Genomic DNA, 55,859 nt, shown 5'->3' on the forward strand with positions numbered 1-55,859 from the left:
TTCCTGGCCGACCTATAAATTGGAAAAAGGGAGAGCCTGGTAATCTGAATTTGATCTTCTTCCTTGTATTTTTATTTCGATTTTTTTAGTCTATCAACCGAACTAACAGTTCTTCTTTCGCAGATTTCGCCCACCTCCATTCCTTATATAGCTATCCCAACCTTGCGATTTTGCGAGCCGCACTTCGGTTTAAAGAAAGGAGTTGGGCTAAGCTTCTAAACTTTGAGCCGACTTACCGGTACAACGGTCGCCGAAAAGCAAGAGTAACTGACTTTCTTCTCGAAGACGCCCCAGAGCCGGACCTAAACTTGCCGCAAATAAGATTAATTCCTTTAACTGCTGAAGAGGAAATGGCCAAGAAGAACAGACTAAGGGCGCTTCTGACCGAGACAAGCAGGCCCGAAGTACCGTCACCCAGCCAAACACAGCCTGCCGTTGTGGCCCTCCCCTCTCAACAGTCGTCTTCATCGCCCTGAACCAAACTCGCACGAACCACCGAGTCAGAACCAAGTTTGGTTGACGAAGATGAGACTGTTGTTCCACCGATCCTGCCACCGAGCCCCCAACCGGAGCCCAACAACCGAACTAGCACCGGTTGGGCACCAAAACTTACATTCAACAACCGAGATGTCCTAGATGCTGATTCGGTTGTTGCCGAAAAAGATCACCAGTTGGCCTTTAGTCTGGCCAAGAGTGTGTGCCTCCCCAAGGATATGGAGCACCACCAAAAGCAGCTAAACACAGAATTAAAGTCCATTCGGTCTGCAACGAAGTCCATGATCCTGGTAAGTAGCTCTGTCCGTTTTTCTGTCTAGTTTTTTAAACTTTTACTTCGGCTCATTTGAAGTCCTTGTTTTGCTAGGCAATTCAAAAAAACTACAACACTCACAAGAAAGTGCTGGAACTCAGAAAAACTACAAGGGACGCTGTGGCAGAAGCCGAAAAGAAGTCGGCCGAGGTAGAAGACATCAAGAAGCAAATGGCCGAGCTGCAAGCTGAGAACAGCAGGCTGACCGGACTAGTTAGTTCGGCAGAGGCAGAAAGGCAGAAGACTGCCATAGCTCTGAAGGACAAATACCTGCGCGAGCTGGTGAAGCTCGAAAGAAAGAAAGATGCCGAAATAAAGGAGAGCGCAAAGGAAGCCGACAAACAAGGCTTCAAGAAGGCAGAAGATGCTTATGCCAAGCAATGTAATGCTGCTAAGGAGCTGTTCTTCAAGTGTGGCTGGAGGGCGACTGTTGAGAAGCTCGGTCATGATCAACAGACTGAGGTCTTCAACTCTCCAGCCTACTTCATACCGAATTCCCTTTCGGAGTATGCGGATGCCATGCAACAGCAGTTCCTTGAAGGCTCAGATTCTGATGAAGATTCCTCTTCTGAGGATACTCTAGTTGTTAGTGTGGACCAGACAGTTCGGTTGGAGCCCCCGGTGGAAGACCTGACTATTGATCTTCCAGGTGAAACCGTGGTTCCAGCCGAAACCACTCTTCCAACCGTGAGTGAGCTCCCTTCTGAAGCCGGTCTTCATGTTGATGCTGATGCAGTTTTTGATGCCGATATTGAAGAACTTTTCTCTTGATTATGTACTTTTTCTTTTTCTGTTGCTTTTTTATCTTTGTAACCAAACTGTACCCCTTCTTTGTAATGGCTTTTCAATGAATGAAAAATTTTGCTTGAACTGTTATTCCGGTTTTGATTCGTATGCTTGTATTTGTAATGCCCTCTATTATTTCAACTGCTATTTTGGTTTTAGGTGGTCAACCTATGCTCACTAGCCAACCACTCCTTAGCCAATATAATCACTTCGGGTGAGGAGTATACGGAGTTGGTTTATCCAGCCAACCGTTTCTTCAGCCATGCCCTTACTTCGGCTGAAGAGTAACAAGAGTTGGTTCATTCCAGCCAACCACTCTTCAGCCATTCCCTTACTTCGGCTGAAGAGTAAAGAGAGTTGGTTTTTTCCAGCCAACCATTCTTCAGCCATTCCCTTACTTCGGCTGATGAGTAAAGAAAGTTGGTTTTTTCCAGCCAACCATTCTTCAGCCATTCCCTTACTTTGGCTGAAGAGTAAAGAAAGTTGATTTTTTCCAGCCAACCATTCTTCAGCCATTCCCTTACTTTGGCTGAAGAGTAAAGAAAGTTGGTTTTTTCCAGCCAACCATTCTTCAGCCATTCCCTTACTTTGGCTGAAGAGTAAAGAAAGTTGGTTTATTCCAGCCAACCTCTAAGTTAGTTTTTCCGGCTAACTTAGAATAATATTTGGTTATTCCGACCAAATGGCCTGCAGCCTAGATCCTTATCTTGGTCTTAGGAAGGGTGTTGGTTTATTCCAGCCAACCTCTAAGTTAGTTTTTTCAGCTAACTTAGAATAATAGTTGGTTATTCCGACCAAATGTCCTGCAGCCTGGATCCTTATCCTGGGCTTAGGAAGGGTGTTGGTTTATTCTAGCCAACCTCTAAGTTAGTTTTTCCAGCTTAACTTAGAATAAAATGCTTGTAATGTACCTAATCTTTACTAAAGCTAATCTTGACAAAGAACAACTTGTGCTGAAAAGAATTGCTTGTTTTATTGAAGAAAGAAAAAATTACATATGTTTGAAAAAGAAAAGCTAAAAGTAAAATATCTTGAGATTGGCCGTGTTCCATGGCCTAGGGATTGCCTTGCCATCCTTGTCCTCTAGGTGGTATGCCCCTTTGCCTGCTAACCTAACCACCTTGTAAGGACCTTCCCAGTTTGGCCCTAACTTGCCGTCTCCTGGTGTCAAGGTGTTCCCCATTACTTTGCGCAGTACCCAATCCCCAATCTTGAATTGTCTTGGATGCACCTTTTTGTTGTATTTTCTAATTAACTCTCGTTGGTATGAGGCGATGTGAACCAGTGCTCTTTCTCTTCTTTCTTCCGTAAGGTCAAGTTCCAATGTTATGGCTTCTCCATTTAAGTCTAGATCAAAATTTTCGCTTCGAATTGTGGGGAGGCCAACTTCCAGTGAGATTACTGCTTCCATTCCATAGGCTAAGGAGAATGGTGTCTCTCCTGTTGATCGTCGAGGTGTGGTGCGGTAAGCCCATAAAACATGAGGAAGTTCGTCCGCCCATTTGCCTTTTGCCTTCTCTAGTCTTTTCTTAAGTCCATCCAAGACGACTTTATTTGATGCTTCTGCTTGGCCATTCGCTTGAGGATATGCCGGTGTAGAATTGTAGAACTCTATCTTGTACTCTTCACAAAAGCTTCTGAAGATTCTGCCGTCGAACTGAGTACCATTGTCTGAGATCAGTGCTTTTGGTATGCCAAACCGAGTGATGATATTCTGCCAAACGAACTTCTTCACATCTTTTTCTTTGATTGATGCCAACGTTTCTGCCTCCACCCACTTTGTGAAGTAGTCTGTTGCTGCGAGAAAGAATTTTCTGTTGCCGGGTGCTTTTAGAAGTGGTCCTACTATGTCCAAGCCCCACATTGCGAAAAGCCATGGGCTAGTTAATGGTAGGAGTTCTCTTGCTGGTTGATGTATTTGGTGTGCGAATTTTTGGCATTTGTCGCACTTCTTCACATATTTCTCTGAGTCTGCTTGCATATATGGCCACTAATAACCTTGTGAAATGGCCCTGTAAGCTAGCGACCTTCCCCCTTGATGGCTTCCGCACACTCCTTCGTGTATTTCGAACAAGAATGCTTCTACTTTGCTGGGATGAACGCACTTTAGGTAAGGCCCTGAGAATGACTTCTTGTATAATGCCAGAGATGGAGATAGCCAAAATCGCTGCGACTTCGCCCTTATTCTGTTGGCTTCTTTTTTTTTCTTTTGGTAGGATGCCGTCTTTTAGGAACAGGATGATGAGATCCATCCAAGAGGGGCCTAATTCTGCGCAACATACTTCTTCTGCTTCGGGATCTTCTATGCTTGGTCTTGGTAAATAGTCGATCAGTAGTGGATGAGGTATGGAGGAATCTGCCATTGAGGCGAAGCCTGCTAGTTCGTCTGCTCTGCTGTTTTCCTCCCTGCCGATTTGCTCTATCCTTACTACTTCAAATTTCTTGATTTCTGTTCTGACCAACTCTTGGTACTTGGCCATCCTGTCATCCTTTGCTTCATAGTCGCTAGAAATTTGATTTACCACCAGTTGTGAATCGCTGTAAACCATTAGTTCGGTGGCCTTCATGTAGTGTGCTGACTTGAGTCCTGCGAGAAGCGCCTCATACTCCGCTTCATTGTTGGATGCTGGGAAGCCAAGGTTGATTGCTTGTTCTACAACCAGGCCGTCTGGAGAGATGAGGACTATGCCAAGTCCTGCACCATGCCGATTGGATGCTCCATCCACAAAGAGCTTCCACCTCTCTCCAACGAATAACTTCCAGCAAGTGGAGGGGTCAGATGATGTCGTGGGGTCAAGGATGGTGTTTTGTTCGAGGTCCATGTTTGCTGTCTGCCCTTCGTCATCTAATTGTACTGTTGGTGAATCTTTGTTTGTTTCTTCCTTGTTGTCCTTGGTCTGGTCTGCCTTGGAGTCTGACTGAGTGCTAACTGCTAGGGGTTGCGCTATTCCGGCGTCAACTTCCATCCCTAGTTCGGTCGTGTCAGTTAGGTCGACTGGGCAGATATGATGACTACCAGGAGTGAATTCTGCGACGAAGTCTGCCAAAGACTGGGCCTTTACTGCGGTTCTGGGTTGGAACTTGATGTCGAATTGTCCCAACTCTACTGCCCACTTTAAGATTCGCCCAGAAAAGTTCGCCCTCTCAAACAAAGCTTTTAGTGGAAAAGCTGTGAGAACGACTATAGTGTGGGCATGAAAGTAGTGTGCCAATTTTCTGGATGCCATCATTAATGCTAATGCTAGTTTCTCCAAGGGCAAGTACCTTGTTTCGGCTCCCAACAATGTCTTGCTGACATAAAAGATGGGCAAGTGTTGTATTCCTTCTGCACGAACCAACACTGCGCTAACTGCGTGCTGAGAGACTGCCAGGTACAAAAAGAGTTCTTCACCGGGTACTAGAGTAACAAGTAGTGGTGGGGAAGACATGTACTCTTTCAAGCTTTCCAGAGCTCGGTCGCATTCTTCATCCCACTCAAACTTGGCTTTTAAAGCTTGAAAGAATGGTCGTAATCTGTCTGATGACCTGCTTATGAACCGATTGAGCGCAGCTGCCATGCCGGTAAGATGCTGCACTTCTTTGACTGAGTTTGGTCTCTCCAACTCCTGGATTGCCTTGATTTGAGTGGGGTCTGCTTCTATACCTCGGTTGGTCACGAGGAAGCCCAGGAATTTGCCAGATCCTTCTCCGAATGCACACTTGGACGCATTGAGGCGTAACTTGTGCTTCTTCAGGATCTCAAACATCTCGCCTAGGTCTTTAAGATGGTCATTCTCATCCTTGCTTTTGACCACCATGTCGTCGATGTAAGCTTCCATTGTTTTGCCTAACAATGGTTCAAACATCTTGGTGACCATCCGTTGGAATGTTGCCCCTGCGTTTTTCAGGCCAAAGGGCATGACCTTGTAGCAATACAATCCCCTTGGTGTTGTAAAGGATGTGACCTCCTGGTCTGGTTCATGCATGGCGATTTGGTGGTAGCCTCTGTATGCATCCAGAAAGCTGAGTCGATTGTGCCCTGCCGTCAAGTCCACCAGTTGATCTATCCTTGGTAGAGGAAAGCTATCTTTTGGGCAGGCCTTGTTGACAGTTTTGTAGTCGACGCAGACACGCCATTTACCATTCTTTTTTAGCACTACGACTGTGTTGGAGATCCATCTTGGGTAGTGCACTTCTCTAATTGCTCCTGCCTCCAGCAGGTTGCCTACTTCTTCTGCCACTATTTCGGCGTGGTGGAGTGCCGATCAGCGTGTGCGCTGAATGACTGGTCTGGCGGATTGGTGGACGTTGAGTTGGTGACTGATGAAGTTTGGATCAATGCCTGGCATGTCGTAGGGCGTCCAGGCAAACACTTCGATGTTAGAGGTCAAGAATTCCAAGACCTCTAATCTCTCAGCGCTGGACAACGACGAGCCAAGCAAGAAGAACTTATCCGGGTTCTTCTCATCTATTTTTACCTCCACCAAGTCCTCTACCGCTTTTTGATCAGCCTCTTTGCCGACGTCTGCGAATAGCTCATTACTTTCTGGTTTTTCCACCGAATGAACGTACCCTTTGGTAGCGCGGCTGCCATTCACCGTGGCGAAACATTGTTTTGACATGATTTGATCCCCATAGACTTCTTCAATTATACCGGTGTCGTTGGGGAACCGCATTACTTGGTGGTAGGATGACGCCACCGATCGCATGGTATGCAGCCATGTTCTGCCCAAAATGATGTTGTAAGTGGAGGGGACTTTCAATACCCAGAACTCCACTTGTTTTGTTACGGTTCCTGCTCTGACCGGAAGAATTATCTTACCAACGGGCCATTCTGGCATGGAGTTGAACCCAATCAGGAGAGAGACGGCAGGCGCCAAGTCTTTGTCTTGCAGCTTTAACTGTTTGAATGTTTCGTAGTACATGATCTCACATGAACTACCCTGATCAATCAGAATCCGCTTGACGTCAAAATCCTTGACTCGGAGAGTGACGACCAGGGCATCATTATGGGGGCAGTATATTCGGTCTAAGTCTTTATCTGAGAAAGACATGACGTTTGTTGCCTCTGTCTTCCCCTTCTTAAAGGCAGGTTGGGCACTTTGTACTTCTTTAAAGTGTTCAGCCTTTTTGATTGATCCCTTGAGCTCGCATACACGCTCAGGTTCAAAGATTCCATGTATCACATTGATAATGCCTTGAGGTGGGGCGTCGATTGGCATTCCATTAGGGTTGTTATGATCTTGGGCGACTGGCTGTGTCCCTCCTTCAATGTATTTGTCCAAGTGACCAGCTGCTACCAACTCTTCCAAGTGCTGTCTCAACGGCATGCAATTCTCAGTTCGGTGCCCCTTTTCTTTGTGGAAGGTGCACCGTGATCTCTCGTCGTAGTCTTTCTGAGCTTCACCTAGCTTGGCTGGCCACTTGACAAAAGGCTCATCCCTTATTTCGCTCAGGATCCGATATATCGGTTTTTTGAACACCGTTGTTATGGCAGTGCGGATTCTCAACCATCTTTTGTCTGGGTCTTCTCCGTTATCTCGTCTGCCACGACCGTTTCTATTCTACCGATCTACCACGTTGACCTTTGCTGAGGTTTTCTTTTCTGGTACTGCGGTCATACTAGATTTTGCCTTGGCACGCGCGCCATCCTCTTCTACCTTGATGTGCTGATGCACTCTTTCCATCAGGGCCTCCATGGTGAGGGGTGGCGTCATGGTAATCGAGTCCCTTAGTCTGTTCCCGACTGGAAGGCCTCTTTTATACTAGGCAATGGCAAGATTGGTGGGACAGTCTCCAATCTGGTTGAATGTCTCCCAGTAGCGACTGTTGTAGGATCTAAGGGTCTCTTTATCCCCCATGTCGATGGAGAGTAACTGGTCTATCTCCACCGGTGTCTTAGTATTTGTTCGGAACCTCGTTACCAATGCTTCTGCCAATTGAGCCCAGGAGGCTATGCTGCCCTCTGGAAGCTTTTCGAACCATATCAAGCCTAGGTCGCCAAGGCTTGATGGGAAGAGTATGCACATTAAGGCCTCGTTTCGCCTGTATACGGCCATGACTTGGCAAAAGTGGCTCAAGTGTGAATACGGGTCCGTCTTCCCTTCATATGTAGTGAATTTCGGTTGAAGGAAGCCTGATGGTAGGGGCGCGTTTTCGATTACTGGAACAAACGGCGAAGTCTGTAGTCTTGCCAATGCTTTGTCCGTTGGTTCGTAGGCCGGTCGCGGTACTGGCATTCCAACCTCGACGCTTCCATGCGTCTGAGGAGCCAACCCCTGTAAGGCTGAAACTCTATGTGGATCCCTTGCCCTGGCATCCTCCTTGCATCGTGCTTTCTCTTCGAGCACGGTTCGTAAGTCGGATGATCTGGGTAATTCTGTCTGTCTAGATTTGGTTTGGTGCGAATGTGAAGGCCAATATGTGCTTCCTTCAGTGTATGATCTCTCAGATCTCGTCCTCTCAGACCTGGAATGACGAGTTTTGGAAGACCAGGATTGAGTGTCGCCTGTCCTGAGGCTTCTGCTCTCTCCTTGCGAGGGTGTAGTATTCCTACTACGATTTTCTGAGTGGCGAGGGGGCGTCTTGTTTTTGCGCCCCTCTCCTGTCGCCACTTCTTTTTTCTTCATCTGGCGCTTCAAGGCTTCCATGTCTGCCGCCATCTTCTTTATCAATTCATCTTACTCTTTCACGCGATCTTCCAGAGTTTGAGGGTCAATCCTCCGTCTTTGTCTGTCGGGACTTTGAGAATGGGATTGACGGGGGCTGTGAGTCCGTCTCCCCCTAGCATCCCTCCTAGAGGTATGTCTTTGGGGCTCCAAGTTCGCCATGGGAGGGACAGAAGGTAATCCTTCATGCCTTGCGCCCCCCTCTGGAGTTAGTCCGTCGACGGCAGACTGTGGCAAGTCTTCAATGTGTGCCATTGAATGAGAAAAGGAGAAGCTTAGTCAAGAGGTTTTTGTTCTTGTCTGTTCTTCCCACAGACGGCGCCAATTGTACGGGGAAGAAATAATTCTCCTCGTATAATCCTGTTGACCAAGTCCACGCTCCTCCGTACGACGTCGCTTTGTCACCTGAAAATATAAACGTGAGCTAGCCGGCGGGTGTGTGCCGGAAACCTCTCCGATGCCTATGTCAGTAAACTTGACAAATAGACAAAGCTCTATGTTTTCAGAAAGCAAAATTGTGTGTTGTGTTCTGTTACCTCCTCCAAGGTGATGTTTGTGAGCGTTTTATAAGTTTCGTGTGGCACAATCCTAGTAGGACTCTTATTCCTCCATGGAGAGTCCTCCTAGGATTCATACTCCTAAGGATAATGCTTATCCTTTTACACCCCCCCCCCACTGCTTAAACCAAGTGGGATGGTTTTTACTTTGGCCGAACTACGATATGACCGAAATAAGCTTGGCTATGCAGAGCCACTGACTAGGCCGAACTATTCTTAGTTCGGTTCTGCTTTTACTCCTCATCTCGGTTCTCCTCTGCTCAACCCATAACACGACTGGACCGAACTAACAAATTGCGACCGGCACAACTCCAAGACCGAGCTACCGAGTAGCAGTGTTTTGGCCGTTCTAACCTCAATACGTCTCAACCGGACTATTACTGGGACCGACCTAACTCCAAGTTGCCCGGACCGGAGTAGCTTTACATCTTATTGCACCGAAGTAATTTTACCTCACCTGGGCCGGAGTAACTTTTACATTTCTATTGGGCCTTTCTATCCTGTCCTTCGTACTTTGGGCCATAAAGTCCATCTCACAGCTCGGCCTAATTTTTCCCAAAAATTACCCTCTCAAAAACATATAATATTCAACGAACAGGACAATAAAGAAAAGGATCATGCAACACGAAAGGAAATTTCAATGCATTACACATTATTACACATTACGCAATTATTTCAAAACCTAAAACAAAATTTTGTAAAAGAATCATATCAATAATAGTAATTTTTCAATAAAAAATAATCATATAACTCAAATTCCAAGTCAAAAAAGTGTCCGGAAAATTTTTTCGACTCTAAACCCTCCAAACCAAACCTCAACACGATACAAGAAATTTAAGATTCAAACATTGCACTAGTGAATAAAACATAATATTCGACAAACAGTACCAACAAAGAAAAGATCATACAAAACAACATGAAAGGAAATTTTGCTGAATTACACAATCATTAATAACCCTAAAACAAACACTTATAAAAGAATTAGATCAATAATAACAATTATTATTTAAAAAATAATCGTATAACTCAAATTCCAAGCCAAAATTCAGACAATACCCAGAAGATTTTTACAACTCTAATGGTCTCATTTGGAAAGTTGGCTATTTTAATTAGTTTTTTTTTACTATTTTAGCATGACTAACAAAACTGTGTTTTGAAAGATAGTTTTTTTTTTTTTTAATATATAATTGATTTGATGGTTGTGAGAGAAAAAATGAAATAAAAGAGTTTTTTTTGATAAATCTACTTTCTAAGAGCTTTATTCCATCAAACCCATATTCTTTTTTACTATTCCATTAGGTCCTATTTGAGATAAGAAGATCAAAATACTTTTTTCATCTACTTATGTTCCATTTAGTTCATATTATTTTCTTATGTTTCAATAAGTCCGATGGGTGACATAATTACCAAAATACTCCTAATGTGAATGTTCACACCGTCAATGTGAATGCTCATATCATCAATGTGTAGGGGCCCAGCCCATGTCGATCCTCGTGGGTGCCCGAAAAAATTTGAGTCGGGTCGGGACGGGCCCGGTCTGTTGACAATGTGAATATTCACATTGACATGTTAACATTCACATTAATAGGAGTGTAAAATTGGCCCGCGTCCCGTGGCGGCGTGAAACCCGCCCGCGGCCCATGGGTAGCCTGGGGCAGGCCTGACCCGGCCCGTTGACAATGTGAATATTCACATTGACATGTTAACATTCACATTGATAAGAGTACAAAATTGGCCCGCGGCCCATGGGCGGCCAAAACCCCGCCCAGGACCCGGGGCGGGTCCGGCCCATTGACAATGTGAATACTCACATTGATATGTTAACATTCACATTGATAGGAATGTAAAATTAGCCCGCGCCTCGTGGCTCCCTGAAACCCGCCCACGACCCTTAAGCGGCCCGGGGTGGGCCCGGCCCGACCTATTGACAATGTGAATATTCACATTGATAAGAATATAAAATTGGCCAACGGACCAGGGCGGCCTCGATCCGACCCGTTGACAACGTGAATATGCACATTGGCATGTTAACATTCACATTGATAAGAGTGTAAAATTGGCCCGCAGCCCGTGGGTAGCCCGAAACCCGACCACAGTCCGAGGCGAGCTTGGCCCGACCCATAACAATGTGAATATTCACATTGACATGTTAATATTAACATTGATAGGAGTGTAAAATTTGCCCGCTGCCCGAAGCTTGTCCGCGGCCCGGGATAGGCCTGACCCAGCTCGTTAACGATGTGAATATTCACATTGACATGTTAACATGTACATTGATAGGAATGTAGAATTGGCTCGCGGCCCGTAGGCTGCCGGAAGCCCGCCCACGGCTCGGGGCAGGCTCGTTTGGGTCGGGGCCCGAGCGTGTCCGAGACCCTAGACTAGGGCTTAGGCTATCACTTTGAAGCCTAGCTCGGCCTATCAGTCCGCTTAAGGCCCATTCATGGCTCGGTCCGAAGCCCAGCCCCCCGAGGCGCAATGTCTTTTTTTGTGAAAAATAATAAAATTTTGCTAGAAAAAATTAAAAAGAATTAAAAAAAATGACCAGGCCCGTCCAAGCCCGACCTAAGCTCGAGGCTAAGCCCATGCCCACCAGCTCGACCCGAGGCTCGATCCATCAGCCCGTCTAAAGCCCGAATACCCTTGTGCCAGGGCTAGGGCTTGGGCTTAATTTTTTGGCCCGTGGGTCGAGCCAGGCTGGCCCGAATTTTTTCGGACACCTACGAGACTCGATATGGGCTGGCCCGGGCCTCTACGTATTGATGATATGAACATTCACATTGACGATGTGAACATTTACATTATGGGTATTTTGGTAATTATGTCTCCCATAGGACTTATTGAAACATAAGAAAATAATGTGGACTAAATAGAATATAAGTAGATGAAAATGGTATTTTGGTCTTCTTACCTCAAATAAGACTTAATGGAATAGTCAAAAAGAACGTAGGTTGCCCGAAGCCTGCCTACGGCTCGGGAAAGGCTCGTTTGGGCCCGGGCTCGAGCCTAGTCCGAGACCCTAGGCTAGGGCCTGGGCCATCACTCTGAAGCCCGGCCCGCCCAAGACTGACCCAAGCTTGAGGCCAGGCCCAGGCCTATTGGCCCGACTCAAGGCTCGACCCACCGGCTCAGGCCCGAACCCAAACGAGCCTGCCCCGAGCCGTGTGAGGCTTCGGGCAGCCCACGGTCCGTGGGCAAATTCTACATTCCTATCAATGTGCATGTCAACATGTCAATGTGAATATTCACATTATCAACGGGCCGGGTCGGGCCTACCCCAGGCCGCGGGCAAGCTTTAGGCAGCGGGCAAATTTTACACTCCTATCAATGTTAATGTTAACATATTAATGTGAATATTCACAATGTCACGGGTCGGGCTGCGGTCGGGCTTCGAGCCGCCCACGGGTTACGGGCCAATTTTACACTCTTATCAATGTGAATGTTAACATGTCAATGTGAATATTCACATTGTCAACGGGCCGGGTTGGGCCCACCCTAGGCCGCTGGCTAATTTTATACTCTTATCAATGTGAATGTTAACATGTCAATATGAATATTCACATTGTTAACAGGTTGGGCTGGGCTCGCCCCGGCCCGCCCACAGGCCGTGGGCAGGTTTCGGGCAGCCACGGGGCGCGGGCTAATTTTACACTCCTATCAATGTGAATGTTAACATGTCAATGTGAGTATTCACATTGTCAACGAGCCGGGCCGAGCCCACCCCAGGCCGCCGGGGGAGGCTTTTGGCTGCTCATGGGCCGCGGGCCAATTTTATACTCTTATCAATGTGAATGTTAACATGTCAATGTGAATATTCACATTGTTAATGGGCCAGGCCGGGCCCGCCTCGGGCCGCCGGCGGGTTTCGCGCCGCCACGGGACGTGGGCCAATTTTACACTCATATTAATGTGAATGTTAACATGTCAATGTGAATATTTACATTGTCAACGAGCCGGGCCCGGCTCGTTGGTGGGTTTCGGACTGCTCACGGGCCAATTTTACATTCCTACCAATGTGAATTTTAAAATATGAATGTTCACATCATAAAATTGCTAACCGTTTAAAAAATATTTATAAGGGTATCAAAATTAAATATAAGGGCATAAGTGTCCAAGAAAATAGTGTAAATCAAGAAAAATGACTTTATGGAATAAAACTATACATGCATGGGACTAAATGGGTTAAAAAATTCCTTCATGAACTTCTTAGGTTAAAACACTTCTAAATGAGATTTATCAATAAAAATCGCATGAAATAATTATAGGTTAGATGTGATATTTTATCTTATTAATTATTTTAAGTTATTTTTTCTTTATTGCCTATTTTAGTCCAAATAATCCTTTCCAAACCTGGCCAATACAAGAACAAATTCAAAATTCAAACATTAGGCAAAGAAAGAATTAATAGCAAATATTCTCTAAAAAAAACCACATAACTCAAATTCCAAGCCAAAATTCTAGAAATATCGAGAAAAATTTTACAATTACAAACCCTCTAAACCAAACATTAACATAACACAAGAACAAAATTGAATCTAAGACAGATTAACTGAGACCTATTGGTTTGGCAAGCGACAATGACCTATTGTTGGGGGTGATCAAGAGTGTTCTTCGGTGGAACGAAAAATAAAAAAATAATTTAATTTTTTTAAAAATATATATATATAATAAATTAATATTTTTTGTATATTTTTTGGTTTTTAATAAAAATAGTTTATTTATTTTTTATTTTTAGATAATTCTATATTTAAATGGACTTGACATGTAAAAAAATTGACATAATTTAAAAAAAAAACACACTAAAAAAGCAAATGTTTTTGGGCTAGATCTCAAACTCAACCCAATACTCAATTCTGTTCAGGTTTAAGTGAAAATTTTATACCAAATTCAATCTTTCGATTTTCTTATGACGTATTGAAATTGGCCATTGATTTATCGATTTTTTTTTGGTTTAACGTAAATGATAGTTTTATAAAAGATTTTACTTTAGTTTAATTTGTTAAACAAAAATGATATATACTATGAGTTTATATTTTCAAACTTTATCTGGAAAATGAAAAATGTGGGTTACAGTCGTAATAATTATAATTTATTGATTTGTTTTATTTTATTTTTTGTATTATGGTTGTCAAAAATTAAAGGGTTTGTTTGAGAAGGTAGTTGACTTTTTAACTTTTTGACTTTTTTAGCATAGGGCTAAAAAAGTCTCGTTTAGAAATAATTTTTTAAGTTTTTAAACTTTTTATAAAAGAAATAATGTAATAATTATGGATTAAGTGTAATATTTTATCTTATTAAACTAAATAACTTATTTTATTTTTTTATAGTTAAAATACCTTAAAATCCAACCTAATCCTTCCTCCCAAAAGAAGCCAAAGAAAACTTTAACTATCAGGAAATAGAATTTTACTCTCATTGACAGTCCGGATCAAATGATGAAATGAGGTTACGTTTGTCGAGGTTATTTGATTATTTTAGTTTAGAAAAAATAAATTAAAGAATCACTAAGATAAAATATTATATTTAAATTATAATTATTTTATTTTTTCATAATAAAAATTAAGAAATTCAAAAAATCCATCCCTAACTAAATTTTTTGATTAGTGCTAAAATAACTAAAAATTAAAAAACCAAAAAACAAACATACATTCTGAACGAAGGCTGAGATTATTGTGCTCCACACACAACACACATAATCATTTGACACCAAAATACCATTACCATGTTCTCAGAAAACCACAGGTCCCCCACTCACTCTGTCTTCCCAGCATACTTTCATGACCCAATCATTTCAGATTTCTGTGCTCTCTCTCTCTCTGAATTCAACCAGTGATGGATGGACTCAGTCTTGGGTGATTGTCAAGGTCTCCTGAGAGGGATTGCTTTCTGGGTTTCTCTTCTCTAGTGGGTTCTCTTACTGGGTTCCGTTAAAATCAAAGATGTGTTTTGATTACTGTCTGTAAATGGGTCTGTGAGAATCTTTTTTCTGTGGGTTCTTCAACAGGTATGGATTTTTACTCCCAATTTTTCACGGGTCAAAAAGGTATTTTATTTATTTATTTATTTTAATATTTTTAAAGATAGATTGCTTAGTTTGATTGAATTATGGTGCAAGATTCTTCAATATGGGCTGTTCATGGCATGTGTTGTTTTGAATCAATATACCAACCAAACTGTTTGATTGATGAAGTTCAGATTGCTTCCCTGATTTTTTTGGTTATTTTTTGCTTCCCCAGTTGTTGAAGATTCGTGGAATGTTTTCGTTGAGAAACAAGTATAATGAATTAGATTATATGTTTAATGGGTTTGATGAGTGATTATTTAGATATATGAAAAAGGGTATGTGCGTATAGAATTATGGAACTGTATGCAGGAAGATTAATTGTGTGTGCCCCTTGGGGGAAAACCCGATAAATTTGGAATGACAGAGAAACATAATTGCATGTGGGAGGGATTTTCACATAAGTTGCATAATGATTCTATCTTGTGCTGAAATTAGAAATTTGGAGGAAAGGGTATTTTTTGAACTATTTGTTTCTAGCTGATTCGAGTACCCTTCTTTCCTTTGGAGTTTCAATCATCATTAGTAGTTGGGGTCAATAATTATGAAGGATAGTGAACCTGTTTATGGTGACTATGTTGAAATTTCCCATTTTACTTGGTCAGTTGCTCTAGTCCATTGTTCCAATAATCATATCAGATTTGATGTTCAAATTCAACCGGAACCCTATTAGGATAAAGTTTAGGACTCCAAGTTTAATATGTGGCGCCAATATGATTGACTACATTTCTAAAATTGAAACTAATGTTGTTCTCATATTTCGTTGTGCTTTCATATGTATCTTGTATAAAACTTCCATCAAATCTACATCAGATATTGATATGTTACAAAAGAGTAGTTTGCCTCTTTTCTTCGGACTTGATGATACTCGTGGAAATATTGGCAGACGGGGGTAATTTCTTGGAGGCTATGACCCGTAAACTGAAATCTCAAAAGCTCGTGCATTTTTCTGCTGAAAAATAGAGTTCCACTGATACATTCCCACTCCATCTGTGCTGCCAAAATTGAATGACCAAAGTCTTCCCAACCTTTCCTGTCTCTGTCAGGAAAACCTTCCCACAAGATGAAGAAATCTTCATTGGATGCCCCTCTCCACTACATATTTAGCAGCCACCACTTTCCTCCAATATTTCTCGCTATCACAAGCAACTTTCCAAACACTTTCTCAAAAGAGTTCTATAAAAGCTTCCAACCTTCTAATGCCCATCCCACCCTCATTACAGGAAGTGTTCTGATCCACTAAATCATAATTGAATTCTTCACTAACACCTCCCCAAAGAATTTTAAAGTTTCCCTTGTGTTTCCGAAATGTTTCCAAGTCTAAGCTAACCAAAATACCACACCTGACATTGAATTTTGATCATTTGGTTGTATAAGAATAGGAGTTTTTGGAACCATTTCAGAATTTACTCTCCGGAATGAAAAATTGCCACAAATTAGTTTCATATCAGAGTGGAGACATTGAAGTTATCGTTTAATTGCGCTATCAAATGATCTAGTTCAAATTAAGATAATTATATGGAGGTAAAGAAATCTAGTATATAATACTCATACACTCCTCAAGCAAATTTGCTCTTACGCTGAAGTTTTGGGGGTTCTCTTTCAGATTTATACTAGATTTCACCGATAATTGAAATACATTTGTCTTTAGAAAAACTTAGAAGGTTGAAGGTTAGGACAAAGGTTTCATATATCCTATTAAGAATCAGATATTTTCTACAAATATGGATAATTTAGTTGTGGATTTTGTCTCCTTGTACATCGTATTGGCATATTTTCAAAAAATTAAATGAGGTTCGGATATTTCAGCACAGAACATTCTATTGTAGCAAATGTCTTTTTGCATCTATGATCTGCAAGTATATGGAAATAGTGAAAGTAGGAACGAGTTTGGTGGTAAGGTTTCATATATCTTGATGTAAGTCGTAAGCCATTGCATATAGTAAAGAGACTATAATCTTACCCTCGTCTCTGCTGGTCATGGCCCACTATTGTTTCAGCAGACTACTCACTAGATACATGCAAATATTTTGTGTTGTCACAACAGCAAAAAGTTTATGTAAAAATCTATCATGATAGAGTGGGTGCATTCCCAGATGTCTGAACATGTATAGAATGGCAAGCCCGAATCGAACATGGACCAAGTTGGCTCCAGCAGAATCATTATATTCATGGCATGCGGACAAATTAGGATTTGCTTTTATGGTTCTGTAATCAGTAATACTAATAAGAACAAATTATGGTGAGTGTTAAAGTCCAATTTCATATCCCGTATTTGGTACCAAATACTGTTTTTTTTTTTCTTCTCTACATGGATGTGCTAATCTCAGTGTTTCTTGTTTCTTATATGCTGAATGTTGTTTTCTTCTCTTCTACATGGTGTAGGTAGCCTTAATTTTTTTAAATATGGTACATTTCCGTGTTTTTTGTCCATTGTTTTTGTAATTGCAGTTCCACTATTTTCCCAGAATTCCTGAGATAAATTCTTCTTATGTGGGCATTCAGGTCATGAGGGGAAGACTCCGCCTACCTATTGCCTCTCCCCGATACTATTGCAAGCAGGAGCCTTGTGCTACTATAAGACATTTTTTTTATGATTGTTATTGGGTTTGAATTGCTTTGCTTAATAGGGGGTTTCCTATCTCATGAATTGTTAGATCATAATCACATTAAATTGGGGTATAGAATCACTTTGGCAATAATTCTCTATTAGCATAACCAAATTAAAATGGGACCTAGAATCACTTTGACAACAGTACATGTTATTCTGATATTATTTGCTGTTGAATCGATGACACCTTGTTTTTATCCATACTAACCCCAAAAATGCCATTTGTTTTTTTGTCTAGTGTTTGAAGTTACAGTCGCATGAGCCACAAATATATCGAATATTACATGCATATCAACTTACAGGAACTTACTATCTTCACCATCTTTCTTTGGTGCAATTTCAGGTCTGTGCAGTTGACGAGGTTGAGCAAAGTTGTGTGTGTGTGTGTGTGTGTGTGTGTGTGTGAGAGAGAGAGAGAGAGAGAGAGAGAGAGAGGCAAGCTTGCATACTTTACAAATCATTTAGAAACAATTTTTATATAATATTCAGAAATTATTCATAATTAAACAATTTTACACAAACATTCTTTCCATAAACAAAGTACAAGGTTAGTGTGCCCAACACTAAAACCTATCTACAATAATCAAATGTCATCGCCGTTGTCTTGCTGATCATCAGAACCAACTCTTCCATCTGTAGCCATCTTGTTGGCATCTGAACCTTCAACTACCCTATTACCTTCTCCAGTATGATCATCGTACTGTTGTTTTCTCCATCGCTCTTGGTCCATTGATTGGCCTTGCAACTGATGATCTCCATCTGCTTCAAAGTGGATACAAAAAAGAAAAACGTAGGTACTCATGACTAATAAAGCTAAAAACACCCTTTTTTTCTTGTGTTCTAGAAACAGAAAAAATATACGAAAAAGCACCACATTTATTATATCACGGTATTCACTACAAAAAGGTTGAACACAAAGTTCAGAGTTTCTTAGTACAATGACTTAGTGCAATGACCATACCCAGAATGTTTTGCTTCACTATTTGAAACATTAAAATGACAACCACTTGTCTCAAATTTAAAAAAGAAATTCAATTTTTATTTTTTTATAAAATTTTACAAGGCCATAAACAAGTTCCATTCTAAATATCCATCATAAACTTGAGATGCAAGATGCAACAAAACACTATCGTCTTTGTTTTGTTTTTTTAAAAAGTAATCATAGAGCATGGTTATATGTCTATATGCAATCAGTTATTACCACTTTCACCATCAGAAGCATCTTCAAGCCTCGCAATTGCTTCAACCAGGGCTTGTTCATGCTCCTGCATTCAAAAGGACTCTCAAAATTGCAAACAAATTAAAAATTAAATAAAAAACTTTATTACTGGTACTAGGATATTCTTACTTTAAGCACTTTCTTTGCTTTCTCAACCTCCAAACGATCCGGATGGCTTGCTCTGATAACTTTCTCCACCTATAGATATTCACATCAGCGGGGAGCGCAAAATAATATGTATATATATAATTATGTTTGCAGTGAAATGCAAAATCTTCAAGTGGCAGTCATACCTCCTTAACTAGAGTATCAGTATGAAGTATTTCGATATCACCCTTCTTCCCAATGCCATTTTGTGATGGAGGAAAAACTTTCTTGGACTGACCCTTTGCTATTCCTCTGCCTCTTCCGGCACCAGCAACAGCACCACCACGTGCCATAGACTTCTTAAACCCACGGCCTGGTCCACTGGGGCCGCCTCTACTAGAGACTCCAGGACCATCGCCTTCCCACCGAATGTCCTCAGGTGATATCTAATGTGTACGTAATGTTCCATAGACAATAAAATCAAGTCACAAGCAAAAGGCCAGCATTTAGAAAATGACTCATCACTACAATAGAGTGAAAAAATCATACAGCTCTTGTTTGTGCAAAAGTTCATGCTATAACCTAAGAAGCAGACTTGACAAGACATTGGACAACAATTTTTGAAAAATCAAGATACAGTTAAAAATGCAACATACAACTTATTAAAATTTTACCTATAATGTGCCTGTTTGGTGCAGCTTAAAAGTTATTGATTTCAGCTTTCAGCTTAATTTAAGCTATTTTGATGTGTTTGGTTTAACTTAACAATGCAGCTTATAACTTTTTGTAAGTCAGAAATCAGCTTATTCTTTGAGTGGGGCAGGAGATGCTTAATTTATAAGTCAGAAATCAGCTTATGAAACTGTTAAGGCATAAGTTATAAGCACTTTCCCACAGCTCTACTAAACAGGGCTAACAAAGTAATTAAATTACTACCATAGTACAGTCTTATATCAAACCAAGCAAAATCCAATGCAACGTCAACTACAGACATCAATCACTGAGGCATAAAGAGGTTATTCTTCTCAACAGGGGCTTCTGTGGCGACAACTTCTTTCTTCTTCTCTATTAGCAGCTAGGTTTTTGTTCAAACAGATGTACATAAATTTATGAAGTTCCCAGTTTTAATTGGTTAGAATTTTTTAATATTACAATTTGACCCCAATTAAAAACTTGTAATATTACAAACATGCACAAGGTGTCTGAAAAGAATAAGTGTCTTGTAGTGTCCCCAACATGACAACCAAAAATAACAATAATTAAAAAAATTAAGCACACTACATGGCATGTCCGTGGAGTGTGCGTGTCTAAGATATGTTGGACACCGTACTAAAATTAAACGCCCGTGCTTCACAGTTATAAACCATGAAATCAATAACTCCTAAACAATTTCAAACCCTTAAATGAGAGAGAAATCTTCAGGAATGGCCTAACCCGTGACAAAACCACTTCAAAGGAGCTACAAATTTCCAGAATTAAAAAAATGGCTTAAGTAGCCACCCTTTCAATAAATCAAACAAATGCTTAGCATCCGTGTGGAATCCATTGTAGTAGCATGGCTTGTAACACACATTCCAAGAAGGGATAGAAACAATGAAGACACTATAACACATTCAGAGAAAGGATGGAACTGACAAGGTTAGTTTCAATCTCCATCTCGATATTCTTGTATGCAACTGGTTGTGGTTGGAATGAGAGTATCTTCAAAACATAAAAGCCACACCATGCGACATATCTTCAGAACCTAAAACATACATTGCTTGAATGACATGCAGCCTATGCCCTTTTTCTGATAAGGCCATCATACGTAACTCACGAAGGCTAGTTATTACAAATCAAGAGGATTCTGGACTTCATCATAACAATTGTTAGGTAGATTTATTTAGCCATTGTTTGCAATATTTAAATTTGTAAACGTGGAAAACTGAAAATTTCAAACTTACTTCACCAACCTATAGAACTCTAGGTATCTAGATGCAATTTGTTTTCTACGACCATTAGAATTTGACATCATAAAGAAGCTTCACAATGTAGCATTTTCTACATGAAGAATATGTAAGCTACAATTCACACTACTATATTCTGTTGTTCAACCAGATTATCACTTGGTGGTAACAATGAAAATATGAAATATGATGTCAATAAAGTAACCAATTAACAATTCAGCAAAGAGAGAGCCAGATAACAAACATGAAGCTAGCATCCACACAAACGCACAAGAACAAGATGCATAGATACTAGAGTAGATACAGTCGTTTTTGTTCCTCAATTTTCAAGCATTAATATATTGTAATAAGAATTTCTTGGATGTTTATGATCATGCAAGAAAAGATTAACCAGGAGGAATGTAGGCCATGCAAGTAAATTCAGAGAAAGGGCCATCTTTTACCTCTTTGAGATTGACCCATTCCCATGTTTCATCTGCTGTACTAATATCGTAAACCAAAGCATGCCGGCCCTGGCAATTTTGAAAAAAGCAAGTTAAATTACATGCCCATCAAATACAGAAAAATCTTTCAACAAACAAACAACCAGACATACCTCAACAGGATTGTAGTCAGTTATAACCGCCTCATAGAAGTTATTGTCTTCAGGCCACCTTGTCCAAACTTTCCTTCCAACTAATGGATCAAAGTTTGCTGCTTCAGTACGTTCATTGACTGCAAAGGTGCCTGAAGAGCCCCGGTTTGGGACTAGGCCCCTTCCAGTAAAACCTATAGAAGGGAACTGCATAGACTTTATTGAGGATGCACCAGGTAATGTTCAACTCCTTTAAACAATTTATCATCTATGTAAAGAAACCTTTACTTGGGGGTGAGTATTGAATCAGCAAAAACAAAACCACATTTTTTTTCCAGTCTTTTTTGTCCTTTGTCTTTCAAATTTGAGTCGAAATTTTTACATATCAGGTCCATCTAGTGTAAAATGATCTAATTTTTTTTTTTAATATAAGTTTGCGCACAAAAAAAAAAAAAAAAACAAAAAACAAAAAACAAAAATTGGCTTCTGTTTTGTCTTTGGTGAACTTCTTTCCAATTTTTATTTTTTTACTTTTCTAGTCCGACTAATCGAGTAGAACCTTAAAAGTGCAAATCTTTTTGAAATTTTTTAAAGAAAGTTCACTAAGGCTCAGTTTGTTTAGAATGAAATAGGTAGAAAGTGAAAGAGAAAAAATTTAACTTCAATGAGTTTGTTTAAGTTTGAAAGTGGTGGAAAATATAAGAAAACTAATTTTCTTGTACAACTCATATTAGCATTATAACTAATTTTTTATTTCTTGCAAAAAACACAAGAAAATTGAATGTGTGAGTTATCTATAACTAAACTTTTAAGTTTTTCTATTCTTTTTCTTACAAAATTTTCATCTTAATCAAATGTTTGCAAGAAAACATATTTTCTTTTCTTTCACTTCATTTTCTTTTACTTTCACTTTCTACCAAATTTTCTTTCTAATCAAATGCAGCCTAAAAGCGCCCCTGGGGGGGGGGGGCCACTAAAAAAGTCAATCGCAAACACAAATTATTCAACTTACTGATTTTGGCTTCTTGCCCCTGGCTCCTGAGGCTGGACCTCGTTTCAAGGCTGATGATGATGGTTGCAAGGATGTATGCAACACTGGGGATGGTACACCTAGGGATAATGAAGCTACTGACTGTGATGTCTTCTGTTTCTTGCGTGATGCTGAAACAGTAGAACTAGGTATGGGATCATGAACAGGCTGGCTATTGCTGAGCATGCCAGTTTGGAGCCCACCTGACTCCCTCCACTCCCTGATGACAATATTGAACAGAAACCCATGAAAATGAGTAATTGACCGAATATACCTAATGAACAAATCTCAGTGTTATGAACAGTGTTACAATGTCATTATATTATCAGACCTTATTCTCCTGATGATGTCATCAGTATTAACCTTGGATAGGAGCTCTCTGTGTTCTTCATCTGATACTCTCAGTTCTTTTCTAAGTTCAGTAATTAAACTTTCTTTCTCCTAGAAAATACACAAAATGAGGGACTCTAAAATCAATTTAACATTACATAAAATGAATACACAAACGAATTGTAATATATACCCAAGTAATGGCATCAGATTGAGCTTTAAAGGCCCGAAGTACTGAACTATATGCTTCTTGTTCTATGTAGTGGATCTGGGCCTCCATATCACTCTGCATCCGAGGGAATTGAGCAGTACCAACAGCTGCAGATCTTACATTCCCCAAAGCTCGGCCCCCCCTTGGAAATCTATTTTGATGTGAAGGAGTAAGGTCATCATCCGTACCTGCAGTTATATAGAGAAGAATCACTACACAAACAAATTTTCCAGATGTAGCACCTAAACAAAAATTTGAATTCTACATGGGGGAAAAATTCATTCTGCCAGCTGCATGGTTGTGTAAAAAATGATCTGGTAATTAAATAGTGCAAGGTTCAACTTATTTGAGCAGCAGTACTTATGTTTCTGCGTGTGTGTGTGTGTGTGTGTGTGTGTGTGTGTGTGTGTGTGTGTGTGTGTGTGTGTGAGAGAGAGAGAGAGAGAGAGAGAGACTTATGCAGGTTAATTCACTGAGCCAATCGCTGTTTCTCTACCTCACAAGAAGCAAAACAAAATATATATGTTTGAAACAATTTAAATATTGCAGAACTGTGGTGAAAATGTTTGACTGTTGGCCTTCCGCAAAGTCTCAGAGATACTTGCTGAACCATCTAACATGCAACGTAACTAACATTCTTGCTGAGAGAAATCAAACTTTTTCAAAGACAAGGAAAACAGGAATGCTACATACAATCCATATAATAAGACAGAACGGTTTTTGAAAATATATAAAATGTATCAGAGATACATTTCATTTGAATGGTTTAGATCAATCCTAATCAATATCTAACGGTTGAGAGTAATTTTTTTCCCGCCCAAACACACTCTGCTCTCTCTCTCTCTCTCTCTCTCTCTCTCTCCCACGTCTACCAAACACGCCTGCCTCTACCCAAATGTTATCCTCAACTCCCTCTCTCTCTCTCTCTCTCTCTCTCTCTCTCTCTCTCTCTCTCTCTCTCTACTGTGCTTCATCAACGATCTAAGATCAGATAGCATTGTTGAATTCGATCTAGGGCTTTCGAAACAATGATCTTCAACGCGTCGTTTTTTGTGTCAACTGATCTTGTAGAGATTCGGAAGGAGGTCGAGACGCCAATGAGTCGCCCAGATCTAGGTTTGCGATGATGATGGGTGGTGGTGAACATACTTGACACCACTGGAACTCTTTGTTCAATGGCTCGAAAAGGGCAAAGAGAGCGAGAGAGGGTTGCAGGGTGGAGAATCTCCGGAGGACCGCCGAGAATCATCGGCGAGCAGCGTTCCGATCACATAGCCCATGCCACAGTAGTTCTCGCCCGGAGTCGGCGTTGCCACATCGGATTGATGGGAAAAAAAAAAAAAAAAAAGATTTGGAAATGGAGTGGAAATGGGTTTCACATTTTTCTTTGGTTTCTCTCTGAACACGCATTCGCTTCTTTGGTTATTGATTTGTTGATTTTGTAGACATGTGGTTCTACCTCCTAAAGTGCCCAAACTTCTTCCCAAGAATCGCCTTCTCTCTGAAGCAAGTAATTAGGGTTTAAAGAAAATGGAGCGGAATAGAAATTTGATTTTGGATGTGTTGTCATTAGGTACATGAGATAAATAAATCAAATTACTTGATTTTTTTTTTATTTAAATTTCACATTTTTTAAATTTCACATTCCAGTAGATCAGTTTATGAGAAAATGACAAAAAATAAAGAAAACAAAACACTTTTCACTAATTTCGAAACACTTTTGATAATATTTAGAGCACTGTTTATACAAATTTCAATATTAAACAATTTGATGGTATCATATATTTGATTTTGTGTATCAGAACAAGTGGCGTGCAATTTGGGTGCAGCAGAGCCGATGATGGGTCCACTACACAATCCATTGACTAGAGCCACACATTATGCTCCTCAGGGGGCCTCTGAACTATCAGCAGCAGCAGGAGAATCAGGCTCAACCAAACTTGGGGAATGGTGGTTTTTCTTAGGGGTGTGGGAGTGAGTGTTTAGAGAGATGGGAAATTGGGTTCAAAGATTCATTACATCTCCTTTCCCTTTATCCATTAAAAAATAACACCTTTTCATTTTTTACTTTTTATTTTTATGTATCTGAAACTGGTATTTGATGAATCTTTTTTCTCTTTGTTTCACTTTTTCAGGTTGGTGATGATATACGGATGATGATCCAAGTTAGGTTTTTTTCCAATCAATCTGTTTCGTATGAATAAAAATTTCAGCATCGACAACCACCGTCCCTTCGAATTCGCACTCGCAAGGTTCGATTTCTGCCTCTCCCCTTCTCTCTCTGTGTTTGTTTTTACCCTAATGACAGTGAGTCTTCGCTTTCCTTTCGTAGATCAGTTTATTACTTCTTTTAATTAATTTCAATAAATTTCTTGATTTCTAATTTCGTAGATCAGTTTATTGCATTCCAGTAGATCAGTTTATGGCTATGTCTGGTTTGTCTATATGGTTGCAACACCACCACCGCTGCTCATCATCACCACCGTCGCTGTTGGTGCAAAACCCACATCATGCTCAAACAGAATGTGTTCAGGGAAAGCTTCAAGTAAAATTCTTCAATACTTTGAAATAGACCACAGCTCTATTCATACTTTTTTTACTTTTTTATTTTTCAATCGATAAGTAACTAATTATAAATACGAAAAATATTTATATTATCAAACAAATCACTAACTCATACTTTTGTACAGTATTATTACTATTTTTTTAAATAAGTTTTAAACATCCAATACAGACTCAACGCAATGTATGCTACAACTCTGGATTGGGAATCAGATCACAGTGAACATTTTGAGTTGTATATTGTATGTGTCTGTTTGAACCTATATGGAAGGAAGCACATGCGAATTTGGGACAGTGACTGCATACCCTTTCTCTTTCTTTTGATTTTTTAAGTATCTACTATATTATTTTGCATGCTAATTTTGTAATTAAATTCTGATGCCAAACTTAAACATTTCGGCAATGCTACATCCTTTCAATTTTCTCCCACAAAAGCACCCTGTCACAATTTTTTACCGGTTCACTTACAATTCCTTGCCTTCTATAGCTCCTAGAGTATTACCTACACTTCATTCACTGCGACAAACTTCATATAGAGGCCCAATTCATCTCCCACAGCTTGGTAACATGCAGGTTATTACACCAAGGGATTGTTGATAGTGTATTATTTGCTTCTTTTGACAGTGGTATATATTCTTCAACCTTGAATAAATTTAATTTTTTGAATTGGATATTTTGATGGCTATACTAGAAATGTATCAATGTGCTCTATCTTCATTTATTTATTTTTTTGAATTAATGATTGAAGATTAAATAGTGATATTTGAAACATAAACTTGACACGCAGACCTAGCCATAATGCAAACGAAGATGTTCACTTGACAGTGAGGAAATCTATAGCAGGTCCGCATTTGAATATGAGAAATATGGGATTTGTTATGCTACACTAGATGTAAATTATAGTATTTATGGTGCATATATGGTGGTGAAAACCCATTAGAAAAGGAGAATGTAAACTTAAAACCAGGGAAAGCTTCAAGTAACTCACTTAGAGATCAATTAAAATTTGTTATTTAAAATATTAACATATAGTTTTGGGAAAGTTACTGAAGATTAAAGTTGGTTTTGTTGGTTGTTGTTTATGTTGGTTGTTGATTTACTTGATAGATAGTATAAATTTGTTTTGTTTTTTTGTTTTTGTTTTTGTTTTTGTTTTGTGGTATAAATTTATGTTTGGACTTTCTAAATGGTGAACTTCAAAATACTTATGATTATAACGAATTTTGATTTTGGTTTTAATTTGAATTGGATACTTTGATGATGGCTATACTAGAAATGTATCAATGTGCTCAATCTTCATTTATTTATTTTTCTTAATTAATGATTGAAGATTGGATAGTCATCTTTTAAACATAAACTTGACATGCAGATTTGGCCATAGTGCAAATGAAGATGTTCACTTGATAGTGAGGAAATCTACAGCAAGTCTGCATTTGAATATGAGAAATATAGGATTTGTTGTGCTACACAGATGGAAATTATAGTACTTTTGGTGCATGTATGGTGGTGAAAATCCATTGGAAAAGGAGATTGTAAACTTACAGACTAGGGAAAGCTTCAAGTACCTCTCTTATAATGTAAGGCTTATTTATTTATTTATTTTAAACTTATCATATCTAATGTTCTTCTTATAAATGTTTTGTTCCTCATACTTTTTAGGTGGATAGAGACTTGCACCGAACAGTAATATCAAGAAAGAAATGATTTTTTTTCTTATTTATGTATATAAAGTTTTTGTATATAGATTCAATTTCTTCAAAAAAAGAAATGTTAATGTTGTTGTCCGCGATGAGCGTGACCTTAATATTATTTGCATTCGTGGGTCTGTTTTTAATACAACAGGGTTGGGATTACAATTATATTAAATTGGCAATTGATAATTGATAATTTATTAAATAGTGTTGGGATTATAATTATATTCTAATCCTAACATTATTAACACCGTGCCTTCAGGCACGGGCATACGCTAGTACCATACATGGTTATATGCAAAATTTAAGCATGACAAACCTTATAGTTATCAGATCAAAACAAATATACTTATTATACCTTCAAAATAAAAAAAGCTTAGATAAAAAAGAACTCAACAAGGTTAAAGCAATTCCCAGAGCAACATACCATTGGTCACTTTCACTATGCAGTCTACTATTACATGGTAAACTTATCAGAACAAGTCACTTACATAGGGTAAATGACGGGAAATTCAAATTACAAATGAAAGAGAAATTTTAAAAAGATAAAATGAAAGCATGGATGTCATTTACCATTCTGAACTAAGCTTTCACATGCTTAGTGCAATAACTTACAGATTATGGCATATATCCTAAATGAGAGTATCTATTCTCAAAAAATGGATAGAAGGGAAGAAGACATAAAGATAAACAGTTTGACACAGGTATATAGAGAAAGAGAGGAGGATGACACAAAGAACCATCATTTGAATGGGTGTTATCTGAGAAGAAAGGAGACAAAGAGTACAAGAATGAGGACCTTTCGGCTCCTTTTGTTCACGCAGAAAATGGTCTAGAAAAGAATTGGACTTGTGCTAACATGCAAAATTGCTGAATAGAGCTGCTTTATTTAACCTTTCTCCAGTAAAATGACATTCCAAGAACATAAATAGAATGCCTTTCCAACCAACTACACAAGTTTGGAAATGTTGACAACAAAGTTAATTTACTTTTCCACACAAGGAAGATATAAGTCGAAGTTTTCCAAAATGATTTCTAGGATCCACCCAATACCAAACAGAAACACAATTTCTTAAACAAAGTTTTTAAAATTCAAGTCAATTCACTATTGGCTACAGTTGCATGGACAATACCGGCTACAGTAACATGATTACATGACATAATCCCGCTGTAAAATTGCCACAAAACCATTTCATTAACTCAAATTATCCTACTTTTTTTAGAAAAAAAACATAAACGAATAGAGTTGATAGACATAGAACTTAGGTCTCATATTAACTAATGGACCTTACAATGGGCACATTTTCTCTTTCAGTGGGACTCAAACAAAAATGGAGTCTTCTCTTAACGGCAAGCAGTAGAGCATAATGGCAAAAAAGATTCATGAAGCCGATCCACTTGACTAGGACACAAAGTTCAGTTTGGTTTGGTTTGGTCTAATCAAGCAGTAACCATTTTTTAAATTATTGCATTACCAAACTTTGTGAGTTTTGAAATAGTAGCCACCAAAATTGAGCATCACCCTGTCAAATAGAAGGATTTAAACTAAAGCTACATAATTAAGGGCTTCTAGAGCAAAAAAATGTTAAAACCTAAGATTGAGGAAGAGCACAAACAAGACACTTGCAAATTCACAATATCCAAGCCCATAGCAAAACCCAAGAAACTAATCCTTTTCTGTTGGGAGTCAATATAGTTGAAAATTTGAAATCTTCATTGGAAAATCCCATGATCTTGTAGCAACCTTCAAATAATGTTCTCTACATTACAAGTGGACCAAAGGTTATAATAACTGATTGATTTATAAAGGTGGAAGTATGATGGTTTACTTGGTACCTTAGGCTAAATAGGATATGAGGGTTTCAAAAGGAAACAAATTGGTACATTTCACAAAAGTAGTTTGCTGAGATGTCAAGACAGTAAGTAGTTTAGTGCCTGTGCATTTTCTATAAATGCTTGAAGTCAAGAAAATATTGAAAAATTCAGTATTAATAGTCAAAAGAAAAAAAAATAAAAATAATCAACTAGTCAAACTCTTAAAATTCACTCTCAATTCATTTTTCTTTTGGTACAAACCACCTTATTGCTAGGCCCTTAACAACATACCAAAAGGATTTCAGAAAGATCAATCAAGACAATAACCAAATATGCTTGTCAAAAGAAGAAGGAAAAAAAAAGGAAAGAAAGATGATAGATAACCAAAAATAGGACTTGAATTTCTTAGAAGTTAAAAAACTTCCAAAAATGTCTAATGGCTACTGTGCAACTTATCATGGCAATTTAAATTCAAATGAAACTTATAAACTCACAAAAAGTCAAAACAAAATGATGACTTCTCAAAATAGTAAATTTTGGTGAAGTAGACACTATTATTGTTCAGAAGGTAAAAGAAATGGTAGGTTCTACATTTTGCTACTTTATGTAAGTAGAATCTAACCTCTTTTCTGCAACAATAATAAGAATCAACATCCCATAACAAAACAAGCACAAACCATAATATACCCAAAAAATTATGCAGTCCCCAAGAAGATCTAGAAAAATAAGTTCACAGAAGGGATGTTTCCAAAAGTTGGTCCAATTTCAAGGCTTTTTTGTCTCTTTAACTTAGTTTGGTTTTGGATATATTACTTTATATTTCAAAACTCACCTAATAACCACATGTTAGGATATATGCCATGGTAGAGACTTAAAAAAAAACTCACCTAATAATAACATTGTAAGAGATATGTCAAGGGTTCTAACAATATACAATCTATCTTTTCTCAGTTCCACAGGCCGTAGTAAACAAAATCATGTTCTACTTTTCTAAGTACCAAGGCTAGGTTTTACACAGGGGCAGCTGCCTTATTGATCCTGGCATGAATAATTTTCTTATCAATGCGAAGCTTAGAACAAATTTGGAATCTAGAGTTAATCAGAAATGCAAAGTTGAAAAGGGGCAAAGAAACAAGTGGTTCCACTGAGAAACTTAAACATTATATCAATCATTAGGATGCAAAGGACATCCTAAGAAAAAAAAATCACAAGAAGGGGAAAACCAAATTCCAAGACAAACATGGTAATTTGGCAAGTATCTAGTTTGCCTCTAGGATTAATTATGTTAAGTTTAGATGTCGAGATTATATTTTTCTTAAATTTTTATGCCAAAGGCAGTTTGGTAAGTATTTTTATGGGCTATGGAATGGACTGTCATTGTTGGGTCACTTCGTTTAAGTCAGATTTAATAGATCTAGAGGGTCAAACACAGCCCTCGTCTTGGTCTTTAATTTTCCAGTAAGAATTATCCTTTCTTTTCGATAAATACTTTGCACTGAGAATTAATTGGCCAGCAATTTTGTTCGACTACCAAGTTCTCTAAGATAGTAAGTCAGTATCCCCCACGTTATTAGCTTCTTTTTAAGCAATGAAATGATAAAGCCTATTATTTGTGCACATAGCATGCATTTTTTTCTTATGTGCAGATGAGTAAGCCCCAATGTTCCATTGCCTAGGTTCTTTCCTAGTCTTCTCCTTACTCCTCTTAATCACCTGCACTCGACTTAAAAGACGTAACTATACCTAGCAGCTAGCTAAGCCTCTACCCATACCATTGACTTTTTAACAAGCCTACCCATCCTTTGTTACACGCCTGGATTCAGTGCTGATAGGTAATTGAAATAGTGCTAGAAACATGTATTACTTAATAAGTAGAACGACGTCGTATCACACTGTTTCGATTAGTTGCTTAATAAACAGTTACAGTTGTTAATACGTACCTAACCAATTGATGACGTCAGCTAATCCGGTACATAGCGGAGTTGAAGATTTGTTGTGCTGGTTGTGTTATTTATTGATTTGTATATGTTGCATGGAAGGAGGGTGTGTGTGTAATCATTTTCTTCTGAACTTGAGTAAAGCTAGTTCTCTTCTTCAATGGTGTTTTCTTCTTCCCTAGACAATAGGCTCGTTCTAAACCTAAAAAATAACCTAAAACAGTCAGGATACTAGTTCACAGCCCTAAGCTTCATCTGTTTTTTGCGAATTATATCGTTTCGGAACAGACTTTTTTAGTAACTTTTTGACTAAAATATTATGTAAAAAAAAAATAGTATGTTTGGGATGATTTTTTGATTTTTTACGAAAACATATGCAAAAAGTAGAGATAAAAGGAAATCTTTGACTTTTTGATATAGGTTGTTGACTTTTTAATTTTTTTTTAGTGACTTTTTAGTTTTTAGGCTAAAAAGTGATGTTGCCAAACGAGGCAATTCATTGTCCCTCACAATTTATAAACCCTTAAGACCTGTGTTTTGCACTGTTAGACACAAAAGGTGGCATAGACTAGTTACAGTGAGGTATGTTTATGTCACCAATTTATTTATTCTTTGATAAGTTTTATGAAACCAATGCAACTGAATAAATCGAACACAAGGGAAAAGTGATCTTGATGTCAAACCTAGAGTAACATCATTGATGAACATTGTCACAACAAATAAAAGGGTTTGAACCCTTAGAACTAGTTATAACCAAATCAAATCCTAAAACCCTAATTTCATAATGCCTTCACCAATCAAAACCTATACAAAGCAGACTAACGGAAAAACAAAATTCTGTTAAAAAAATAGAAGCATTACAAAACCCTAGGAAGAACAAAATGTGTGTGAAGATAGAGTCTTTGATAAAACCCTAATTTCCTAATTCCTTCACCAATCAAAACCTATACAAACAGACTAATGGAAACACCAAATTCAGTTAAAAAAAATATAAGCATTGCAAAACCCTAGGAAGAAGAAGAACAAGGTGTGTGTGTGTTATAAGAGATATACAGTCTTTGATGCTGAACTCACCACTGCTATCAGAAACCCCATACTCCATGGAAGTTTACTACAACACCAAGATTCTCAGTCCACCGGGAAACCCAAAAGAATTCAAAGTGCGATCCGAGAGCGAACAAGTCATGAATAATTGTAACAGCAAAACAAAAGCGAAGACACCAAAATCTGAAATTCTACAAATTTTTTTAAAAAATAAAACAATTAGGGTTCAATCAGAGCAACTATGTACATATATATATATATATATATATATGTATGTATGTATGTCTGTGTTAAGAACTACCGTACGTGTAAAAAGGGCTGAAGGAGAAGGAGCTCTGAGGACAAAGACAGAGAGGGAGAGAGTGGTGGTCCAGGGTGGTTCACAGCGGTCGACGACGGTGGAGCAACGGTGGTTCTCCGTGATTTCGCATGAGAGAGAATATGACCGATACGGAGAGAGAGAAAGAGAGAGGGAGAGAGAGATAAATAGGATGCTGAAGACGATAAAACGACGCTGTTTTGAATATACCTCAACAATTTAGGAATTATTCATCATATTTGGTTTTATTTTTTCGGGGTAAATTACAAATATACCTTCAGAACTTTGCTTAAATATAAATTACTTCTTATGATTTGGAAATTACAAATATTTTTATGTTAGAATTTTTTATTTAACAAAAGTAATCAAAAAAATGAAGTTTTTAACTATTCATCTATACACTAATAAAATTATTTAAATTATTAATTGAAATACAATTTTAACAATATTAAAACCTGTTAATTAACTTGATTATTTAATAATAAAATGACTTATATGTTATAAAATTAGAAACCTTAGAAGATATAATGTAATTTCTAGAATCACAGGAGATATTTTGTAATGTACGTTTGTAATTTATCTTATTTTTTCAAAAAAAATGATTTGAAAACTCTATTTTGAAAAAGAATATTTGTTTGGTTTTCAAAAAAATATATATCAATGTAAATTTAAGTTTCTTTCCAATTTAAGGAGAGAGACAATTAAAAAAAAAAATTGCCACGTCAACAAAATTTGTTAGTTTTCAAAAAACTTTGTTCGATTTTCAAAACAATCAAACAAAAACTTCAAAATTCTTAAAAAAATGGGTTTAGAAAACAGGAACCAAATATAATAATTATAACTGAGGTAATAAATAAAAGAAATTTTTTTTAAAGGTCCATGATATTAACATTTTATAAGATAAGAGACATACAATATTTTTATAGTAGTTAAGATCCCTCAATATTTTTATAGAGAAAATTCGACTCAGAGAAATTTTGCCGAACTCAAATAAATTTCAATTTTAACTGAGAAAAAAATTAAAATTTCATTGAGTCAGAGCCGAAATTTCTTTGAGATGGCCGAAATTTTTCTTAATTGGATAAAATTTCTCTAAGTCAAATTTTTTCTGTGAAAATGTTGATAGACCTTAAGTAATAAAAAAAAAACATATTGGACCTCTTCTACTACACAAAGTTGAAGAAGGATGTTTCACTAATTTTCCTTAAATAAAAAAGGGTTAATTACACTTTTTACTCATATAATTTGGCTTTTAATTTTTATAATTTTAATTTGAACAATTTTGTTCTTACACTTTAAATTTAGTTTCTATTTGGTATTTACATCTAACTTAAAGGTAAAAATTAATAATTTTTGAACATTTATCAATTTTCTAAGGTTTTAATTTAATTCTTTTATCTAATTTGGAGATTAAAATTAATAATTTTCAAACACTTATCAATTTTTTAAATTGCACATGTAAATAAAATTAATAAAAAAAATTGATGGAATAACTAAATTGAAATTAGACTTAAAACATAGGGACTGATATGTTTAAATTAAAATTATCTAGATTAAAGTGAAATTTGAGTCAAACATTAAAACAATATATATTTATAATTAAGTAAAATTAAAACAAGATTTTATTTCAAACCTATTTATTGTAAATTTAATTGCAAAATGAAAAAAAAAAATAAAAAATATGTCTTTTTGTCCATATGCTTCCTTTTTTTTTTAATTCATAAATTGGATATGTGGATAGGGTATTCTACATATCCATTAAGAATATTATCCCTTAAGAGCATCTCCAATGCACTAGACATATAATACTTGTTAGTTAAAATGCCTAGTATGATTTATTTTTTTCAATTCCAATGCACTAGGCATATGATTAGCCATTTTGGCTCAACTCATATTTACTAGCTACATGTAGCTAGCCTTCAACGCTAGGCAAAATGTATTCAATCATTAGGATCATTTTCCTCCATCTTTGTTGTTGACGTGGCATTCTATAAAATTAATAATATTTGGATAAATAGCTAAAATAAAGAGTATGGTTGGAGTAAAAATATAAAACAGTTGATAGACAAAATAAAATATATACTTTATAGTAATATTTAGATAGGTAAAATGCCTACTACTGTTGGAGATGCTCTAACACTCACAATACATGTGTAGGAAACTTCGTCACATTTACATCGGGTTGAAACTAAGACCTCCAGTGCTCTAAACACTAAAAAATATCCAATAATAAACTATAAAAACTCAAATCGTATTGTGAAAAGAATTCAAAAATCTTACACTGAACCAACCCATACGCTTCACTTTCCCACGGCAACCACTAGCCCTTTTCCATGTTCTCTAAGTAGGGATGGCAATCTGAAACCGGCCCAATGGGGACCCGACCCCCCGATCCCGAATATAACGGTTATTACCCTAAAAATACCCCCAATGGACCGGGGATGGTGATAAAAAATAAATCCCCGATAATTTTCGTGCCGGGAACGGGGATACATATTTCAGTCCCAGCCCCGAGCCCCACCCCGTTTGTCCCCCGAATGATATATGTATTATATATATACTTTTTTATTCTCGTCTCTATCTTTATTCATTTGATATATACTTTTTTATTCTCATCTTTATTCATTTGATCTACTCTTTCTCTCTCCATTCCTCACATCTCTCTTCCAGGAAGAGTCTTCCTCTCCTCCACTGTCTCTCTCTCTCTCTTCCCTTGCACTCACTCTCCCTTGCACTCACTCACCGTCTCTGATCTCTGTCGTGCTCACCGTCTCTCATCTCTCTCTTCCTCTCCCTCTCACTCACTCACCGTGAAGAAGCATCTGAAGCCATTGAAGAAGCATCTGAAACAGGCAGATCTATGATGATTGAAGTAGATCTATAATGATTGAAGCACATCTAAATGTTTTTTTTATAGATATAGATCTGAAACAAACTAATCTATGATTTTTTTTGAAAAATCAGGATCTTTATATATATGGATTCAGATCTAATTTTTTTTTTTTTAAACATATCTAAATGTTTTTTTATAGATATAGATCTTTATATATATGGATTCAGATTTTTTTTTTTTAACATATCTAAATGTTTTTTTCAGGATCTTTATATATAAATAAATGTTTAGTAGATCTATAATTTTTTTTTGGATCTGTGTGTTGAATTTGTTGAATAATGCGTTTTGGATCTGTGTGTTGGATTTAGATCATCATGATCTATGTTGATGTTGATTTTGTTTTTGTTTGTTTTTTTTTTTTTTTTTTGGCCGGGGAAACCCGATTCCCGTTAGGGGACGGGGATGGGGACGGTAATAACTTCCCCGTCAGGATTCGGGGCCGGAGACGGAGGGCTTTTTGCCATCGGGGATCGGGGACGGGGAGGGCGATCCCCGGCCCCGACCCGCCCTGTTGCCATTCCTATCTCCAACCACTGCTGTCCATCATTTCCCCTTTACTATACTATGGTAGTTCTGTATTATCTTATCATGTCCATTGTCTCACCAACAATATAATTTTTCAATTTCATCAATATATTGATTACATATTATCTTATCATGTCTATCATCTTACTCACAATATAATTTTTCAATTTCATTAATATATTGATTAGATTACCAACCTAATATCTTGCCCAACATGTTCATTTTGAATCCTCATTCATCAAATGGCTCTCCAAAACTTTCATTATCTCAGGCTATCAATTCACATTATTTGAGAATATATTATCTTAACATTTTTTTTATAAAAAAAAGGGCAAAAAAATAAAAAAATAATAACGTAATTTTAAAAAATATAAATAATACAATAAATATACTATTTTAATATATACTCAAACAACCCCTCAATCCCTTTGAATTGACCGTGCCTCTAATTTTTCATAAATTAAAAAACATTAAGGTGTGCATTGAAAGGTTGTTTTGCCCATAGTCTAGTTTGTCCGATGTTCCATAGAATCAACACCGTATAGGGAATTGTGAGAGCTTGAGATAATTTGAATGAAATTGGGTAGTCAACGATTTGTGTCTAGTTAAGAAAGAAAAATCTTCATAAATGTGAGGCATGAGAACGTGGTAACAATTGTTAGAGAATGATGACAAGCGCTGTAGTGGAGAGAAAATAATATACTTACCTAAAAAGGCATTTTTGCACATATATTTTAGGAAAATTTACCAATAAATCCTATTTGACAAACTCTTAAACCAATTAGTCCCAATTTTATTCTTTTGTTCAGGTAAGTCCTATCAGTGGGGAAGTTTGTTACTTGTTGATCCTATTTTCCATATTTGGTGTAAATGTGTGGACAATTTTACCCATTATTGTTATGTTTCCATATTCTGTTGGGGATCACGTGGGTCTGCAGATTTTGTGGGTATAACAGTTGATATTTCAATGTTACCTGTTGAGACGTTTCAGGCTATGCGACTTTAGGGTTGTTAGTGGTGTGGGTCAGTGATTTACGGTGGCTGTGTGACGGACTGATTGAGAAAGTTTAACGGAAGTCGGTTCTCCGTTGGTTGAAAGGTATGTCTTCTTATTTGTATAGCATTTGCATTTGCAGTTTTGTATGTGTTGGTGTTTTTGACTGAACGACAACAGGTGAGGGTGGGGGTTTATGTGGTGCATTTTTTGGGGTGATTTTTGGTAATTTTTCCTTGATTTTTTGTGTTAGGCTGGTATGCTCTGTTTTTTGAATTGCTTCCGTTGTGGGTGTGTGCCGCATTACATGTTGGTGTAAGGGGGGTTCTGTTCAGCCGGTGGGTGAGGGGGTTGTGTGCTGCATTTTTGGGGGTTGGTTTCTGTGTTACAGGCGTATGTGTTGTTGTTCGATTTTTATATTGTGTGGGTGTGCATTGTTTCTGGTTTTATAGTGTTTTGTGGGTTTTCTGGTGTGGGTGCATATTTTCTGGTGTGGGTGTGTATTGTTTAGGGTTTTTCTGGTCCTGATGAAGCACGTGGTAATCTTGTTAGGGGGATGGACACACAGGTTATGTTAATTTGTTGTTATGGAAATGTTAATGCCGCAATTAATTTGCAAGCTCCATTTCGGTTTGATGACATGGTTAACTGTGTGTGCGAAAAGTTTCCTGGGTTAACACCGGCCCAAGTGTGTTTGTTCTTCAAGATACCAGGTTATAACAATTTCATATTACATAATGATGTCGACGTGGAAAACATGGTATTTCTTGCACGGTCTTTCCGTCTGCAATGCATCGATGTCATCATTCAATTACAAGAGTCACGCGACGCTGACAATGCTGGCAGCCCGGTTCATAATATGCAGACTGTCCCGTGTCACACAGCGGGGGTGTGTGATGATTCGGACATGGATGACGAACAAGATTTTTTGGAAAATTTCTGCCCTCACATTGATAAGGTTTTTTTGTCTGCTCCATGGGCTAATGGGATTCAACATGTTGGTCAAAGTTTTCAAGGTGGAGCATCTGAATTTCGAAATGTTCTTCGCAAGTATGCGGTTGAGTGTGGCTTTCTGTTCAAATTTGTGAAGAACGATTCTGTTCGAATCACAGCTGTATGTACGATGAGAGAATCGAGAGGATGCATGTGGTTGGTACATGCACGTGTATTGAATACCAATGGATTTTTCTACCTTCGTAAGTGGAACAGCGAGCACACTTGTGGTGTTGCTGTACGGACCCCCAAAAACCCTAGAGCTAGTTCCGATCTGGTGTCCGATGTTATTTGTGAACGGGTACGTGAAAAACCACTCACAAGGCCTACTGATGTTGTGTATGACTTGAAAAAAGATTACGGATTGGAGGTTAGTTACCGAGTTGCATGGTTAGGTGTAGAAAAAGCTCGTGGTGAAATGTTCGGTGCACACTCCATTTCATTTGACCAACTACGATGGTATAGTAGCGTAGTAATGGAAAATAATCCTGGGAGTTACATCAACATTGAATATGATGAACAAAATTACCGTTTTATACGGTATTTCATATCATTCAAAGCATGCATCGACGGGTTCAACCATTGCCGCCCATTGCTTTTCTTGGACGAGACTTTTCTAAAAGGAAAATTCAAGGGGAACTTGCTAGCTGCAACTGCGAAGGATGGCAACCAAGGTATTACTATGTGGTAATTATTTATATATTATATTCATGTGTGGCAAATGTACTGACATTGTTGCTAGGAAGGACACTTTTTGTTCCACATTGGGGAGACCGTCATAACAATTGTTCATAATTTATGCTGCACAGATTGGTTATTTGACAAACAAATTAAAAATGCAGGTTTATTCCCTGTGGCCATTGCAATTGTTGATTCTGAAAACACCACAAATTGGGCTTGGTTTTTGGAACACCTCGCAAACGTCGTAAACCGGCAAAGAACACTTACATTTGTCTCTGACCGACATGCGGGGTTACTAGAATCGATACCCATCATATTCCCCACAGCGAAGCATGCGTTTTGCTTACAACATTTGCAGCGTAACTTGCAAGACAAGTTACGTTATGTGAACAGTTCATACCGGTCTGTGATGTTGGCTAAATTTCGTGCCTGTGCGTATGCTCCGACTGTGGCTGCATTCAACCAGAGTATGGAAGAGTTCACAAACTGTGGACGTAAGGTTGTGCCTGCTTTCTTAAAAGATTTACCCCCATATTACTGGGCGAATGCTTACTTCCAGTACGTAATTACTTCATTCCTTTCCAGCACACACACGACATTCCTACAGTTCATATTTCATGTATCATGCATGCGCATTGCCTATTTTTTTGACTAACACATTTCATCCTTCTTCAAAAGCAGAGGTTCACGGTACGGTGAGATGAGTTCCAACGCCATTGAATCATTTAACTCATGGATACGGGAAGCACGCCACCTACCAATAACTCAAATGATTGATAGTATCCGGGGAAAAATTATGCGCCAGATGGCAAAACGGAGACGTAAGGCAAATGCGTGGGCAGGTGCTATTTGTCCCAAAATGGAATCTCGGTTGGTCAAAGCATACAACAAAGGTAGATCGTGGCTCATTAGCCAATCAAACGATGACGTGTACGAGGTTCACTCTTTTCCATCCGTCATGGTCGATGTTGGCAAACGTACATGTTCTTGTTTCAAGTGGCAAATCAACGACTTTCCATGTGCTCATGCAGTCGTGGCAATCCGAAACAGTGGTCTAGACCTGTACCAGTTGGTTATTCCCTACTATCATGTGGCTGAGTAGCAGAATTCATATGCACAAAACATAACCCCCATTCCAACTGTAGAGAAACCACAATTTGACTCAGCAGATTTTGTGATACATCCCCCAGCTGTCAAACGCCCACCGGGAAGGCCCAAGAAGAAACGCATGCTTTCCAAAGGGGAACAAGTCCAACAAATTCGGTGTGGACGTTGTCAACGCATGGGTAACCACAACAGGAAAACGTGCAAGGAACCAATTTAGCTTCTACACATAATTCGCTTATTGGCATTTTTGACAATAAACTTTCACAGTTTTCTTATTAAATAAGTGGATGTTCCACAATTTCATATGACGTCATTCAAAGTGAAGATTTAATGAACAATTTTATTTTTAATGCGTTACTCTGTTTACCTGGCCACTGTATTTTTAACATCTGCTTCGTATTGTTATGCTATTAATTTCAGGACATACGCCATAATTCAATGTGTAGTTGCAAGATTTTATCATGATGTGACCACATCCGCAAACATTACACACAGATAATAAATACACCACATAATTCCCTGCTAACAACCATGTTTGGACCATTTTTAATTTTGTCCGCATAACCATCATTCGGCCTATTTTCGCATATATACCATGCCTATACATCAATATCTTTCAATTTTCGAGACCCAACTTCTATTACTACGTGCACATCAACGGCACACAATCTCTGCCCACAACTCAGTCCCACAACTTTTAAATACAATCACACATCCTTACCTACAAACGCATGAAACAACAGGCCAAACAAACAACGAAAATCATACTGCAAATCATACCATACTTTCCATTCAAAATGCGTAAAATGTTATCCACAACGACTAGTACGTAATACCCACAAAAAATATGTCCAACATTTTCTAAACCAGAATTTTCAAACCACAAGTTCAAACCAACAAACATGTTGTTTCAAAAAACCAAACAAGTTGCATAAACCAAATACAAAAACCAGGAAATGCTGCGTCCGATTTATTTCTCGTCACCGTTTCAGACCAAACACATCTAATCCTTCAGCCCCCGGGTCGGATCGTTGATGAAATACTTAACCATGTTCGCTCGCAACACACTGCAATTACTACCTTGCAATGTTCGCTCCACGTCGCCACGATACACATACTGTCGCATTATCCCACACAATATCACCCCACAATCAAGCCTGCACATGAAATACGCACATTTAATCAGTGCCACTCATAACAGCATTGTCATCATTACAGTTCCCTTACATTTACAAAAACACTGTTACTTACGTGTCTGGTTTTTGCTGTGGACACTTAGTTACAGCCTCTAATGGATGCCTGAAATTTGCCTCAATGCTCTGCTCATCCAGTCCGAACTGACGTAACGATTGCTTCATAACATCTGACACACGTTCTTTCTGTAATTCAATAAAATTAAAAAATTAAACCACCACAAAAACAAATCACCAACCATCGTCTACACAACCACAACCAATTTACAGAACAAACATAATGGTAACACTTATTTACCAGCATAACAGCTTCGGTGTGGTGCACATCAGTCCTATCCCCACGTTGCCTCATCGGATTATAATGCTTCCAACTACCATCTTCAGTGTCATACACTACAAGCGTCCAGTGCCCAAGATGACACATTGGAAAATGCATGAAACGAAACTCGCTCCCTGCAGACACATTCTTCCGGATATAATTTCCTATTGAACGCACGCCATTACTTTTCACCACGTCCTGCAAATACATCATTGTCATCCAACATTACTACACCACCCCAACACCAACAACAAAAACCAAATAAATAAATAAACCACAAACTCACCAGGCACACACTACTGAAAAAATATGACTTGTCCACCAACTCATTGTCACCATACATCCTCAACTGGTCGGTCTTCAACAACTCCACGTACGCATCAACAACCTACCAACCACCATAACCAATTTTCTGAATAATGTTGTACTAACTACATAATTGTCATGATGCCACCGTTTAAAACGAAATTAACCACAAATATATGAATAGGGAATACATCATTAAAACCCCTATATGTAAAAACTTACATTCCCACGCATGGAGCTCTGTCGTACAAGGGCTTTCACATCACTGAAATAAACCACAACGCCATTCATATTGTCTTCCCACATGACCGCCCTGTACATAGTAGTAACGTAAATTATACAAATTTACAATTGAATGCAAACAACACAAATAACACTCAAAATAAATACGTACCCATCACCATGCCGCTCATATGCTTTGGTGATTCTGGCCTTCTCATCCATTGTCATCATCTTCCAAACCCCCAACCGGTTATTCAAATCAAACCCAGACCATTTTTTCTCAGGTAACACCACCGCTTCGACATCAATAATTGCATTATGCACGTCATGTTTGCTGTCATCCACTGCGTCACAATTGTTTCCGACTGTCTTCTTAGTACGTCCAACCAACAGTGGGTAATCAAACTCAGGCATTTTTCTCTCCCTTCTAACTTTGTTCTTGATTTTACGCACATATGAATTTACATAACCCAATTCTGCAACACATTCAACATCACTAGTCAAGTCTTCACCTTCAGCAGCACAACTACTGCTACCATAATGACCACGCAGCATCCCCGGTCTGCACTCCGCCACATTGTCCACCCCCCCCTCGTCACCACTGCGTCCATGCTGTGGTAATATACGCAAAGGTGACACATCACATAACATAACACCATCACATCCATCATGCCCCACATTAACCACACCACTACTCCCAATATCCACGCCTTCCCGGAACCTTTGCGTTACGTCATGCACATCACGGTCCTCCAATTGGTCCTCAAGCAGTAACACTCTCCTCCGCAATTCGTCATTTTCATTTTTCAACTTACTCAACTCATCGTTTTTCATCTTCACCACACACTCAAATCCCCCTACTATGTTAACAGCTTGCAACTCCATCTTCCTCTTCAAACCAACAACTTCTTCTTCAAGCGAAGACACCATTTTGTCTTTCTTTTTGTTTTGCATTTCAAGCTCTGCGACTGCAATTAGCGCCTCTTCTAATTTGTGGCTACTATCCCTTTCAATACCGGAATTGCGATCCACATGCTCTGTGAACCGTTTCACATCAAGTTTGCGGCCCTGCACCACCTGGTCATCACTTTCATTCTTTCTCGTCCCCTCTGCCATGAAATGCTCGTCCACAGCGTCACAATCCTCACCTCCGCCATTGATATCTGCGAAACCATCTTCCTCTGCCTCAATGTCTGTGCCCATAACTTCACGTTCATAATCAAAAGACCTCAAACGGTCAACTTTAACCTGCAAATAATTAAAACACATCATAATAAATTGTTACATCTTATTCACACTAGTAGAAACTTTAGTAATAAAGTGCATAACTAAACGCAACAAGTTACCTGAAAACCAATTGGACCAGCCAAATCCACCCCTTGAATTTTATTCATTAATGCCCCAATGTCCCATTTCAGGAACCTCGGAAACATGTTGTCGGTTTGAGGCTCCACTATGTTCGAATGTTCACAAAACCAATACTACATGAACAACAAAACAGAAACCAACAAATCAGGCATTTATTGATTGCAAAAATGAAAACAAAAAAATTGCATATATTCAATAACTAACTACTGTCCAGATGTACACATACCAGCAACGCAACCACGCAGCCTGTCACCTTCCCTGGGGTACGATGAAACTCCTTGATTGACGCCATCACTGTTGTCAGTATAGCTCCAGTCCAATCATACATCCTAACGGTGCTCAGGTCGTTCATGTAGCACACAAAAGCCCAACTGATTGTCTCCCCAGAGTTAGAGAAAAAAAGCTTCCCACACATGTACAGCCCCAACAACTTCGCTGTGTCTTCTTCATCTTGTTTCTTTTTGCCATTCAAAGCCTCTAAAAATAATGTTTTAACCAACTTCGACGTCAGCCGCGCAGCGTCACGACACCTACGTTGAATGAAGTCCGACACTGGCCGCTGTCCGGGTGACAAATCTAAACGCCGTTTCCCGCACTGCAAACCAAATATTAACCTGATGTCGCTGCTCCCGAATTTGACACTGACACCTCCAATGTTGAATGCATTATCTCGATGATTGTATGATCTTATAATCTTGGCTATAAGATCATCACACTTCCTAAACTCATTATGGTTCAAATTGTTCATGTGTATCGCCTCAATCATAATCCAAAATGGTGTTTTCCGTAACTGTTTCAAGTGTGCGTCCCTCAAATTTGCCTCACGCACAAGTTTAACTATCCCAGCAACATTCGAACGAAAGTTCATCCGCGTTTGTGTCTGCTGCGGGGGGGGGGGTGCTACTATATCCTCAGCCACTTTTCGTCCAACCGCATTGCTCACCCTTTTCGCCTGCTTGAACAAAATGCGCCCCTACATTTTCACACCCAGGTTGTTCCCCTTTGAACCATTACCATCATCAGCCTTTCTCCGTTCACATGAACGTGTCCACGGACTACTTCCCCTTCTGCACTCTGCCAACAAAAAACAATAGTTAACACAGTCAGAAAACCAGATTCGCCTCACAAACATAACACCCACCCCTTATCGTTCATGTCATGCACCAAAAACACTAAAACACACACCCTTTACGCCATACATAAGTTACACACAACCAACGTTACTAGCATCAACAAAAAATTCCCACAGTTAACACAAATGAACAACCTGATATGCCTGGCAAACCTAACACCAACCCCTAATCATTCATGTCATTCACCAAAAAACTAAAGCACACACCCTTTACACCGTACATACGTTACACACAAACAACATAACTACCATTACTACTGTCAACAACACCATTTCAACTCTACGCCACACCCATATTATAGACCACAAACATGCGGGACACGCATTTCACACCAACATACCTCTCGTCTCACAAAGAAAAGCAACACGACAGTCATTCACATCATCACCTCACAGGTACTCCACAATTAGATTCACAAATCCCAGCAACAGGAATCAGAACAAAAAATAAAATCAAAAAACAATTACACATCCCACACCCCCACATCCCCACACCCCAAATATGTATATCACGTTCACACACACAACCCTAAAACAAAAAAACCCTAAACCACGTCAGAAAGTAACACACACCCCAAAAAAAATTCAAAACCCCGCACATCCCAGCCCCACCACACACCATTGTCTTCCACTTGTGTGGTCCCAACGAAGTTTTACTTCCCCACATGGCAACTACTTGTCAGCATTTACACCGACAGAGGCCACACACAAGAACCCCACACAAACCCCACACCCACAACCAAGTACAACCTTCCCCACATCATCAGCAACACCAACCCACCCCAACACACAAAAAAAAAGCATCACAACACACATAACAAATCAACGACACAGACAACCCCAAAATAAAGAACGCAAACAAAAAAAAACAAAAATGCAATCGGGTAATCAAACCGAATAATCACAAACACTTACAATCCACATTGTCACACAAAAATTACAGCAAAAAGATATGGCACATACCATTTTCGGCCATAGCTAAACGGCCACAACCAAGGACTGTGAAATATGAACACTAGGGTTTCGTCGTCGTCCACGATCTGCCCTGTCACAAATACAGTGGCCCAACTAATCACAGCAACAAACGGAAATTGCACACTCAATCTTTATAATTTCCCCCCAAATCACGCGAACGGTATATATGGTCAATCCCAATTTCGAAATCCAAGCAAATCGCAAAAACGAGGGTTTCCTATGTTACGTTTCCACTTCACTGTGTGTGGGGATGTGGATGCTTAAATCGGGTTGAGTTTTTAATGGGTATGGGTTTTCAATATGTGGAATACGTGGCAACCAAAACCCACAAGCATTCTCTACAAAAACCCTTGGTAAACTTTTCGCGTGCGTAACAGCCAAATGTGTGACACGTGGCAAATCTCATGCCATTTTACCTGATCTGTGACACACGCGCAAGCCATGTATCACATGAAAAGTCCACACATACTAATGGCAATTGGGTCCTTTCACAACAAACAGGACTAAATGGAGCATGAAAAAACATTTGGGACTAATTGGATTATAATATCAACAAGTAGGATTTATTGGTAAATCTCTCTATATTTTACCACTTCATAATTAATTAATTAAAATTTAATCTCAGAAATAAATTGTTATGTTTAATGGATTTAATTCTAAATAGTTTCTTATTTTAGTAATACTACACATAAAAATTCAAAAATTAACCAAAATTAGACATCAATGACTCAAATTTATTTTATATGTGAATCTCATGTTTTATCAATTTAATTTTCACCATACATATCTATTTATAGGTAGATTCTGAGTCCCAAATTGTGGGATCCTAGTTTTTTTGTTCTTATTTATTACTTTAATTAAGGGGCACTTTTTCATAAATTTCTTTTCACCCACTTATTTTCTATTTACTCTACATTATTTTCTTATATTTCAATAAGTCATATTGGTGACATAATTATCAAAATACTCCCAATAATATTCGCATTTCAGTGCAAATATTCCGTGATGTGAATGTTAACATGTTAATGTGAATGTTTACACTATCAATGTCAACATTCACACGTTAATGTGAATATTTACATTATAAAATATAAATATTCACATCACCAAATTGCTAACTGTTCAAAAAATATTTGTAAGAGTAAAAATATCCATAAAATACCTAAGAATTAAGATTTAGTAGATTAAATGTCCAAATAATAGGACTAATTGAAATATAAAAATATGTCATAAACTAATTGAGATACAAACACTTAAAATTTTTTTTTCTAATAAATCCCTTTAATTGTAATTAAGCCCAACAATTAATTGGTCCCAATAGACGTTGTCGTTTTGGTAAAAGGGTTAAGGGTTCGACGCTCATCTCCTCCATAGAACCGCTTGAGCTCCGTTTGGATTGGAGCCCCTAAATTTTGGATTTTTGAAGAGCGTCTTCTATAAGGTTAAGCTTTTGCTGCAGATCTTTACTTGTATATTCTGAAAATATAATGTTTCAATGAACTTTGTGAACTAGTTTATTAAGCTTTTGCTGCAGATCTTTACTTGTATATTCTGAAAATATAATGCTTTTCAATGAACTTTGTGAACTAGTTTATTCAATGTGGTGGACAAATGGGTTTCGCAAACAATGGCTTATGTGTTGTTTGATGAAATGCCTGAATGAGTTTTTGTGATTATATTAGTGAAAATTCTTGGTTTTGATTAATGGGTTGTACATCAACTTGAGATTATTTGATGCACTTAGGTTCATGACAAATTGTTCTTATTTATGGAATTTAAATTTAAAATCTTTCAGTATTTATGATGTTAAAACTGAACATGTCCTAAAGTAATCACAATTTATATGAAAACTAGTTAAAAAGTATAATGAAAATGGTCACAGTTGTGCTGATCGAAGAACTTGGTTACTTACTAGTTTTTTTTCCCTTTTAACATTGTTCTTCAGGCAACCAAAGAAAGAGTCTTGATTTCCTTTTAAAAAATTATTTTCCTTTCCACTCCAAATTCACTGTTTTTGAGAACCAAACAGTGTTAGGGATGGCAATGGAGATCCTACCCTATGGCCCCGTTTATTTTAAGAGATAGAATGGAGGAGATTGATAGTGAGGGGATTAATAGTGAGGAACTGTTAAATTATTTTTATATAAAATAATAAAACAAATAAAAAAATATAAAAAATTAAACATTAATATTTTAAAAAAAATTCTCAATATATAAAAAATAAAAAAATTTCTAATCCCCTCACTATTTTTCTAATACCATCTCTATCTCCTCCTTACCAATCCCCCTTCCAAGGGGACTACTAATACCAAGGCCCCTCCCCATCTCTTAAAACAAACACCCCATTAGTAATACCAAGGGATTAGTAATACTAATCCCCTCCCTATAATTCCAAACAAACGGGACCTATGAGTATACATAGAGATCCAATCCAAATATATGATTTTTTTTTTTTTTTTTTTTACCCATAGGATTAATTAATAGGATTAATTAAGTGGGTTTTTAAAATATCCATAGGATATGGGTCGGGAATGGGTACCCGCCCATTTCCCCATATGTTAGGGTTCTCTTTCTCAATCTCCTCTCACGGCTTCTCATTCTCACTCTCACGTAGCAGCGAAGGCAACAATCTCCATAGGTTTTGCAAAGGCAACGATCTAGCGGCGGTGATCTCCGTCGGCGTTACCACGGTGGTTCTCCAGCGTGGTGAGTTTCTCTCTCTCGTTCTCTCTTTCTGTCTTGTTCTGTGTGTGTTCACAAATTCATCTATTCGTCACTTTCTCAACTTCCAAACAGAGTTGTTGCTTCACAGAGTTTTTGGCACTCTTTTGCAATTGGCGAAACCTGTCGAAGAGACTTACGCATCAATCAGCAGAAAATACGGTTAGCTTCACAGAGTTGTTGCTTTGATTCATGGAAATTTTAACTCAATGTTGTTTAAAGCTATGGATTTAAATCAGTTGTGAATTCTGATATATTTGGAAATTGTTAGCTTTGATTTCTCATGTGGAAGATGAAATTGATTTACTGTCTATTTATTTTCTTGGGACTGTGCTATGTTATGTTATATTAAAAGGGTTTAGGGTCAAAATGGATTGCATAAAAGCTTTGTTGCAAAAATGGCAATTGCCTCTGCAAATGATCAAGATCAATATAGCTACTCCTTAAGTTTTTAAGCAAATAGGTTATCTCTGTTTTGATGATTGGTTGCTTTATAGAGTCAAAATAAAATGAGTGTTTTAACATTTCCATTGAATAAGAAGAGAGAGAGAAGAGAATGTTGAGTGGAAAGTTGATCCCTTGTAGAGACAGAAATAGGGGTTTTTAGAGAGAGAGAGAGAGTCTTGGGATTTTAGGGATTGTTTCAGGTACTAATCCAATCTTTCAATTTTACTTTCATCAATTATTGATCAATACTGTTGAATTTTCACTTTGTCGTGTTGATCAGCTGTTGAATTGGCTAATGCTCCTCTGTTCATGTAAAACTAATAAAAGAATGGATCCATTCTCCTAAGATCTGAAAAAATAAAATAAAATAATGAAAGAAAAGAAATAATAAGCCCCATATTTTTAGTGTAATTACACCGACATCTCTTTTAGTAAGGTAAAGTGATTGGAATTAATGGACATAATGGTGTGAAGACACAAATAAACAAAGTAAAGAGGTTGCTACATCTTTTCTTGACTATTATCCATAATAAAAATTCTGTCGATTATCATCTATCAGATTTACAAATGGGATCACTCTCACACGTGCACACATACACAAGCTGTACCACACCTCAAAAGGAATAGAACAGTCAACCCTACCACACTCCATAATGGATGAGAATCATAATCATGGTAGAAACTCGATTTCACTCATAGAAAAATGAGTAACAACACAAACAAAAGAAGAAGCAATTACAAGTAACAAATGTAACCCTGCTATACTATAGAAAGCCATTTAGAATGTTACATAACAATTACAACATAGAGGAAGATCAAAAATGTGAACCGTGTTGTGGCTGTCGCAAAGCATATGCTTCCCAGTTCAAAGTATGGTGCATGAGCATGGATTCTGCTTTTGCATCTCCTCCTGGCTCTTGTCTGCACATTTTACCCCAAAAATGGGCAGAAAATGGAATGTAAGGGCCAAAGTTGGAACCTCTAATACTATAGAAACAGAAACTTCAAGAGACAAAAGATGCAACAACTTTGAACAATATAATGAGTACGCATCAAAGGCCCATTGTTAAAATTAAATGATTGCAAATGCTAACTTTTGCAAATTAATCAGTAACAATACTTCTGTTGGGTTACAACTAATTGTAAACTCAAGATTCTCTGAACACACCAATAGGATTAAAAGACATGTTGGGCCACATCCTCCTCAATCTCTCAAATTTTATGAACAATCGACTCAAGAAATAATTTTAAAAAAAAAACACTCTTAAGTATCTCTTGCTATCACGTTTTTTCTTTTTTAAAAATATTATCTCTTGCTAACTTGACATCACTACCTCAGACTATGATGATCAAGAAATTGCAGAGAACATAGCTCATAATTGTAGAGTTAATGGAATTTCTCCCGTCCTTTCTCACATTAAGTGTGAGTTCTTTTTCTCTTTCATACGATAAGGAAGATAGATCCAAGAAAATATTGGTGAGGACTATCAATAAGATTTGATGCTTTTGACCTTCATTCTCATGATTGGTGGAATTTTTTTTTTTAATTTTTCATTGTAAAATTAGACTTAGGGAATGAACAATAAGACATGATAGGTATAGTAGATCCCTCGTTTGTATGTCTTTTAACTTTGCTCAATTGTTTGATGGATTGGGATCTGGTTATTGCTAGCGATATTTTATTGTGTAAGTTCCTAATCTGAAATTGGCTTCTAAACATTTGGAAATGTACTTTACTATGAATAGGCAATCTTACTTTGACTCAATACACCAGTATGTCAGACATATTTTCATCACTATATTGTTAATGGAAAGACATTAAAGGATATAGGAAGTCTGGAGAAATGAGCTATAACTTTAGAAACAACATCGTGTATATATTTTTCTCTCAATCTTGCTGTCACTAGGCGGGCTGCAAATAAAATGAGTGGTTGTAATTTTTTTTTAATGTTCCACATTCTTTCACATTTTTTTTCAATTACTAAAACTTATTTGATTGTCTCAAAATTATATATTTGATTATTATAAAACAAACTTTTTAATTAATTAATTAATGTGTATTTGATTTTGTTGTTGAACCAAATAAAATAAAATAAGATTGAATGTATATTTAGCTTTTGTTGTGAACCTTAAAAATAAATAAAAAAATAAATAAATAAAGTTGTTAACATTAAATATATTATAAAAAAGAAAAGGAAAAGAAGGTATATTTAGCTTTTGTTGTGAACCTTAAATAAAAAAAGAAAAAAAGAAAAGAGATTGAAGATATATTTAGCTTTTGTTGTGAACCTTAAATTTAAAAAATAAAAATAAAATTGGTTGTTAACATTATATATATATATAAAATGGGGATTAAGGTGGGTTGGGAAAAATCCAAACCATTAGGAGATGGGGAGGGTGGTACCCATGGGGAATGGGAAAAATTTATTATAGGGGAATGGAGATGGGGAATTAATATCCACCCCATTAACCTCCATTGCCATCCCTAAGTGTTAATGAAATTGATTATGCCATGATTCACAGGGAATGAGAATTTCTCGAAATCTCAAGGTTTGGAAAATGGGCACTGTCAACTACTTGGAGGCACTCAAGCTTCAAGACAAGCTGGTCTCAGACAGAAAAACCCGTAAGATTTTTGATACGATTTTGTCCCTACAACATCCACCTACATATACGCTTGGCAAACGGAGAACCGATCACAATTTACTAGTCCCTGAACCTGACCTAAAAAACATAGGAGCCGAACTTCATTACACACAGAGGGGCGGAGACATTACATTCCACGGTCCACATCAAGCTATCTTATATCCCATTATATCTCTTCGGGATATAGGACTTGGTGCACGGAAATATGTGGAGAAACTCGAGTTAACTATGATTGAATTTTCATCATTATATGGTGTGAAAGCTCATGCTCATGCTGGACAAACGGGCGAAACGGGTGTGTGGGTAGGTGACAGAAAGATTGGCGCAATCGGAGTTCGAATTTCGTCTGGGATTACCTCTCATGGCTTGGCATTTAACATTGATCCGGATTTAAGCTACTTCAAGCATATTGTGCCTTGTGGGATTGCGGACAAGGATGTTACATCTTTGAGAAGAGAGACAGATAAGGTACTTCCTGCTGAAGATGTGATTCATGAGCAGTTGATTTCTTGTTTTGCTAGAGTATTTGGTTTTAGTGATATTATTTGGAAAGACATTAATGCATCAAACTTGTCAGATCACCAAAGTATTGAATGAATGTGTGGCAAATTTATGACAAAAACATAGGCCTGTCACATCTATAATTCATTTGCAGTTATTTTGTTGTTGCTTTTCTTTAATTATTTTTCATCTATAACAACTTTGGGCGATCAGTGAAATGTAGTAAAAGTTGAGTGTATTTAATACAATATGTGTAAGCTCATTTCTATAAGTTTTTTTTATGGGAAGTGGAGTCTCAAGACCATGTTTTTGTACTTTGTAGCATTTTGCTTTATTTTTTTAATCACTATAACCAAGAAGATTTTCTTCCTCCCGCGGAAGATGGAATCTTATATAAACATATATAAGAAGATCTAAAATCTTCGAAATTAAATACAACTCATGATCTCATTATGATGCAAAACACATTTAAATGGAGAATAAAACTAGCTAATTGATGATTTCACTAATACAGGATAAAATTGTCCTCGGAATACACAGGCGTCACCAAAATGTGAATCAAATAAATGATAATTTTATTTTGGGATTAAATAGTTTTATCTATCCCTTTACAATCAGGACTTACAACAAATAGTGATGCTAAGGCTTGGTTTGGGAAGTGGGTTGGTTTTTTGGCTTTTTGGCTTTTTTGGCTATTTTAGCCTGGGCTTAAAAGCTTGGTTTGGGAAGAGCTTTTTGACTTTTTGACTTTTTTGAGTTTCTTTGTGAGAGAAGAATGTAATGATTATGGGTTGGATGTGATGTTTTGTTTGTTATGGCTAAAATAGCCTATTTTGTTTTTTGTGACTAAAATAGCCAAAAAAACCTGCAAACCCACTTGCCAAACACAGGCTAAGTGACCTCAACTTATTTAGCCCATTTCAATTGTAAGATGACAAGTAAGATGACAAAATGATAAATAGATGTTCAAGTTGATGTTGGTAGATTAGCTCCGAAAAGCCCATGTTCTATTGAAAATGGTCAAATAGTCAAAATCACCGCTTTGTTGTGATCTAAAGTGCTTTTCATATATATTTCATCATTTAGGCCTTTATTTTATCTAAGAATTTTCGGCTTGATTTCTGTTAATTTTGGCTTATTTCTTTAGGTCTCTAGTATCCAAAATTTTAGCTTAACTTGAATTTATTATTTTTTATAATTAGGTCAAAATCATAGATAATTTACCCACAAAAGAAAGATAATATCGGTGCCCATCTCAACTAGGAGAAGATTCCAAAACCATAAAAAGTACAAGAAGGTGAAAAAGATATGAGGCAATTTCCTAGAAGCTGATGATGGGTAATCATAGGTATGGAATGCATGCTTAACCAGCCAGGTTTAGCTGTATTTTGTTACTCTTATATTAAAAAATAATAAGAAGCTGATTAAAGATTTAATTACACAAGAAAGGACAGAAGAGGTGGTGAATTATTTGGTGTCATGTGATAAGTCATATGAGGCATGTTATTTTATTAGTGTCCATAAAGGACTGCATAGAAGTCAGAGAACTTATCATAGCCAATTCATTACCACATGACAAGTTGCTTTCCAATTTCCCAACCTATTAAAGTACTAGGAAAGAGAATTTGATTTTGATATGTATAGATTTCAAAATCTAAGTGTGCCTACCCATAGAATTGCTAATCTTAGGGTTGATTTGGTCCAATTTTTTGCAAGTCGAAAGTTGATAATCAGAAAATAAAATCAAAAAATACTCTTCTTCCTATTTCTTAATTAATAATTAGTTTATCTAAGTTATTTTTGTCTATTAAACTATAACGTGATCGTTAAATTTCAAATTCTGACAACTTTTCTAGTTATATTGTTGATCTCTGCATATATCTACTAGTAGTAAGGTTAGTCAAAGTAAGCTTGTAGACTTATTATTCATAAACAACAATTAATCCTTATTAAATGTAAAGGTGTGATCTTTTGAGAAATATTCTATACATATTCCACGTGATTTGTCAGGCTTAAGCACAAGCTACAAGTAACACACATGAGTTGCCATCTTTCTTAGAAAGAGATCAGCACATGAAGCACAGCTCCATATATATATATATATATATATATGTATTTTCACCAATTTGCTAGCTATATCAGTATTTCATTTTCTTCCAATCCAAACAGTACTACCCCAATGAAGAACAGCCACAAAGCCATGCTTGTTTTCTTTGCTTTGATTTTCCTTCATTTGCTTATTATGTCTTATTCTTCTTCTTTACCTCTTCATTATGAAAGAAAGATTTTTCCCGGCAGAGAAAGAAGTCAGTCAAGAAAATTGCTACTTACTGTCTCTTCACTTTCTGTAGATCCAAACAAGTTGAGAGGAGCAATGAAGGAGCCTCAAGGCTCTGTCTCTGTGGAGACTAGTCTGCGGACAGCACCGCCGAGCAAATCAAATCCTAAGCAGAACAAATAGTCTTTTGTTGAAATTTGTCTAGTGATCTAAAACAGAAAGAGAAATCTTTTTCTGTATCCACATTTTTGCAGTTTCTCTATTGATTTTTATTTTCAGTTTGATAGGAAATGGCGACTTGGCTAGTTGCCCCTTTTTAGCTGAAGTCTCATGCACTCAGTCATCTTTTTTTTTTTTTTTTTTTTTGAATGATTTTTAGTTTGATAGGAAGTAGACTTTGATCTATACAGTTTTTGCTGCAATTTTTTTGGGGAACCCTCTGCTTCACATGAAGACTAGTGGTTCTATTTGTTCATTTTATTTTATTTATTTTGAAGTTGATATAGTCTGTGATAATTTAGGAGAGAGAAGATGGAGAAGTGTATGTAGGGCAGGGCATTGTGTAAGAAAATAGTGCAAATTACACTAAAGTCCCCTAGTTTGAGATTTGTATAACTTTGATTCATGATTTTTTAATTATGATACATTTGATCTTAAATATTGAATCTTGTTTCAAATAAGGATAATGGAAGACACCATTGCTCAATTTCAAGGGCAAAGTTGTCAATTTGATAAAATATAAATTAATTTGACAAAAATAAATGTCAAAAAATATTTTTGAATTTTTAAAAATTATTTCTATGAATCAAAGATAAAATTATGTAAAATTGATAAATCTTTTACAATTATTTATTTATTTTACTAAATTAATTTTTATTATGTGTTTGGATGATGATCATGTAATGTGTGGTTAATCAATATATTTAATATATTAAATGTTTTTAGTTTTGGATTTTTGGATTTAATGGATTGGTTTAATAATGATATCAAAGTTGTTGCTACATTTGAGTTTTGAAAAAATAGAAACTAATTTAATGAAAATAAAAACAACCATCCATTACATGATCATCATCCAAACACATAATAAAAATTAATTTGGTAAAATAAATAAATAAATAAATGTGTAAAAGATTTATTAATTCTACATAAATTTATTTTGGTGGGTAGAAATAATTTTTAAAAATTCAAAAATATTTTTTCGACATTTATTTTTGTCAAATTAGTTTATATTTTATAAAATTGATGACTTTGCCCTTGAAATTGAATAATGATATCTTCAATTATCCTTATTTGAAACAAGATTCAAAATTCAAGGTCAAATGTGTCACAATTGAAAAATTAAGGACCAAAGATAAAATAGCCCACTAAAAGACTAAATAAGCTAAAACAGTCAATAACACAAAGCCTCCGTTTGGAAAGTGAGTTGGCTTTTTGGCTTTTTTGGCTATTTTAGTCTGGGCTTAAAAGCTTGGTTTGGGAAGGACTTTTTGGCTTTTTGGTTTTTTTGAGTTTTTTTGTGAGAGAATAATGTAATGATTATGGGTTGGATGTGATGTTTTGTTTGTTATGGCTAAAATAGCCTATTTTGTTTTTTGTGGCTAAAATAGCCAAAAAAGCCTGCAAACCCACTTGCCAAACACAGGGTTGTTTGGAATGTGCTATATAAGTGCACTTTTTGAATAAAAAAGTAGGAAAAAAAATGTATGTTTGGGATATGCTATATAAGTGCACTTTTTTGACTTTTTGATTGAAAAAGTAAAGAAAAAAAAGATGTATGTTTGGAATAATCTTTTGACTTTTTATGAAAAGAAGTGTAATAAAATATTTTAGTAAAATCAAAATGACGATTTTATCCTTTTGATTTTTTGACTTTTTGGGCAGTTGAATTTAAAGGGCAAAATAATAATTTTGTCATAGTGGCTTTCCTAACAAACTACTCTTGAATAGAATAAACTTTTTAGTTTATCCCAAACAATCTAATCCATAATTATTTTATTTTTTCTCTTACAACCATCAAATCAATTACAAAAAAAAAAAAAAAATCAACTAATTTTTCAAATACATTTATTTTAGTCAGGTTAAAATAGACCAAAAGTAAAATAGCCAACTTCCAAAACAAGGCCACATGTGGTTTGTTTATTTGTAATTTTAGTCTAATTGTTTGTCAACTTTTTAGGGAGAAAATGAAAATTAATGAAAGGGGAATATCATTTTTTGCACAGTGCTTACTTGCACTCCATCATTTGTCTGGAATTATTTCTTTCTCATTTTTCATTTATATAATGCTCCCCCATCAATGAATGTTTATATATACTTCTCTTCT

The 55,859-nt window shown here is 37.3% G+C and overlaps 4 protein-coding genes and 2 long non-coding RNA genes across 13 annotated transcripts; 4 read left to right on the forward strand and 2 right to left on the reverse strand.

The window, feature by feature from the left end:
• The first annotated feature begins 14,456 nt into the window (after positions 1-14,456).
• On the forward strand, positions 14,457-17,561 carry LOC114302334 (uncharacterized). Its single transcript, XR_003643371.2, has 2 exons — positions 14,457-14,802; positions 17,365-17,561. It is a non-coding gene; the product is annotated as an uncharacterized LOC114302334 (long non-coding RNA).
• A 358-nt stretch (positions 17,562-17,919) lies between these two features.
• On the reverse strand, positions 17,920-32,443 carry LOC114302333 (protein EMSY-LIKE 3). 4 transcript variants are annotated; one of them, XM_028247346.2, is made up of 11 exons: positions 32,223-32,443; positions 31,947-32,107; positions 22,850-23,055; positions 22,658-22,767; positions 22,309-22,546; positions 21,318-21,503; positions 21,166-21,234; positions 18,983-19,222; positions 18,819-18,887; positions 18,672-18,735; positions 17,920-18,232 (listed from the first exon to the last, which is right to left on the reverse strand). In XM_028247346.2, the coding sequence occupies exons 2-11, from the start codon at positions 31,972-31,974 to the stop codon at positions 18,054-18,056; spliced, it is 1,389 nt and encodes a 462-aa protein (XP_028103147.2). In that variant the 5' UTR covers positions 31,975-32,107; positions 32,223-32,443; the 3' UTR covers positions 17,920-18,053. The 4 variants fall into 4 exon arrangements, with proteins under 4 accessions (XP_028103147.2, XP_028103150.2, XP_082755953.1 ...); XM_028247349.2 differs by having other exon boundaries at positions 17,920-18,229; positions 32,223-32,437; XM_082899827.1 differs by having other exon boundaries at positions 17,920-18,229; positions 31,947-32,099; positions 32,223-32,409.
• Positions 23,301-27,165, forward strand: LOC145804767 (uncharacterized). 3 transcript variants are annotated; one of them, XR_014347147.1, is made up of 6 exons: positions 23,301-24,440; positions 24,670-24,841; positions 25,003-25,119; positions 25,259-25,412; positions 26,799-27,006; positions 27,089-27,165. It is a non-coding gene; the product is annotated as an uncharacterized LOC145804767 (long non-coding RNA). The 3 variants fall into 3 exon arrangements; XR_014347148.1 differs by having other exon boundaries at positions 23,939-24,440; positions 25,282-25,412; XR_014347149.1 differs by lacking the exons at positions 26,799-27,006; positions 27,089-27,165 and having other exon boundaries at positions 23,939-24,440; positions 25,264-25,401.
• Positions 32,444-35,530: 3,087 nt separating the features above from the next.
• LOC114289507 (uncharacterized) lies at positions 35,531-39,862 on the forward strand. Its single transcript, XM_082897239.1, has 5 exons — positions 35,531-35,539; positions 36,463-36,600; positions 37,159-38,314; positions 38,483-38,879; positions 39,003-39,862. Exons 1-5 carry the CDS (start codon positions 35,531-35,533, stop codon positions 39,421-39,423), a joined length of 2,121 nt encoding a protein of 706 aa, XP_082753365.1. The 3' UTR covers positions 39,424-39,862.
• A 328-nt stretch (positions 39,863-40,190) lies between these two features.
• LOC114301716 (uncharacterized) lies at positions 40,191-43,911 on the reverse strand. The gene is made up of 8 exons (XM_082899828.1): positions 43,063-43,911; positions 42,815-42,949; positions 41,641-42,716; positions 41,469-41,559; positions 41,227-41,328; positions 40,920-41,138; positions 40,680-40,807; positions 40,191-40,585 (listed from the first exon to the last, which is right to left on the reverse strand). The coding sequence occupies exons 1-8, from the start codon at positions 43,702-43,704 to the stop codon at positions 40,432-40,434; spliced, it is 2,547 nt and encodes an 848-aa protein (XP_082755954.1). The 5' UTR covers positions 43,705-43,911; the 3' UTR covers positions 40,191-40,431.
• A 3,532-nt stretch (positions 43,912-47,443) lies between these two features.
• Positions 47,444-54,194, forward strand: LOC114302335 (octanoyltransferase LIP2, mitochondrial). Of its 3 annotated transcripts, XM_028247351.2 has the most exons (4): positions 47,444-47,649; positions 47,756-47,826; positions 50,635-51,225; positions 53,610-54,194. In XM_028247351.2, the coding sequence occupies exons 1-4, from the start codon at positions 47,475-47,477 to the stop codon at positions 53,622-53,624; spliced, it is 852 nt and encodes a 283-aa protein (XP_028103152.2). In that variant the 5' UTR covers positions 47,444-47,474; the 3' UTR covers positions 53,625-54,194. The 3 variants fall into 3 exon arrangements, with proteins under 3 accessions (XP_028103152.2, XP_028103151.2, XP_028103154.2); XM_028247350.2 differs by lacking the exon at positions 53,610-54,194 and having other exon boundaries at positions 50,635-51,529; XM_028247353.2 differs by lacking the exon at positions 53,610-54,194 and having other exon boundaries at positions 47,459-47,649; positions 47,740-47,826; positions 50,635-51,529.
• The last annotated feature ends 1,665 nt before the right edge of the window (positions 54,195-55,859 follow it).

This window comes from Camellia sinensis, chromosome 12, assembly GCF_055761805.1.
Source record: "Camellia sinensis isolate YWXY chromosome 12, ASM5576180v1, whole genome shotgun sequence".
Classification (NCBI taxonomy): Eukaryota; Viridiplantae; Streptophyta; class Magnoliopsida; order Ericales; family Theaceae; genus Camellia; species Camellia sinensis.

What these genes read in the sequence shown, in the direction of transcription:
- LOC114302333 (XM_028247346.2), bottom strand. Translation starts at nt 31,974, where the DNA reads ATGGAGTATGGGGTTTCTGATAGCAGTG. An exon ending in GACATCATCAGGAGAATAAG is followed by an intron (nt 22,547 to 22,657) that starts GTCTGATAATAT and finishes TATTGTCATCAG; the next exon opens with GGAGTGGAGGGAGTCAGGTG. An exon ending in CTGATACTCTAGTTAAGGAG is followed by an intron (nt 18,888 to 18,982) that starts GTATGACTGCCA and finishes GAATATCTATAG; the next exon opens with GTGGAGAAAGTTATCAGAGC.
- LOC114289507 (XM_082897239.1), top strand. An exon ending in TGGGTCTGCAGATTTTGTGG is followed by an intron (nt 36,601 to 37,158) that starts GTATAACAGTTG and finishes TGTATTGTTTAG; the next exon opens with GGTTTTTCTGGTCCTGATGA. An exon ending in TGGGCGAATGCTTACTTCCA is followed by an intron (nt 38,880 to 39,002) that starts GTACGTAATTAC and finishes CTTCAAAAGCAG; the next exon opens with AGGTTCACGGTACGGTGAGA.
- LOC114301716 (XM_082899828.1), bottom strand. Translation starts at nt 43,704, where the DNA reads ATGAACTTTCGTTCGAATGTTGCTGGGATAGTTAAACTTGTGCGTGAG. An exon ending in GCTGCGTGGTTGCGTTGCTG is followed by an intron (nt 42,950 to 43,062) that starts GTATGTGTACAT and finishes TTGTTCATGTAG; the next exon opens with TATTGGTTTTGTGAACATTC. An exon ending in TTTTCAGTAGTGTGTGCCTG is followed by an intron (nt 41,139 to 41,226) that starts GTGAGTTTGTGG and finishes ATGTATTTGCAG; the next exon opens with GACGTGGTGAAAAGTAATGG.
- LOC114302335 (XM_028247350.2), top strand. Translation starts at nt 47,475, where the DNA reads ATGGGTACCCGCCCATTTCCCCATATGTTAGGGTTCTCTTTCTCAATC. An exon ending in CACGGTGGTTCTCCAGCGTG is followed by an intron (nt 47,650 to 47,755) that starts GTGAGTTTCTCT and finishes GTTGCTTCACAG; the next exon opens with AGTTTTTGGCACTCTTTTGC. An exon ending in ATCAATCAGCAGAAAATACG is followed by an intron (nt 47,827 to 50,634) that starts GTTAGCTTCACA and finishes CATGATTCACAG; the next exon opens with GGAATGAGAATTTCTCGAAA.